The 60948-nt window shown below is 36.8% G+C and overlaps 1 protein-coding gene across 12 annotated transcripts; it reads left to right on the forward strand.

Moving 5' to 3' along the window:
• The first annotated feature begins 4212 nt into the window (after positions 1–4212).
• On the forward strand, positions 4213–57562 carry EXOC1 (exocyst complex component 1). 12 transcript variants are annotated; one of them, XM_061420216.1, is made up of 21 exons: positions 4221–4371; positions 9601–9734; positions 13204–13334; positions 17247–17406; positions 20471–20491; positions 22017–22204; positions 24146–24373; positions 24586–24718; positions 25349–25458; positions 26234–26287; positions 30166–30315; positions 36510–36615; positions 40953–40997; positions 42272–42435; positions 42998–43105; positions 44553–44629; positions 45151–45379; positions 49180–49363; positions 51683–51882; positions 54246–54440; positions 56757–57562. In XM_061420216.1, the coding sequence occupies exons 2-21, from the start codon at positions 9611–9613 to the stop codon at positions 56907–56909; spliced, it is 2760 nt and encodes a 919-aa protein (XP_061276200.1). In that variant the 5' UTR covers positions 4221–4371; positions 9601–9610; the 3' UTR covers positions 56910–57562. The 12 variants fall into 12 exon arrangements, with proteins under 12 accessions (XP_061276211.1, XP_061276208.1, XP_061276200.1 ...); XM_061420217.1 differs by having other exon boundaries at positions 4225–4542; XM_061420220.1 differs by lacking the exon at positions 40953–40997.
• Positions 57563–60948: the final 3386 nt, after the last annotated feature.

The raw sequence follows: 60948 nt of genomic DNA on the forward strand, positions 1-60948 counted from the left end.
ATAGCAATAGGGAGGGTAAATCTAGAATCCAAAGAATTCAACAGAGGCTTATCTTGGGATAAGTTGAACAGGCAATCACACAATCATGGCCCAATCAGAGGGAGGGAAACAAAAGCTGAAGGTTCCAGTTGCCTCACTGAGCCAACAACCTAGATCAGGTGATGTGCTGGCCAAGGGTGAAGGGAGGTAAGGATGGGGAGTAGAGCGGGGAGCTCAAGAGAACAAGTACAGTCTTGGCATCAGTGTAGCAGCAAGGACTGAAGCTTATTGCATCAACTCTTATATTAAGTCTTTGCAATGATTGCAGGTATCCATCATCTTGAAGGGGACTGTAAAGGACTAGACTTAAATGGCCAAACAGATATGAGTGGTACAAAGACTGGACTAATGGACACCATCTGTGTATCTTCTGTCACCATTTCAAATCCTTCAGCCTCTTATTCCAGCCACTGCTGCAGAAACCTGTTCTAAACAATCCGATAAACTGTGGGCAAGTACAACATGGTAGGCCTCTCCTCTTCCTTCCTGCCTCAGGACTTCTCTGATGTGGCAGTCAGCTTGGCATTCACAACTGTGCATTTGGGAAGTGTGGAGTAGTTAATGGCTAGGGGCCTTAACGTTTGATCAAAGGTAGACCGGAGCTAACAGATAAATGCTTCTCCCACTCTTGGTTTCAGTGGACAGTTTTGAGCCTCACCTCATGACTTTTCCAGAAGGTATTAAGGGATCAAGAAAACAGACATGGTGGCAACCAACTGAACAACACATCCTTATACTGCCTCTCTCTCTTCCTTGTTTTACTTCCCCTCCCTCATCTCTCACTCTTGCTGCCTGGGATCAAAACCCCAGATAAAATACTGTGCCTCCACTTTGAGAGGAATCCAGGAGAGGAAGTGAGAAATGGCAATTCACTTCTCAACTCTGAAGCAGGCTGTAAACATACAAGTTAAAATAATAATAATAATATGACAAAATAGCATGTGCAGTTGTCATATAAAAAGTGAATACAGTAAGTGTTCTGGGACTGAACAGGAAGGACCCAAGAGGCCTGTTTAAAGATCAGATCAGATCCTGCTCTCAAAAGGGAAGTCATTCAATGAAACTGAAAAGCATTTCAAGTAGTATTGACCAGAGTATATTGATTTCAGTAGCAAACAGGTCCCTACTATTTCTGCAGATTTTTCCACCAAATTATATCTTCAGATACACATTGAAAGATACTTTGCATATCTCATTTTGTCCCTTTCTCAGTGAACCCATCTTGAAAGAGTGAGTTACACATTCTTTTGCATTTCCATGGTGTTTCATCTTTTTTTTTTCTTTTATTGTTTGGTTCACCACACTAGACTGTAATTTATCCATCTATTTAATTCTGTCTCTCCAATGACCGTGGGAGAGACAGACCCCCTTCTCAATGGGATCCCCGTCTTTGTATCTCCAGTCCCTGGCACTTAGGTGGCTCTGTTTCTCAAATAAACAAATGCTTGCACCAAAGGGTTCCTGCAGAACCCTTGCAAAGGATGGTATTGAGCTGAAGTAAAGAAATCACTCCTTTGAAATACCAACATATTTATCTGGCCTGTATCTCTCTTTGGTCATTTATTTTGTCTTATTTTATATGTATTTTATACGCACCCCACTCCAGCACTCTTGCCTGGAAAATCCCATGGACGGAGGAGCCTGATGGGCTGAAGTCCATGGGGTCGCTAAAAGTCGGACACGACTGAGCGACTTCACTTTCACTTTTCACTTTCATGCATTGGAGAAGGAAATGGCAACCCACTCCAGTGTTCTTGCCTGGAGAATCCCAGGGACGGGGAGCCTGGTGGGCTGCCGTCTCTGGGGTCGCACAGAGTCGGACACGACTGAAGTGATTTAGCAGCAGCAGCATACGTATATCTTATTTGGCCCTACCATACCATGAACTTCTTCAGGGTAAGAGTCATATCAAGTCACCTCCACACCTCCATCAAAGTATCTGGCATAAAACAGGTGCTAAGAATATGGACTTAATAAATCACTTGCCTTGCAACCAACAACACTGGCATTATCTGTGCTTCCTAAATTTACACCTGCATAGGTGTCATCCTGTTAAGACATAGATCACCATTCAGTAGCTCTGAAGTGAGCCTGAGAGCTGCATTTTCTAAAGAACTTTCAGATGATCCTCAAGAAGCTGCTCTACAGAACAATTTTTAAATGTCAGTGTCACTACATCAGTGGACCTCTACAGCATATGAGACTCTTCCTGCTGCTGCTGCTGCTGCTAAGTTGCTTCAGTCGTGTCTGACTCTGTGTGACCCCATAGACGGCAGCCCATCAGGCTCCCCCATCCCTGGGATTCTCCAGGCAAGAACACTGGAGTGGGTTGCCATTTCCTTCTCCAATGCATGAAAGTGAAAAGTGAAAAGGAAGTCACTCAGTTGTGTCTGACTCTTAGTGACCCCATGGACTACAGCCTACCGGGTTCCTCCATCCATGGGATTTTCCAGGCAAGAGTACTGGAGTGGGGTGCCATTGCCTTCTCCGGAGACTCTTCCTGGAAGATATTAAATGTGCTGGTGGGGACTTCCCTGGTGATCCAGTGGTTAAGACTCCATGCTTCCACTCCAGGGGGTACAGGTTTCTTCCCTGATTGGAGAAGGAAGATTCTTCATACTGTGGGGCCTAAAAAAATTAAGAAAGAAAGAAGAAGAAAAAAGTGCTGTTATCTTGGCCCCAGCAAGATACCTCCTGCCCCCTCCCCCATTCTGATTTAACTCATTTAAACTCTCCATGCTACAACCTGTAAGTATCTAGATTTAGATTTAAAGCAAGAGAGTTTGAGAAAAATATCTACTTCTGCTTTATTGACTACAACAACACCTTTGACTGTGTGGATCACAAAAAACTGTGGAAAATTCTTTGAGAGATGTGAGTACCAGACCATGTTACCTGACTCCTGAGAAATCTGTATACAGGTCAAGAAGCAATAGTTAGAACCGGAAGTAGAACAACAGACTGTTTCCAAATTGGAAAAGGAGTATGTCAAGGCTGTATATTGTCACCCTGCTTGTTTAACTTATATGCAGAGTATATCATGTGAAATGCTGCGCTGGATGAAGCACAAGGTGGAATCAAGAGTGCCGGGAGAAATATCAATAACCTCAGACACGCAGATGACACCACCCTTATAACAGAAAGCGAAGAGGAACTAAAGAGCCTCTTGATGAATGTGAAAGAGGAGAATGAAAAAGCTGGCTTAAAGCTCAACACTCAGAAAACTAAGATCATGGCATCCGGTCCCATCACTTGATGGCAAATAGATGGGGAAACAGTGGAAACAGTGGCTGACTTTATTTTGGGGAGGCTCCAAAATCACTGCAGATGGTGATTGCAGCCATGAGATTAAAAGATGGTTACTCCTTGGAAGAAAAGTTATGACCAACCTAGATAGCATATTCAAAAGCAGAGACATTACTTTGCCAACAAAGGTTCATCTAGTCAAGGCTATGGTTTTTACAGTGGTCTTGTATGGATGTGAGAGCTGGACTATAAATAAAACTGAGTGCCCAAGAATTGATGCTTTTGAACTGCGCTGTTGGAGAAGACTCTTGAGAGTACCTTGGACTACAAGGAGATCGCACCAGTCAATCCTAAAGGAAACCAGTGCTGAATGTTCAGTGGAAGGACTGATGTTGAAGCTGAAACTCCAGTACTTTGGCACCTGATACAAAGAACTGACTCACTGGAAAAGACCCTGATGCTGGGAAAGATTGAAGGTAGGAGGAGAAGGGGATGAGAGAGGATTAGATGGTTGGATGACATCACCGACTCGAAGTACATATGTTTGAGCAAGCTCATGGGGGTTGGTGATGGACAGGGAAGCCTGGCGAGCTGCAGTCCATGGGGTCGCCAAGTCCATAGGGACACGACTGAGCGACTGAACTGAACTGATCTAGATTTAACTGAACTTTAGGCGTGCAAAAAAGAAAACATTTGATCAGATCTCTTCGTAAGTGAACTGTTGAAAACAGCTGAATAAATAAGTCTTCTAGAGAAAGGAATACGCACACCAAATCCCCCAGGTCCGCAGTCAGTCTTCAGCGACAGGGGCCGCTCCTGCAAGTCCTAGACACGCCCCCTCCGGAGAGACCTGACCCCACCCCCTCACCAAGGCCAAAGCCGCGACTGCTTCCTTCTCAACCCAACAGACTTCCGGCGAGGAGGTGTGTCACGTGCCCGGATATAGGAAGTTGTGGCCGGACGGCTGCTTCCAGTTCACTGCTTAATTGAGCGGTTCATCCTAGTAACGGTGGCCGCCCCCAGGCCTGTCCGGTCTCCGTGTTGGAGGACCCGCCTCGGCACAGCCGGGCTCGGTCCGGCCTTGCGGTAAGCCTTCGGCCGCGGCTGCCGGGCGGTCCTGGCGGCAGCGGACAAATGAACGGAGGGGTGGACGCCAAGGTCTCAGGCGGCTCCTCAGTCCTGGTGCTGGTCCAGCGCCGGGGGTTGGGTACTGCTCCCTCCGCCGTCAAAGCCCCCTTCTCTTCCCAGCCTTTCTGGGTAAGGCGGAGAGGCCGGTGGGAGGATCCCGTTACCCCTTGTTATCCTGGGGGACTGGGAGGGCAGCCCAGACATCCTTTTCCGGTTCCGCCCATGAAAATCAGATTTCATCGTAAAAAACGGTCTTGAACAGTTTCTTCTTTGGCTTGGACCAGGAGGGGAGGGCGTGGCAGTACCTTTCCCTTCTTTGTCCAAATCCTCATTTTCTTCTAAATCTCATAAGTGCATTTCCCTGTTGCCATGCATGGCGTATTCTCTTCAGTGCTGCATGCACTAAGGTGTCTGGATAGCAGACAGGGTACTTACCCACACGCACTCACTCTCATGACAGTACTGCTTACAAGTTATCTGTCACATCCTGTAGATCTGGCTGAATTTAAGGAAACAACGACCAACATAGAGTATTGTGGCTGACTGCCTCTGGAACGTGGTCAGACATGGGTTCTTATACCTGGAAAATAGTTTTAAAGAACCTCTAATGACTTATTCACTGATTTACCAAAAGAGTATTACAAACACTGGAGAGTTTCTCACGCCATGTTCATAAAGTAGATGCCGTTGGAGGCAAGAGTCTTCGTGGATATGTCTGTCATATTCACCATGATAACCTAAAATTTTGCCTGGCACTTAGTGGGCATCCGGAGAAGGCAGTGGCACCCCACTCCAGTACTCTTGCCTGGAAAATCCCATGGACGGAGGAGCCTGGTGGGCTGCAGTCCATGGAGTCGCTAAGAGTTGGACGCAACTGAGCGACTTCACTTTCACTTTTCACTTTCATGCATTGGAGAAGGAAATGGCAACCCACTCCAGTGTTCTTGCCTGGAGAATCCCAGGGACGGGGGAGCCTGTGGGCTGCCGCCTATGGGGTCACAGACTGAAGCGACTTAGTAACAGCAGCAGCAGCAGCAGTAGTAGGCATCAGTGTTTGCTGAATGTGTAGTGCTTTTCATTCTGCCTAACTCCTTTATCAACTGTGCCTATTTCCTCTCTTGTTTTTACCACTTACCATATTGTCAGTCCGTGCTTTTGACCAAAGAGGGATTGGGTGAACCAGTTTTTATAATTCAGCTTAGATTTCCTCAAGAGGTATTTGTTTAGTACCTACAAAGACAGAATATGAAACTGCTAAAACACCTCCTCCCCCAGCCATCCCCCCTGCCCCTTGAAGAGAGTTCTTGAGATCCAGGAACTTGTGACTTAATGAACCAGTTGGATAGCAAGTACTGGATGTTTAACAAATACAGTAAGTGGTATAGCAGTTGAGAGGAGAAATCAATTTGGATTAAGGTCTGTATTGAATCAGTTCATTTTATTTGCTCAGTCATGTCCGACTCTGTGACCCCCATGGACTGCAGCATGCCAGGATTCCGTGTCCATCACCAACTCCCAGAGCTTGCTCAAACTTATCTCCATCAAGTCAGTGATGCCATCTAACCATCTCATCCTCTGTCATCCGCTTCTCCCTTCAACCTTTCCCAGCATCAGGGTCTTTTTCAAGGAGTCAGTTCCTTGCATCAGATGGCCAAAGTATTGGAGTTTCAGCTTCAGCATCAGCCCTTGCACTGAACATTCGGGACTGATTTCCTTTAGGATTGACTGATGAATCAAGTTCATGTAAATTATGGAATGTAGTTAGGATTTGGGTAGATAATACCCTCTGCATGGAAAATCTCCTAAGCAAAGATTTAAAGGCTAGAATGATCAGAGGGCTTGGAGTGAAAGGTTTGTCTTTGGGAGCATTAGAAAAGTGTTGAGCAAGGGCATATTATGATGAAAGATATGTTTTAATATTATTTGTTGAGAGTTTTGGGGTTATGGAAGCTTGCAAAGAGGTAACCAGATGCTATGGTGTTAAATAGATGTAGTTGGTGTAAACCTGGATTGTACCTTGGCAGTAGGACCAGAAAGGATAAATTATGTGTAGATGAAGGAAAATTAGCAAAATGCTTTAGCTGTCAGGTTATTTGGTACCTTCATTTTGGTGAATTTATTAACTGTCTGCTATGTCTTTGCCAAGTTCTGGGAATATAAGGATGAATAAGACACAGGCCTTGCCTGCAAGGAAATACTCTTACTGGGAAAAGAATACAACTAGCTGGACAATATGGTTTGTAAGTGCTGTGTTAGCAGAATAGAGGGGAAATGTTAGAGAAGTAGGAAAGGAATTTTTGGGTTTTTTTGGGTGTGTGACTATTTCACAAAAGAGGTCTTATTTTAGCAGATTGAATTGGAATTTCCCAGGGAGAAAAGAATTTGAGAAAAAAGAAATTACACGAACAAGAGCCTGGAGATAGAAAAGCAAACTGGCCAGTATCCAGGGTGGCTTCAGCAAAGGATAGAGTTGAGCTTTTAGCATAGTGTAGGATCTAGAACATATGAAGAGATAGTAACATAGACATTTTATAATGGGTGGAATGGAGGTTAAAATGGAATGTAGAAGGATGAAGAAAGCAGTTGGGGAAACTTGCTCTTCATGATTTTATATTCTTTCCAGGGTAGATGGTGAAGTCATTTGCAGAGAGGGAGTAGACAGAATTGGGGGTTGAAGGAGAGAAATAAGGATTTGCAACACCGATGGAGTAGGACGAGGGAATCAAAGAAGTGTTAAGGAATGGCTGAGCAACATTGAAAGTTTAGCATTGATTGGATTTAAAAGTTGTAATGAGTACAATGGACATGGATATGAGACCTTCTTAAGTGCCATATGGTAGCCCAGGAGAAGGAGAGAAAAAAAGACAGTTTATAGAGATTGATGAGCAGGGTGAACTGGTCTACACGTGGAACATATCATTGAAAGGAATGGTGTGGGTGTATGGAAATAAACACTGCCTCCAGGCTAGACTGGGAAAGAAATTAAGCTTGGAGAGGCCAGATGTTCTAAGAGAACAGGATGGAAGGGGAGGTCAGAAGACCGGAGGCTGAGATGAGGGGGAATAGGGATGGAAATGGGAAGATGTGGTTTTTCTGAGAAAAGCAATTTTTTTGAGTTGGAGCAGAGATAAAAATGTTACAGATTGAGTAAAATTGAGGAGTTTTGAAAAGAGTCATTGTTTTATAATACAATGTTGTATTATTGACTCTTTTGAAAACTCCTCAATTTTACTCAAAAGAGTCATTGTATTATAAAAATACATTAAAAGTCATTTATTTAAAACTCATAATTCCTTCATTTTCCCATAGAAACAGTATTAGGAGTATAAATTAATTTCCTAAACCAGCTCACATGTATTAAATACTATACACCTGCATTGGAAATAGTAATACACACACATACACACACACAAATATGTATTTGGTATATTTAACAAATAAAATTGAAAAGAGATGTTTAAAAAATATTTAAGTTGATATTTGAAAAAAGACGTTGAATTAGATGAGAAAAGGAAGACGAGTGGAAAACTATTTTCTAATAACAGCTTTTTTGAGATATAATTAATATACCATAAAATTCACCCTTTTCAAATATATAATTCAGTGCTTTTCAATATATTCACAGGGTTATACACCCATCAATACTGTCTCATTGAAGGACATATTCATCATCCCCAGAAGAAGCCCCATACACATTAGCAGTCACTCCTCACGCCTGCTTGCCCCCCACCCCTGGCAACCAGAAATCAGTCTGTCTGTGTGGATTTGTCTGCTCTGGACATTTCATATAAACGGAATCATGAAATATGTGGCCCATGGCAACTGACTTCTTTCACTTAACATAATGTCTTTAGGATTCATGTGTGTGTCAGTAGTATGTATCAGTACTTTGCTCCTTTTTATGGCCAAATAATATGCCACTGTATGGGTACATTTCATTTTGTTGTTCCCCAGGACATTTGAGATGTTTCCACTTTTGGCTATTGTGAATAATTCTGCAGTGGACGTTTATGGGCATGTTTTTGTGTGGACATACATTTTCAGTTTTCTTAAGTATATACCTAGGAATGGAATTGCTGGATCATGTGGTAAATTCACATTTAACTGTTTGAAACCACCAAATTATTTTCCAGAGCAGCCGCAGTATTTTACAATCATCAGGAGTATATGAGACTTCCCTTACCAACACTTGTCTTTCTAATTTTAGCCATCCTAGCAGGTGTAAAGTGGTGGGTATCTCATTATTTTAATTTATGATTCCCTAATGGCTAATGATGTTGAGCATCTTTCCATGTCATTTTTAACCATTCATATGTCTTCCTTGGAGAGATGTCTCCCAAATCCTTTTCTCAATTTTTAATTGGGTTATTTGTTTTTTTGTTGTTGAGTTGTAAAAGTTATTTATATAGAAATTTATATTTAAATATTGGTAATGGGCCTTTTAATTTTTCTTAAATCTTTTAAAAAATATTTAGTATTTGGTGAGCACTTCAAAAGATCTTCAGTTCAGTTCAGTCAATCAGTCGTGTCCAACTCTTTGCGACCCCATGAATCGCAGTACGCCAGGCCTCCCTATCCATCGCCAACTCCCGGAGTTCACTTAGACTCACGTCCATCAAGTCAGTGATGCCATCCAGCCATCTCATCCTCTGTCGTCCCCTTCTCCTCCTGTCCCCAATCCCTCCCAGCAACAGAATCTTTTCCAATGAGTCAACTCTTTGCATGAGGTGGCCAAAGTACTGGAGTTTCAGCTTTAGCATCATTCCTTCCAAAGAACACCCAGGGCTGATCTCCTTTAGAATGGACTGGTTGGATCTCCTTGCAGTCCAAGGGACTCTCAAGAGTCTTCTCCAACACCACAGTTCAAAAGCATCAATTCTTCGGCGCTCAGCTTTCTTCACGGTCCAACTTTCACATCCATACATGACCACAGGAAAAACCATAGCCTTGACTAGACAGACCTTTGTTGGCAAAGTAACGTCTCTGATCTTAGAGTTTGATAATACTGGTTCTCTAATTTCTTTTCCAAACACACAGCTTTTTATCTTTATGATGTAGGTGTACAAATGTATGAAATTATTTCCCCATGCTTATTAACCATAAATAAGGTCTTTTCCTAATCCTAAATGGAACAATATAAGAAGAATGATTTTGACAAATGTAATATCTATACTCTGAATTTTTCAGCTGAGTAAAGATGACAGCAATCAAGCATGCATTACAAAGAGACATTTTTACTCCAAATGACGAACGCCTGCTGAGTATTGTCAATGTCTGCAAGGCAGGAAAAAAGAAAAAGAACTGTTTTTTGTGTGCCACAGGTGAGTATTTAATAAGGAAAGATTTCTTTTATTCCTTGGAGACATTTCCTGGTTGTTTATAAAATATTCTCATTGTCTCTATGATTGGAAAAACTGTTGGGCCAGCACATTCATTTTTTTCAGTTGTCTTTAATTAAATCTTAAAAAGATACAAAAGCACTTCCATAATATATAAAGGTATGAACACTTGTGTAGCCACCACCCAGGATAAAAGGAATATTACCATTACCTTTGAAGTCTCTTGTGTGCCCTGCCCTGCTCCCATTCCCTTCCCTCCCTCATTAAGAGGTAATGAGTATCCTGAGTTTTGATTTACTATTTCCTTGCTTTTCTTTATCATTTTGCCATATATGTTTGTAATCTCAAATAATGTATTGTTAGATTTGCTTTAAACTGAGCATAAATTGGATTGTAACACATGTATTCATTTGTGACTTCCACTCATCAGTAGGTTCATGTTAGTGAGTGTTACGTCTGTGTTTCTCCCATGCCTATTGAGTCTTTTATTTCCACTGCTCTGTAGTGTTCTGTTCTGAGAGTACAACTGTTTACTTACCCATCCTACTAGTGATGACCAGGAGATTTGTCTCCAGGTTTTGCTATTCAGGCAACAAAACATGCTTGTCCTTGTCTGCCAGTGTATAGGCAAGAATTTTCTGGGGTAGATAGTTAAGTATGAGATTGCTGGGTCACAGGCATGTGAATGATCAACACTATAATAACAAATTATTTTCAAAAGTAGTTGTATTGATTGCACTCCCACAGGCAGTGTGTATTTTGGGTTCTCCACATCTTAGTCTAAACTTGGTTTTGACGCTGGGTTTTGACAGACTATCAGTTGTTTCCAATCTGGCGAGTGTGAAATAGAATCTCATTGTGGTTTTAAACTGTATTTCCCTAAATAAAAATGAGACTAAGTCTCTGTTCATGATTTTATTAGCCATTTATTGCCTAAAGTTGCCTGTTTAAGCCTTCTATTCATTTTTCTACTGTGTTGCTCGTCCTTTTTGGTTGGTTGATTCTTTGAGGTCTTTATATAATGTGGGTGCTAATTTGTTGGTTATATGCATCCTGGTTTGTGGCTTGTGGTTTCACTTGTTATGATGCCTTTTGATGACATTTATGATTTAAATGAAATCAGATTAATCAGTCTGATCGTTTATCTGACCATTTATGGCCTTTTGTCTCTTGTTTAAGATGTCCTTCCCTACCCTGTCATGTGTCATGTCGTGTGTTAGTTGCTCAGTCGTGTCTCACTCTTTGTGACCCCATGCGTTGTAGCTCACTAGGCTCCTCTGTCCATGGAATTCTCCAGGCAAGAATACTAGAGTGGGTTGCCACTCCCTTCTCCAGTGGATCTTCCCTACTGAGGGATGAAACCCAGGTCACCTGCATTGCAGGCGGATTCTTTACTGTCTTAGCCACCAGGAAAGCCCTTAAAAGTATTCTCCTGTATTACCTTCTACAAGTTTTATAATTTTACCTTTCATATTTCAGTCTTTGATTTACCTGTATCTATGTTTGTAGTGATAAGTGTTTGTTTTTTTCTGGTCACTTTCTTATATCTGGTTTTTATGTTGTTTTGTGGGTATTTTGTTGTTTTATCTAAATTTTGTAATCAACCTGTCATGTTCCAAATTTTGTCAGGATTTTTATTGGAGTTGTTTTAAATCTATAGTTCACTTTGGAGAGAACGTGCATTTTTATATAAAATCTTGTTCATGCATATGGTGTGGTTTTCTTGGTCGTCTTTAATGCCTTTCAACAAGGATTATAGTTTTAAAGACTTTCAGTAAGTTTTATAATTTTAAAGGCTTTTGCACATGTGTTGTATTTACTCCTAGGTATTTATTTATTCCTAGATTTTTTATACCATCATAAATGATAATTCTTATTAGCATTAATACATTTTAAGACTTTACTATTTTTTTAGAGCAGTTTTAGGTTTACAAGAATATTGAGAGGAAAGTACAGAGAATTCCCATATATATCTTTACCCTTACATGCATAGCCTTTCTCTACCACTCACCACAATGATACATTTGTTACCAAGAATAAATCTACATTAACAAATTGTAATCACCCCAAATCCATAGTTTACCTTAGGGTTCAATCTTGGTGTTGGTTTGGACAAATGGATAATGACATATATCTGTCATTATAATGTCATACAGTATTGTCACTGCCCTAAAAATTCTCTCTGCTCTGCATGTTCATCTCTTCCCCAATTCCTGGTGACCACTCATTTTTTTACTGTCCCCATAGTTTTGCCTTTTCCAGAAGACCAAATAGTAATTGGAATCAAATAGTATGTAGCCTTCTCAGATTGGTTTCTTTCATTTAGTAATATGCATTTAAGTTACCTCCAGTGGTTTTCATGGCTTACAGCTTACTTGTTTTTAGCATTACATAACATTCCATTGTCCAGATACACCACAATTTATTTATCCATTCACCTACTGAAGGACATCTTGGTTGCTTCCAAGTTGTCAGTTTTGAGTAAAGCAGCTATAAACATCTGTGTGCAGGTTTTTGTGTGGACATGTTTTCAGATTCTTTTAGTAAATACTGTGAGAACATGATTGCTAGACTGTATGGTATGAGTATATTTAGTTTTGTTAGGAAATTGCCAGACTGTCTTCCAAAGTGACTATACCATTTTTAGTTCCCACCATCAGTGAATGACAGTACATGTTGCTGTACATCCTCACATGTGTTTGGTATTGTCAGTGCTCTGGATTTTGGCCATTAAGAAGGAAATGACCACCCACTCCAGTATTCTTGCCTGGGAAATCCCATGGACAGAGGAGCCTGGCGGGCTACGGGCTGTGGGGTCACAAAAGAGTCAGACACGACTTAGTGACTAAGCAACAGTAGGTGTGTAGTGGCATCTCACTTGTTTTCATTTGCATTTTCCCCATGAGAAATGATGTGGAGCACTTTTCATATGTTTATGTACCATCTGTATATTTTCTTTGGTTGGATGTCTGTCAAGGTCTTTGGCCCATTTTTTAATCAGAATATTTTGTCTTATTGTTGAGTTTTAAGAGTTTTACTTATTAAGGAATCTGCCTCTGACCCTCTAGTCTGATTTAGATTCTTCTTTTAGTAATCTGTGTATTCCTCAGTCATAGCATTTGTTATGAAATACTATTCCTGCTTTAGTATCGTGTGGTGGCAGTGAAGAATCTGCCTGCCAATGCAGGAGACACGCATTCAATCCCTGCATCAGGAAGATCCCCTGGAGAAAGAAATGGCAACCCACTCAAGTATTCTTGCCCAGGACATCCCATGGACAGAGGAGCCTGGCAGGCTACAGTCCATGAGAGTCAGAAACCGCTAAAAGGGTCAGAGACCACTTAGCAACTAAACAACAATAGGCATCTGACAGCTGTTTGCAGTGAATGAATGAATGAAGAATGAAGAAATGAATAATGTCTCTAATGAAAGTGTATGTTTTATTCAACAGTGACAACTGAACGCCCTGTACAGGTGAAGGTGGTCAAAGTCAAGAAATCTGATAAAGGAGATTTCTACAAAAGGCAGATTGCTTGGGCCCTTCGAGACCTGGCTGTGGTAGATGCCAAGGATGCTATTAAAGTATGTTTTTCTTTTTTTCTTTGACGTGTCTTTCATTTTATAACATAGTATGTTGACTTCTAAGATGATCTAAATTTATTTTGTGACCCAGTGGTTCACCACCTAACCTTGAATTAGTCTACAGTGTATTGTCCAGCCTTCCATTCTCCCACTTCTCAGTCTTAGGCTACTAAAAATAAGTAAATATGTAAGCTTGTTTCATTGTTGGTGGGTTTTTTTGAGCTGCAATTACGTTTGTTCACAAGCTACATAATTAGAGCAAAATAACCTTGACTGTACATTTCTTGTTTAGATTAGGTATACTTAGTATAGAATCCATGAATTAGTATGGATTTTAAGGTGGTTTGTAGTGTGAGTTTTTAAAAAAATCATTGTTTTGGTAAAACCTCATTCAAAATCACATAAAATATAATAAAAGTGAATCTTCCTCAGGTAGCCCTCACAAATTAATGCAGAATCATCAGCTGAGGCAGCTGAGCTGGCCCTGTGAAGCCATGGTTTGAATATTGTGGCTCAAGTGATGGCACTGAGTTACACCCCTTATTCTAAGGACTTTAAAGAATACGATTGTTGTTGTTAAGTCACTAAGTCGTGCCCAACTCTTCTGCGACCCCACGGACTGTAGCCCACCAGGCTCCTCTGTCCATGGGATTTTCCAGGCAACAATACTGAAGTGGGCTGCCATTTCCTTCTCCAGAAAGAATAAAATATAAGATATTAAAGAATAAGATATCACACCTTCTGCTTAAGTCACTCTCAAATTCCAAGAAGGTTGAATAATATGATAATCGTGATAAAGGGGCACCTTTATTCCTGACAGTTCAAGGCTTTTCACAGCAGTACCCCTTAAATAAAAAAAGGGAAATCAAGTAGAGCTCTTCAGGTTAAAGCATGTGCCTCCTCCTCCTCAGCCTCTCTAACCCTGCCCTCATCTTCCTTCATAGCCCAGGGGCCCTTCCAGAGCTCTCGGGGGTGCTTTGCAGCATATCCTCTATACTGTGGATGGGGCTGTAAGCAAGGCTTATAGTACTGTAACTGCAGGTGCCCTGTGAGTGAGCTCTTCAAGTCTTTACACTGATTCAAAAGGCACAGAGAAGTGAAAATTACCTTTGTAGAGCAGTCTGATAAAATAAAAGTCTGGTTTTAGGCTGACCCTGATTCAGACCTCTGAGGATCTAAAAGCTGTTCAGAATGACAAGCAGTTGAGTCAGGTGCAAACAGAAATTTTTTAAAGAAACAAAAACAAGTTTAGGAGAGTTCTGCGTATCTGTAGAGTTGTGATTTCTTTCAAAGTGGAGAGAATGCCTTTTCTGTAAGTATTTTAGGGAAAACTGGGCCTTTGTTGATTTCTACAAAGCACCCAATTTTTAGAAAAATGTGGAATGTGGAAAACGGGGTCTAACAGGTGCTTTGAGTGTGGGTGCATGTGTATGTATTTGAAAAGAACACAAAAATGAGATTTTAAAAAACACTTTGCATTATATAATAATTTCTGTTATTCTGGGAAGGATCAAGAGGAAAGATTTTCTGTTTAAGACAAAATACTTTAAGGCCTTTTTAGAAACTCGCCTTTATTAAAAAGCTTTCTTCTCTTCAGTAGTTTTACATTTCATAAGCCCATTGACTTGTGTAATTCACTAACATTGCTAAATGCTTATTTGAATGCATTCCTCAGCTGACACCTCATTGCTGACTTGCTTAATGGATTTTTTTTTCATTTTATGCAAGCACCTTGGTGTGTGTATGCTATATATGGATATAAAACATAAAATTTTTATACATAGTCTAACAGCCATTTAGCATCACACATTGATTTGTGTGAGTGTTGCTGCTGGAGCACTCAGCTTCTTTTATGGCATTATGGGAAATATTCCCAAGGAAGAGATCATTTCCCATCAAGTTTCATGTTGGTTGCCAAGACTGTTAGATTTCTTTATAGATACTAATGCGATTACCTTTTTTTTAAGTGTATTTTACTGAAGTACAGTTGATTTACAATGTTGTGTTAATTTCTGCTGTACAGCAAAGGGATTCAGTTAGACATATATATACATTCTTTTTCATTTTCTTTTCCACTATAGTTAAGCACAGGATATTGAATATAGCTCCCTGTGCATACAGTTGGACCTTGTTTATTCATTCTCTCTCTATAAATATATAGTTTGCATCTGCTAGTCCCAGACTCCCAACATATCCCTCCTCCCCTTTTCCTCCCCCTTGGCAGCCCCAAGTTTGTTCTCTGCGTCTGTGAGTCTGTTTCTCTTTTGCAGATAAGTTCATTTGTGTCATGTTTTATAGTCCATATATAAGTGCTATACGGTATTTGTCCTTCTCTTTCTTCACTTAGTGTGATAATCTCTAGTTGCACCCGTTTGTTGTAAATAGCATTATTTCATTCTTTTTATGGCTGAGTAGTATTTCAATCAGAGAAGGCAGTGGCACCCCACTCCAGTACTCTTGCCTGGAAAATCCCACGGACAGAGGAGCCTGGAAGGCTGCAGTCCATGGGGTCGCTGAGGGTCGGACACGACTGGGCGACTTCACTTTCACTTTTCACTTTCATGCATTGGAGAAGGAAATGGCAACCCACTCCAGTGTTCTTGCCTGGAGAATCCCAGGGACGGGGAGCCTGGTGGGCTGCAGTCTATGGGGTCACACAGAGTCAGACATGACTGAAGTGACTTAGCAGTATTTCAGTGTATATATGTACCGTATCATCTTTATCCATTCATTTGTTGGTGGACATTTAGGTTGTTTCTATGTCTTGACTATTGAAATAGTGCTGCAGTGAACATCGGGGTGCATGTATCTTTTCATACTATAGTTTTGTCCAGTACATGCCCAGGAATGAGATTGCTAGATCATATAGCAACTCTGTTTTTAGTCTTTTGAGGAACCTCCTTACTGTTTTTCATAGTGACTGCAGCAATTTAATGCAACTACTTTTTCATTGTAAATGAAAGTTTTTAATCGCTTGTCATTTTAGTTCTGCTTATTGAGCTATAAATTAATTAATAAAACCATCCTAGTGTAATATGTCAAGTCTTAATCCTTAAATTATCTCAGATCTTCATAATAAAAGTCTGGTATCACTTTTCTTCCATGTTTGTGGTCTTTATTTACATTTTATCCCCCTAAACAACACTTTAAACTAATTGAATGTATGATTAGCCTTCTATAGAACATTAAAAACATTTGAGACTATTTTTTAATTCCTTAGATGTAAAGAAAAGTGTACATCTATATGTTTTCATTTTTTATATAGTAATCAAGTAGTTCTGCATTCAAGGGAGAATATCAAGGCATGAAATTATTGCTGTAATTTGACTTAAGAGACATGTAGAGAGCATACTGCAGTTCTCTCACATCAGTTGAACTTCTTTTTCATTAAAATAAGGCCACCAGTATTTTCTACTTTTGAAACACTCTTAATTATTCTGTGTTTTCAGAATTGAAAACAGGAGCAGTCCCTGCTTTCCACCTCATGTATTCTTAGAAACCACACTCGGGTATAGGTTGTATTTTTTCTCATATGTTATAAGGAATTAGTGTCAAATCACAGTTATGAATAACAGCACATTATTAAAGAAAAAGTGTAACTCTGAAACCCCCAAAGGCAATTTAAAAAGAAAAATCAAAACTCAAGACCACTGTCATCTTACAAAGTAGGAAGCTGAAACACATGCCGTTAAGTAGACATCCTGTACTTTCACGTATAGACCTAACGGATATAGAAGGGAAATTGCCAACTATGTTGTTTTTAATCCAGCTTCTTTTGGGAAGCAAATAAATTTTTGCTATAAATTGAATTTTCTGAACCATTTTCTACAAGTCACTTAGTTGATTTTTAATGGTGATTTTAGCTTTTTGTTTTATTGAAATATAGATATCTATTATGTGTTTTTATTGCAGGAAAATCCTGAATTTGATTTACATTTTGAAAAAATATATAAATGGGTTGCCAGCAGCACTGCTGAAAAGAATGCATTTATTTCATGCATTTGGAAATTGAATCAGCGATATCTTCGGAAGAAAATTGATTTTGTCAATGTCAGCTCACAACTTTTGGAAGGTAAAGTTAAATAAAAGTGTATATGTAAAATAAAATATATCTGTAAGTGAATATATAATTTGGCATTCTTCAAAGTAATTAAAACTCTGAAAGATCTTTTTTAAAAAATAATTTTCCTTATTGCAGCAGTGATGCTTATTTGTTATAGAAAATTGATTCAGTCACTTAATAAACTTAATCCTGAAATATAACTACTGTTAACATTTTGTTAGATGTTCTTCTGGTATTTTTTTCTATGCATATTTAAATACTTGTTTTTAAATAAATTTATGTTGTTACCTCCCATTCTTTTTCATATAATGTATCGTGAACATTTTCCTTATTAAACATTTACTCAATAGTATTTTTAATGGCACCATAGTATTCCATTGTATTAGATATTTTTTAAGTAGTCACTTTTTAAAAGTTTTCCAGTCTTTGCTTGTTTTAAACAACTCTGAGATGAATATCTTTATAGCTGTATTTTTGTGTAGTGTATTGGTGTAGTATTTAAGAATACAAGTCTGGAGTCAGACTGCCTGGATTCAAATCTTGGTTTTGTCCCTTACTATAGTTTTGTGACCTTGGTTTACTCTTTGTTTCAATTTCTCTTATCTCAGAAACAGAGATAATAGTATCAACTCCATAAGATTATTGTAAGGATTAAATATATGAACATGATGAGAACAATGCCAAAGCTGTAGTAAGTACTGTTGTATATTAGCGATTATTATTCTTTTATCCAGGGTAAAGTCCTTAGACATGAAGTAAATTAAGGTATTTTAGATCATACATCTTCAGGAATATTACTAGGGATTATTTTCTGCTATAAGACAAAAAATCTACTGTTATTGAAAATGTACAATGAGGTTTTTTTTAACTTGAAAATTTCTTTTATAAGGGCACACATGTTGTGAGAAGATGGTTCTGTGTGCCTTGCAGATAGAATTTGTTGTATTCCTCATCTCAAAGAAAGTAATTGAAGTGGCAGCAGATGGACAGAGTTGTAGCCCCTCTTTACTAAGGGGGAAAAAAATAAGTAGATTTGTCCTAAGTTGTATATTAGCATTTAAAAATAGAATCTTCTGTTCTGTCAAGTTGAAATATCTGAAATTGCCAATATTCAACCGTTTTGACCTATAAAAATGTCAACTTCAGGTGCTTCAGACTGTTCTTTGGCTTAGCTACTGGCCTCTGTCCTTTCTCCATTTTGTTTTACTTAATTCCTTTGCTGTTCGGCCGCCTGTCTTTCTCTCCTTAAATGTAGTGTTCTTGTCCATCACTTATTAATTAGTGAGCCCGTTACTGGTTTCAGGCTTGATGCTTGGAACTGGCAGGGGCATCTCTCAGGCCCTGTGCTCCTCCCTACAGTGGGGCTGGCCTTGTGTCTGAGGCCTCAGGGCTTCCATCTCGCCAACATTCACCTCCGATGACCGTTAAGAAATTTATGGTAATTTTCCGTGCCTTGAATATTAGCTTAATGTGCTCTGACTGAAAGTGAAAGTCATTTAGTTGTGTCCAACTCTTTGCAACCCCATGGACTATACAGTCCAGAATTCTCCAGGCCAGAATACTGAAGTGGTTAGCCGTTCACTTCTCCAGGGGATCTTGCCAACCCAGGGATTGAACCCAGGTCTCCCGCATTGCAGGTAGATTTTTTACTAGCTGAGCCACCAAGGAAGCCCAAGAATACTTAAGTGGGTAGCCTATCCCTTCTCCAGTGGATCTTGCTGACCCAGGAATCAAACTGGGGTCTCTGGCATTGCAGGCAGATTCTTTACCAGCTGAGCTATTTAATTTTTTTTTTTTTTCAGCATTTCAGGATTGAACATTCTGGTCAGTGAATGATTCATAAGCTTTCTGTTCCGTTTTCAAATATTATATATATTTCAAGATGTTATTTATTGCCTAAAATATATTTTAAACCAGTATATTTTGTTCAGTCAACAATATGGGAAAATACATACCCTACCTGTATTTCTCTCATTGAGGAATAGCACCAAAATCAATAAGAGTATTGCTGTTTTTTGAGAATAAGGTGACTAGCTTTAAAAAAAGAAAAGACATTTAATTTTTTAGAGCCTTAAGCAAAGGTGTAGACATTTTTATAAACATTAACCTAATTGAGATCAATTTTAAGAATACTAAGATCCTTAAGGATCTCATTTTGAAAATCACTTTCTATAAATCAGTAACTATTGCTTTGATTTAATGGAGTTTATATAGTAGCTTTATTAATGATTATAAACTAGTTTAATGTCTTACTGGACTTTAAAATCATGGCCACTAATTGGTTTTTTTTTTTTAAGTCTCTAAGCTTTGGGTTATGTTAGAAAACAAATGCGAAATTATCACCATTTCCTTTTAAGAGCTAAATAATCATTCAAGTAAGACTGTTCATTGCAGTAACAGCTTTAGTAGTTTTCGTTGGTGACAACTGAATGTTCATGCTAGTAACTGGGGCTTCTTGGTAGAATAATATTTTTAAAACAGAGCTTTGTTAACAGGTTAAGTCAGAAAATTTTGTTTGGCCTTTTCTTTTTCATTCTTACAGCCTGATTTTTTTTTTTTTTTAATCTTTGACTTGAATTCTTAAAAGCCAACTTGAACTGATATCTTGTGTGTGTTTTAAATTGGTTCCATCTTGTCCTTTCTAACAATTTTTATGACTAATCCATTGTGAGGGAGTGTCTGGGTAAAAGTTTTGGGTCTTGAGTGAAAATAACTAGACTAAATGCATGAGTCACAACTGACCTAAAAATAATCCCCAGGAAGTAATCTGTTTTCCAGTTTTCTCCTCCAAGGTCTCAGCAGTACTGTATGTTACTAAGAGAAAATAGAAAGATAAATGTATTTTTAGTCACTGTCAGAAAATGAATAAGAAAAATGAACTCTGGAAATTTAGCTTCTTATGAATATTTCCAGTTGGTAGTTGTATTTGCCATTGTCTTTTAAGCTTTAATTTAGCATGAAGTTCAAATGAGATGTGGGTAGTATTTTTAATATTTAAACCTGTGTACATTTCTACCCAGCTAATATTCTTTGCTTACTTTCCTCTGCTTTTTTCATACCTTTTACTCTCCAGAACTGCCTAAAGTTACAGAAGGTGCGTAACACCTTTTCTTCTTATTCTATTCCATATATTATATTCCATAATATTTTATTACTTGCCATTGTTCTTTACTATTGGTTGCATATTTTATGAAATTGTGTGCAGGGAAAGATGTATTACAACAAAATCCATATGGTAATAAAAATTAATGATAGTATTCATTATTGACTTCCAAAGAACTGTTTATGGAAGAGAAAATACTTCTGAAATAATTACGATCGTTTAAAATATTTATTTATTTAAAATATTTACTTGTGTAAGGAGTGTATAGAATGATTTGGGCGTTCCCTGCCCCTAGTGGCTAAAAGGCTGCACACAGGACACTAACATTTCCAGAGGGACTGTTTCGAAGGGCCAGGAGCTTGGTGATGCTATCTAAGGAGCTTGTATTTGTGTACTGCAATCTGTAATTTCCTGTACCAAAAGTTTCAGCCCCTCCTTTTTTTTCTGGTACGTTATCTAAACCTGCCTAATTAACATTCTTAAGAGTAAATCATTTTTACTTTGAATTAGGTGTATTTTGTTCAAGGACAAGTTAACATATGTCAAGTCATGCTGAATGAAGATTCTCATTTTCATACAAAATAATGAATATTTAAAACACTTGGAATTTGTGTTTTAAATGGTGTCCCATGAATTATTGAAAATCAGTAACTTTGTTTCGAGGTTTATTTAAGGGTAAAATTATTTTTTTCATTTTATGTCTCTTAACCTCAAGATTTATATAAAATCCCGTATGCTGAGTGTTCTTTCCAGAAAATGAACTGAGACATTTATCTAGAAAACATCTCAGTTCTGACCTCATGGTCTTTTGTTTTGAAGCAGGAAGACAGTTGAAATTTTTGTAGTCTTACATGGCCATGTTGTTGTTCTTACTATAGAGATATTGAGAAAGTTTCTATTAGCTGATCCTTAGAAATTTTATAAATGCATGTGAAAATTTTTTAAAGAAAGAAATGGAAAGTTCAGTTAATATTTTCATTGCCCAAAATAAATTATGAATTGTAGATACATTTTTAAAATTTCAATTGAAAGTTATTTGGAGGAAAACACAAAACATAACAAAGACAAAAAGAACAAAAATAACGGAAGAAGATGTTACCTGGGAAAAAAAGGAAAGCAAATTGTTTCTCATGTGTCCTGAATTCATAAGCATTATTGTATTAGAGCAACAGTTACCTCAGGTAGGAAAAAAAAAAGCTAGGTTTGTGCATGTGTTTCGTTTCTGGTTTTATATTTGTTTTATAGTTTAATTATGTTTTGGGAAAGTGTGACTAAGGCCTGTTTTAACACAAGTCAATAAATTAGACTGCATGCTTTTGTTATACTAGACATTATGTTAACGTAAGCAGTTCTTCATAAAAATAAGTCTTTTTTTCATATACTTTGAATCATTTTTTTCCTATTTTTCAGCCACTAAATGTGACCTGTGCTTATAACTGACCTTATGTAGAAGTACAATGCTGTTACCCTTCCTAGTTTTTTACTACTTTATTTTTAATTTTTACCCTCTTTTAAGAATCTGTTCCAAGTGGAGAAAATCAGAGTGTGACAGGAGGTGATGAAGAGGCAGTCGATGAATACCAAGAGTTAAATGCAAGAGAAGAGCAGGATATTGAAATAATGATGGAAGGCTGTGAATATGCAATTTCCAATGCCGAGGCCTTTGCAGAAAGGTTGTCCAGAGAGCTGCAGGTGCTAGATGGGGTAAGCCTCTGTTGTAACGTGTGACTAGTGATGTGTGGTGAACTGAGACTGGTGATGTTCATATTCTACGGCCTCTGCGCTTAAGCCTGGATAGTGTGATTACTGCTGTCTTTCCCTAGAAGCGCATTACCAGCTGCCCTCCCTCCATCTTTCATTGTTCTTGTTCCAAAGACAGAACCATTTCTATTAGGCCAGTGAAGGCAGTTGGCTGAGGTTCTGAATTTGGGGAGGTTCTTGATATGAAGTGATGGAAATAGAAAGTAGCCAACCTGAAACCACCCTGGGGGTTGAATCCCCTGCCTCTGAAACACTTCAGAATAGTTCAGGACAAGAGAAAAGCATTTTTGTGGTTTGGGGGGAAAAAATAGGTAAAAGTTAGAAAGAGAGAGAGTGAGCTGAAAGAAGTGAATCCTTTACCCAAAGAGAGCAAAATAGTGTAGTGAAAACAGGAGAACCAGGGCAAGAGGATGTTTGACTCCTCTGAACTACTTTGGAATAGATCCTGTTCATTTGTGTGCAGGTATATGAGCTTGTATCTAAATGTACATCTTTAGGAAGTAAAAAGCTACAAGTGGCACCTCTCCTGAGAAAAATCTAAAATGAGAATGTTTTGGTGGGGGTGGAGTGTGGTTTTGTTAGGCAAAGTATGCATTTAAGAAGAACTCTCAGAAAATAAGGAATGTTTTAAAGACTTTAAAGAGTGTTGGCATTTTATACAAGAAAGGTACAGAAGTTGTAAGGTTGAACTGAGGTCCAGAGATTACAATAGTCCAAGCTTACAAATTTGTAAAACTCTCAGGAAGTAAAGCCTAGAAGAGACTTCAAGATGTTGAAGTGAAAATTGTCCTGAATCAGTTCAAGTTCCAGCTCTGCTGCTTAAGATGTCAGTGGGTCTGAGCTCTGCTGCCTTTACAGTTGGGCTGCACCTACAAGTGAGTTATTATGAATAGTATATAAAATAACATGTGACATTTTAGCATCACTCATACAATGACATTATTTTAATTCTTTATCCAAATTTTTTCCCCATATCATGTTATATGCCTTCTTAATGTGGCTTTGTGGTTTGTGTTTTCTAGTTAATGTTGCATCTGTGTTCCAAGTCATCATATTACTTTGCAGTTTAATTTTGGATTTGAAAGCTTCCGTATTTCAGGGAATTCAGAATCAATAGTCAGAATCTTTAGAAAATATTAATAAGGGGTTGGTGGTTTGTTGCTGCTTTGGGGAAAGAAAGTAGTTGCAAATGAAAGAGAAAAGAAAGAATACTGTAAAAGGAGCTATCTTATGGCAATAGGCTCTTCCACATCCTATTAGTACAAATCATGCTACAGTTATAAATTAGTTCTATGTATCCATTAAAGACTGGCATGCTTCTGCTACCCTCTCAACTAAGGTAGTAAGACAGATGATTATTATGCTTTTGTTTACCCACTCCAGTGTTCTTGCCTGGAGAATCCCAGGGACGCGAGCCTGGTGGGCTGCTGTCTATGGGGTCGCACAGAGTCGGACACGACTGAAGCGACTTAGCAGCAGCAGCAGCAGCAGCATGCTTTTGTTTAGGGTTTTACATAAATAGTGCAGATTATAGAAAATGTTTATAGTTGATAGAGCTGAAAGAAGTGTCAGAGATGGTATAACCTAATGCCAGTTAGTTTACAGAAATGAGAGTACACCATTACTGATGATACATCATGGGGCATACCCTAAATAGGCAGTATTGAGGTCTGGTCCCTAACCTCCATATAGGGGAAAGTGTGCTTCCCTGAAATACTGTGTACAAAAGTGGAATGCAAACACAAAGTAGCAAAGTAAAGTAGAGGTGTAGGTGTGTATGTCAACCTTTGTTGCTGCTGCTGCTAAGTCACTCTGCTGTCAAAGAGATTAATGGATATTTCATTTAAAGCATATAAAGTATTACTTCTCTTTTTAACTTTGTAGGCCAACATCCAGTCAATCATGGCCTCCGAAAAGCAAGTCAACATCTTAATGAAGTTACTGGATGAGGCTCTCAAGGAGGTGGATCAGATTGAATTGAAACTGAGCAGTTATGAGGAAATGCTCCAAAGTGTAAAAGAACAAATGGATCAAATCTCGGAAAGCAACCACCTAATTCATCTTAGTAACACTAATAATGTAAAACTCCTATCTGAGATAGAGTTCCTTGTGGTAAGCATGATTATAAACTATTAACAACAATTAAAAAAAAAAAAACAACTAATGATCTCTAAAGCCCATTTGTAAATATTTTCTAATTTCCTTAGGAGAGCAAGATTTAAGAATACTGAAGTTTCAAAGACCCAGTAATAGGATTGAGTAGCATCTTACCTGTAAACTTCCTAAGAGTAAACAGACAAATGGTGTGTTTATTTACATTCCAGAACCACATGGACCTGGCCAAAGGTCATATAAAGGCACTTCAGGAAGGAGATCTTTCTTCTTCCAGGGGCATTGAGGCCTGCACCAACGCCGCAGATGCCCTACTGCAGTGCATGAATGTGGCTCTTCGACCAGGTATGACCATAAAATCTGCCCAAGAACCTGGAACTAAGCTTCTGCCTTAGTGTAAAGCTGTTGACAAGAAGTCCACAAGGCAAGTGGTTTAGGGTTAGATTGTTAGCTATTGAAACAAGTTTCACTTACTATCAAACATAATTTATATTGGCACGAAGAACTTTTTAGTTTCAGTACCTTCTGGTTGACCATCAGTGACTAAGTTAACACCAGGATTTTTCTTCAGTGCTGTTCACAGGACCTAGGACAAGGTAGATGCCATAAGGCTTTGCTAGACCAGTGGTTCCTAAACTTGAGCTTGCAGCAGGATCACCTAGAGGGTGATCACAAATTTAAAAAAAAAATTTTTTTTTAAACACAAATTGCCAGGTGCCACCACAGAATCAGTAGGTCTGGTCTGAGGCCTTAGAATCTATGTTTCTGACCGTTCCCAAGTGATACTGAGGCAAGACCACAGTGTGAGGATCGCTGAGTTATACTGGTTTTCCCCCTTACCTTTCTTTTATAAACACATGAATAAACCAGTAAAACTTTGAGTTCTTCAAAACTGAAATATGGCTTCTGTTATAAATGTACTCATTAGACATCCAGGAGCTCTTTAACCCATTAAATAAGTTGTTACAATTTCAGGCCATGACATGCTTCTGGCAGTTGAACAGCAGCAGCAGCGTTTCAGTGATTTGCGAGAGAATTTTGCCCGGAGACTGGCCAGTCACCTCAACAATGTTTTTGTTCAACAGGTAATTTTATTTTATTATATTACTGTCATGTTCCTGTAGCTTAAAATGAAATTGTCACAGAAAAAAATTTAATGTATTTAATTGGGAGCACATTATGTTCCTTTATATATTTATTTGATTTTAATATTTTTAGATATATATGTATTTGCTCATAGATGTATTTGGGGCTTCAGTGGTCTCCTATGAAGACAGTTCCTTTTAGCTAAAATTCCCTAAGTTTTAAATAATTATGCTTACATATTACATATACCCCATTTAGACAATCTTGTTTACAAAAATAAGTCCAAACTTGTTACATGTTTAATGTTTGACCTGTTTTATTTTTCAATATTTTCAAGTGAGAACAGGGACTTGATTCCATGTTTTAAGTGTTTCATTGGCTCCATGTACTTACACATATGAGAAAAATGACTAACTCAATTATAAATTCTAGTTGATTTAATCTTATATAAAACCTTTGTCTCTATTTTTATGTGGAAAGGGTGTTATAATTAAGGTTGTGGCAATGCTATAAATGTTACTATTAAGTATACCTTAGAGGGATTTGAATAGAAGGTGTTTTATTTAATAAATAATAAATTAGACAATATTTATCAAATAAGGTGTAATAAATTAGATTTTGTGTATTTATCATCTCTTTAATAGGGATTTGGGGCAAAAAAAAAAAGTTGAGTGAAATTTTGTTCATCAGAAATTCTGTCTGAAATTCTAGGTTCTTATTTGTTTTCACTTTGTAGTATTCTGAAACAATTGTGTTTATTTTATCTCTGACTAGTTTACTCAGGCCCTCCTTCAGCTCTATAACAGGTCCTACTTTCTTTCGGTGCCTGTGAGTACATCAACTTTGGCTCCAGCTTCTCTGATTCTTTTTTTTTTTCCTGTAAAGTTTACTAAGCTTAATAGCAGCAGAATCTTTATAGTTGTAATTTACTGATTTAAGCTACCTGTTAACCATATTTGTGGCAGTTTTTTTAATGTCCCATAACAGAAAGTTTATTTAGATCCAAAAGGCATTTAATCTCATTCTGCTTGCCTTTCTTTCTGTCGTTCTTTCATTCACTCACTCATTCCTTCATTTGGAAGTCATTTGCCCAGTGATTAAAGATGCATTCCAGACATTTCACTGGAACAGATGAGAGGCTGATTCTTTCTCTAGTTGCTCACGGTCTAGAGAAGGGACACAAACAGACTGAGGGAGGGTATATGTTATGGTGGTATCATGGGGGCATAAAGGAAGATCAGCTAACTAAGCGTGCAAGGGGGAAACGGGAAGACTCTCTTAACATTCCACTTGACTTAAAAAGCATGAGGAAAAAAGGAAACCTAGGAATCACATAGGAAATACTAACGCACATTTTTCTTACACTATTATTTCAATAATATCTATTTCTACACAACTCCCTAGTTTTTAAAAATAATCCTGTTGGCAGGGGTGTAATCCACATTTGTAGATGGTACTGAAAATACCAGTCAGCAGGTGATAATCTTTTCTCCACCCTTAATTATTATAACATGCTATTATTTGTGATTTTGCTTCCTGGCCTTCTAAACTAATGGCTTTGTTTAAAATGAATGCTTCCTAGTTCTGAAAATCTAATATGCATTGTTACACGTGAGTAATGCATGTTAAAAACCAGAATGTTGCAACAACCTGGAATGTGCTGAAGAAGATGAAAGATGATGTCCCAAGTACAGAAAAGAGATTTTCTTTGTGTTAAATTTAATACTTTGTGTCACCTAGCAAAGAGTTGGGAAACAGGGGTATTTCTATTCCTGGTTGTGGGGCACACTGTCTGGGAAGATTTGATTACCTCATTGTGTCACATGTCTTTGTCTGTCATCAAATTCTGATTGTGTGTCTGACTTGTGTGGCACATTGTGTGACAGTACTCGCTATCCTCTATATGTAAGAATAAGAAATGGCTCCTACCCTCAAGATGCTTGTGTGGATGTGTTAAAAGGAAGGTACTTAAAACTCTACAGCAGTGTGTACGGGATACCTTGGAGACACCACAGTAAAGTGAATATGTCAGTAAAGCAAGTCACCAAAATTTGTTGGTTTCCCAGTGTGTACAAGAGTTATGTTTACACAGTATTGTAGCCTGTTGTGTGCAATATCATTATGTCTAACAAAAGAATGTACACACTTATTTAAAAAATACTAAAAATTGCTAACCACCATCTGAGCCTACCATCTGAGTCATAATCTTTTTGCTGGTGTAGGGTCTTTCCTCAATGTTGATGGTGCTGGGGGACCAAGGGAGTAATTACTGAAGATTGGGGTGGCTATGGCAATTTTTAAAAATAAGGCAACAGTGAAGTTTGCTGTAATGATCAACTTTTCCTTTCTCAGACAGTTTCTCTGTAGTATGCAATGCTGTTTGATAGCATTTTACCCACAGTAGAACTTCTTTCAGAATTGGCGTCAGTCTTCTCAAATCCTGCCACTTGCTTTATCAACTAACTTTATATATTAATTATAGACTAAATCCTTTGTTGTCATTTCAGTAGCCTTCACAGCATCTTCACCAGGAGTAGATTCTGTTTCAAGAGACCAGTTTCTTTGTTCATCCATAAGAAGCTACTTCTCATCCATTAAAAAATCTGTTAAATGAGATTATAACAGTTCAGTCACATCTTTAAACTCCACTTCTAATTGGAGTCTCCAATTAGAGAACTCCACTGGTTCTCCTGCTTTCTACCACATCTATAGTTACTTCCTGTACTGAAGTCTTAAACCTCAAAGTCATTCATGAGGGTTGGAATCAGCTTCTTCCAAAACTCCTGTTAATGTTCATATTTTGACCTCTTCTCATGAATCACAGTGTTCTTAATGGCATCTAGAATGGCCAGTCCTTTTCAAAAGGTTTTCAGTTATCGTTACTAATTTATTTATCTATAATAAGAAATTTTAAACAATGTCTTAATTTTTAAAGTATATAAAGAGTCAAATTCTTAGCACAACTGAGTTCTAGATATGATAGTTATCTATATTATTGATTGAATTAAGCAATTTATGTATTTGATTTTCCTTCTTCCTATATATATTTTGGAACCAGTTTCTCTAAAATCTTTCTGTTAACACTATTTAATATATCTTAATAGTCTGAAGGTAATGATGTTCTTTATATCAGTGAATTTTCAGATGATGGTGATCTGAAAATGCTACTTGAAGTAGAAAGCTTCGAATAATAATATATGTAAAAGAGCTTTGTTAAACTGTAAAATTCTTTATAAATGTTGATTCTTCCATTTTGCAGAAGAGGTGAAGGTTTTTAATTGAAGAGCTTTCCTGACATTAAATAATATAACTTAACATGCAGTGACCTGAGTAAACAACTATTGAAGAACATAAACCATGATTTTGAGTCTTGAATCATTGAAAAAATTAATGAGGAAGAGTGGGATAATGGAAATATATCTAATATTATTATTAATAAGGGCAGAATATTTGAAAAACATTTATCAGCAATAATAAGTTTGTCAAATACTCCTTCCTTTTAGTCAGTGTAACTTAGTTAAGACACAATTTGGAGACATTAGCAGACTTAAAACTAATCTCTATCTGTGTACAGTATCTAATATCTGTGATTCAGTGGAATCTCAGTCATCCTGATGTGGCAAACATTTCTGAAATGTAATGTTTGTATTGACCTTCAGCAATTTTTGAGTCTGGTTAAAATTATTTTGTTTGGCATGTTTTTAAAAGAAAACAAGTGAGACTCACGTGACTAAGGTTCAGATTCTAGCCTTCCTCCTGTGTGACCTGTGTAAATCACTTAACTCTTTGAATTTCAGTTTGTTCTATTGGATAAACTGATCTACTGGATCCATATACTCTAAAACAAAGTCAGGATGCATTGTCTGTCTCAGGCTGTTTGAAAACTTACTAATTTATATAAGTCATGTCAAGGATTAAAAACAAAATTATATAGTTGCTTGTTTAGCAAATTAATGGAAAAATTAAAATTACATTAATATTAGGGATTATCCTGGAAAGGGCTTCCCAGGTGGCTCAGTGGTAAAGAGTCCACCTGCAGTGCAGAAGACATAGGTTCAGTCCCTGGGTGGGGAAGATCCCCTGGAGGAAGAAATGGCAGCCTACACCAGTATTCTTGCTGGGAAATCCCATGGACAGAGGAGCCTGGCAGGCTTACAGTCTATAGGGTTCTCAAAGAATAGGACATGACCCAGCAACTGAGCACCAAGCGCTATCCTGGAAGGCCCAGGAAACAGTCATCTATAGTCCTTCCTAGTTCTGAAATTCTGTATCCTGTGTATTTTCATCTGCTGTTTTAAATATTGTAGACTCTAATGAAAATATCATAGATGTAGACAATTTGTTCTGAATGACTTCCCCTGTTTGGTGTGTGTTTCTTAGTAACAGTTTATATCATGATATTTATTTGCTTAGTAAATTGTAAAATGATAGGGGAGAGGTAAACTTAATTAAAACATTCATTCTCAGCTACTTTAAAAGATAAAATGAGTCGATTTATCAGAGAGTCATCCTTGTGTGTTTATGACTGTTTTATGGTGGTGGTGTTCAGTTTGTATACACACATGATAAAGACAAGTAAGTACTCAGTTCTTATATTTCTATGTTGTTTTTGCTTGGCCATGCTTGATCATTATTAAGGATGTTTAGTTACAACAATGTTTCTTTATACTGTCAGTGATATTTATGTACTTATTTATTCACTCTAGGGTCATGATCAGAGTTCAACTCTTGCTCAGCACTCTGTTGAACTGACTTTACCTAATCATCATCCATTTCATAGAGACTTACTGCGATATGCCAAGCTGATGGAGTGGCTAAAGAGTACCGATTATCGAAAATATGAGGGACTAACAAAGGTATGGATTTGACGTCAGTTACTCACTGAGTATAGAGCATTATCTTTTAGAATCGAGAGGTCATGTGTTCAGTTCCGCAAGTGACATGAAACACTGTTGTATATTCTTAGACAAGCAGCAAGTAGTTGAATTTCTGAGCGCTCATTAGCTAGGGAGAACATTTATTTTATTTACTTGAATGGAGAATAGCTATATTTTGAACTTCAATATAGTATTAGGCCATACTGCAGCTTGAAGCATCATTCAGTTTAAATAATTATTTCCTGAGTTTCTTTATGTGCAATATAAAAACTAGAGAGTATGAAGATATTTTCAGTGAGGCATTTGCTTTCTAAGAATCTGTAATCTATTCTTTTAAGCACATGCAGTATGCCTCTTTATTAAACAAACACTCCACTGTTCCAGGCACATAGAAACATAGGTATTTCTGTTCCTGACTGTGGAACACACTAGCTGGAAAAATTGGATTATCATATTATGGTACATCTCTTTGTCAGTCACCAGATTTTCACTGTGTGCCTCTTTTGTACTCACTGTAATCCATATGTAAGAATAAGAAGTGGCTCCCACATATGCTCCTACTTCCAGAGAGCATCAGGTCTGCCAGGGAAGAACAATTATACTTAAAACAGCTGGCCATAGTTAAGTGCTAAACTGGAAATGAGTTTAAATGTATGGCAGTTTAGAGAAAGGAAATTCATGACCTGAAGCCACAGGAGAAAACTTCATAGAAAACATTGGATTTGACCCTTTTCCCAGGACTTTAAGAAGGCCAGGCTGACTGAAGCTGAAATTCCATATTCTAGAAGAATGAGAAGTTAGGTTAAAAAATCTGAGCTGTGAGTCCTAACAGCATTCTTCACACATAGGAAAAGACTTGATAGGGGAAACTAATTAAGAACCTAATATAATAATAAACTGAAATGAAATCTTGAATGAGGAAGATGATAATAGGAATAGAGATTATAAATCACAAGAGAGAATCCAAAAACAAGGGACAGGATGGTGCCAGACTTGTGAGACGTAGAGGTTAGAACAGTGATAAATACCACTTGGGCTTCCCAGGTGGCACAATGATTAAAAAAAATCCACCTGTCAATGTAGGAGATGCAGGTTTGATCCCTGGGTTGGAAAGATCCCCTGGAGAAGGAAATGGCAACCGACTCCAGTATTCTTGCCTGGAGAATCCCATGGACGGAGGAGCCTGGTGGCCACAGTCCACTGGGTCACAAAGAGTTGGACATGACTGAGTGACTGAGCACACACGTACACACAGATGTCTGCAGTTGGACAAGAGAAGAGTCATTCATACATTCACTTAGCAAATGAATTGAGCATCTATTGTGCGCTAACACTGTTGTATGCGCTAAAGATAACAGCACTGAAGAAAACAGGCGAACGCTTGACTGTTGAGAGTACGTATTCTAGTGGAGAAGGGCCAACACAAAAGTCAGTTTTGTAGTCTGCTGGAAGGTACTGCTGAGAGCTCTAGAGAAAATAAAGCAGGGAATGCTGGGACATCAGAAAGGTTGCAGTTTCAAAAAGGATGGTCAGAGAAGGCAACATTTGAGGACACATTTTAAAGGTAAGCAGGGGTGAGCAGTGGAAATTTCCGAGGAAAGCTTTCCCAGCACAGCACAAGTGCCCCAAGGCAAGAGCAACCTGGAGCACTGGAGGAGCAACCAGGAGGCCGTTGTGGAGGGAGCACAGTGAGCCAAGTTCAGGATTAGAAGGGCAGGCGTGAGAGGTGAGGTGGGCCGGGCAGATCTGGAAGGCACTGTGCACCATTGTTAAGAATTTGGTTTTTACTTTCAGAGAGATGAGGCGGGGGAGGGTGTTGATGGGCTTTGAGTAGCAGAATGACATGATCTCACTCATTTATATAAATGGCCATTGTAGCAGGAACCCATGGGTTCAGTACTCTACTGTTGTGTTGTATTCTGATTTGTTTTGAGTCAGCAGAATTCTGATTTGGAGATAGCTTACAGAATAATATTTGTGTGACTGGAATCTTTGCCTTCTGAAGTTTTAAGGATTAATACTGTATTTTGAATAATTAAATATTGTTACATCTTAAGAGTTTTGTGCCAACAAGCGCTTTGTCCCCTAGTGAATATTCAAATGAGTAAAATAATCAATAAGCTTTTTGCCTGATTGTGTTCTCAGTGAATATTATTGCCCTATCTTTATATATATATGTATCATTCATGAATGTAATATAAAGTGAAGAAGCAAGACAGTAGCCAATCTAGCACTGAATTATGGAATCATTCTCTGCTCACAGTATATTTTAAATTGACAATATTGATGTGCTTTTTTAAATGAAATTATCTTATTTCCAAGGAATCTTACTTTATCTTGTGTTTGAACTTGTGACAGACCATGCAGTTTTATGCCTGATACTCTAATTTGGTTGCTCAAGTGTTTTCAAAAATAGGAATTTTATTAATATGACAAAGAAAGGAATGAAAGGAAATGGAAAGAAAGGAATGAAAAAAGGAACCTGACAAATCAGTGTTTCTTTGGTAAGAAATAGTAATTAAATCCAGATACTGTTTATACGTCATACTTCCCAGGTAGTGTGCTAGTGGTAAATAACTCACCTGCCCGCACAGGAGACATAGGAGACCCAGGTTCAGTCCCTGGTTCGGGACGGTCCCCTTGAGAAGGAAATGGCAACCCACTCCAATATTCTTGCCCGGAGAATTCCATGGACAGGTGAGCCTGGTGAGCTATATAGTCCATAGGGTTGCAGAGAGTTGAACCCAGTTGAAGTGACTTACACTCACCTTTGTACTTGGTTAGTTGTACCCAGCTCACACTTTTTGGCAGGACCAGGAAAAGCTTGTCTTCATTTCTTTAGGGATAAGAATAACTAGGCTCTGCCCCAACTCTACTTATGGCTGAATCTAAGCAAACCCCTGATCTGGGGTATATGTAATTAGAGCCTAAGGAAAATACAGGTGCATTGGACATGTAATGAGCTTGGCTGCCCAGAATCCCTTCTCCCTAGCTGGGGCTCTGATTATGCATGTAGAGCGGTTGATCAGGTCCATCCATGTTTAGGTAGGAACGATCTTTCCTCTCCTAATAGTCCCCTGCGGCCAACAGTCTTGAAGACTGCTCAGACATCGTCTCTCAGCCTCAGTCCTATATTTGTAAATATAGAAAATGAAACATGGTGTTATCCATAAGACTTTACAGTGAGCACAAAATAAAGTTGGAAATACCGCCTGAGATAACAGTACTTAAACTCAAGATAGTTGGATTTTAAGTTAGGTGCTGTATACAGGGTGCTAAGAAAAATACGTACAGTGAGAAACATCTTTCTGAATTTAGTAAATGAATGAACTGAGAGTCACACCTGTCTGTGGCCTTTCCCACCCCTGAGTTCTGTTGAGAACCTGGGGGAAGGTATTCAGTCATTTGAATTGTATTGAAAAAGAAGGTGATTTTTGGTAGTCTGCTCAAATCACTGTTTTCAAAATAGCAAAATAGCTGTTTTGAGACTGTTTAATTGCTTGGGTAGTAGTGTGCACTTAATTTAGGTATTGGAATGCAGTCTGTTATATTGAGTGAGTTGAGTAGAAATCTAATGATTTTATGAATTATAGGTTGATCAGTCATTTACATTGATTTCCAGTGATCAGTGTTTTTGTGAGAATTTAAAATTCAAAGAATGAGATGCAGAAAAAGTGAAATAGGAATAATTTTAGGGTCTGTTTAACTTTAGATTTGCTTTTGAAGTTACACACAAAGAACACAGGAAAAAATTTCCTATTTAACTTTACTTACGGAGAATCTGTGGGAAATGTATGTGGCATACAAATTGGAATAAGCAGGCTTTATATTATGTTTCATCCAAAAATTTTTTATAAGGACATATCTATCTATAAAATATCTAAATATATCTAATATCTAATATATATTTATATATTTATAAAATATCTTAAAAAATCAATAATGAACTATGAATCAGTATACAGATAATTTAAATGATATACCTTTGAAAGTTACATCTGATGTTTAAAGCAAAGTAAACTGTTCTAAAACTGGATGTGTTTGAAATTGAAGTGTAGATTCCGTGATAAATTTAAAAGAATAACTAGGCATAGAAGTTTTTCTGCTGTGGATTTATTTAAATTTAGTGAAACTCTACATAAGGCATTTAACATAGGATTTGGAAAAATACATGGTCTCCCACTGTTGAATCTTTTGTAAGGGTATAAAATATTTTTGTATGACAGTAAGCATATATGATGAGGGAATGAGTTTGCCTATTAAATAATAGATGTTTTCATTTGAACTAGAATAAATTTTGTTTTTTAAAAATAAATTATTTGATTATGAAAACTGTAAGATGTAGTAATTAAATTCTTATGAAAGTAACCTATTTTGGGTTAATTTAATACCCCATGCTGGCAAGGTATGGTAAAACTCAGTGTACTGCTTCAATGTCATTGATACTGTCTGTTGGTATAATAATTTTTAAAACAGCATGGCAACATGGAGGAAGAGTTAAAAGATCCCTTACTCTTTGGCACTGTAATTTTACCCTTAGGAAATTATTCCAAGGAAGCAGTTCATTAGAGATGAAAAGCTTATTGTAACATTGTCCATCACAGCAAAACATCGAAACCACTTAAGTAGTCTGTATTAGGAGGATGGTTTACTAAATTGAGAACATCAACAGAGCGTAATACTGTGCAGTCATTAGTGTATGACACTGGAAAAGCCTGATTGTGCTGACCCAAATACCCTATATAGTATGAATGCAGCTATATTTAAAATACATGAAAGGTAATGTGTAAATTACCATTGGATCATTGAAAAAACAAGAGAGTTCAGAAAAACATCTAATGCTGCTTTATTGACTACGCCAAAGCCTTTGACTGTGTGGCTCACCACAAACTGTGGAAAATTCTTCAAGAGATAGGAATAGCAGACCACCTTATTTGCCTCCTGAGAAATCTGTATGCAGGTCAAGAAGCAACAGTTAGAACTGGACATGGAACGACAGACTGGTTCCAAATCAGGAAAGGAGTATGTCAAGGTTGTATATTGTCACCCAGCTTATTTAACTTATATGCAGAGTACATCATGTAAAATGCCGGGCTGGATGAAACACAAGCTGGAATCAGGATTGCTGGGAGAAATATCAATAACCTCAGATATGCAGATGACACCATCCTTATGGCAGAAAGCAAAGAAAAACTAAAGAGCCTCTTGATGAACGTGAAAGAAGAGAGTGAAAAATTTGGCTTAAAACTCAATATTCAGAAAACTAAGATCGTGGCATCCAGTCCCATCACTTCATGGCAAATAGATGGGGAGACAGTGGAAACAGTGAGAGACTTTATTTTTGGGGGGCTCTAAAATCACTCCAGATGGTGACTGCAGCCATGAAATTAAAAGAGGCTTGCTCCTTGAGAGAAAAGCTATGACCAACCTAGACAGCCTATTAAAAAACTGAGACATTACTTTGCCAACAAAGGTCCATCTAGTCAAAGCTATGGTTTTTCCAATAGTCGTGTACAGATGTGAGAATTGGACTATAAAGAAAGCTGATCACCAAAGAATTGATGCTTTTGAAGTGTGGTGTTGGAGAAGACTCTTGAGAGTCCCTTGGACAGCAAGTAGATCCAACTAGTCAATCCTAAAGGAAATCAGTCCTGAATATTCATCAGAAGGACTGATGCTAAAACTGAAACTCCCAATATTTTGGCCACCTGATGCGAAGAAGTGACTCACTGGAAAAGACCCTGATGCTGGGAAAGATTGAAGGTGGGAGGAGAAGGGGACAACGGAAGATGAGATGGTTGGATGGCCTCACCAACTCAATGGACATGAATTTGAGCAGGCTTTGGGAGTTGGTGATGGACAGGGAAGCCTGGCGTGCTGCAGTCCATGGGGTTGCAAAGAGTTGGACATGACTGAGCAATTGAACTGAACTGAATGTATAAAAGTGAAAATGTGAGTTTGATTATTCAACTTCATATTTTTATAAATTGTTAATATTATGATGCCAGTTCAGTTTTTTAAAAGATGGAAAATAGCCTTCTTATGTCCTCTGAAATGCATCAAATATTTTAAGACCACAAATTCAAATTAAGCACAAAGGATATGGGGGGATTGAGAAATGGAAATTATCATATTTGTTTTATTAATGAGTATGTGTTGTTTTCACTTTTAAGAATTACATGGATTATTTATCACGACTCTATGAGAGAGAAATTAAAGATTTCTTTGAAGTTGCAAAGATCAAGATGACTGGCACAACTAAAGAAAGCAAGAAGTTTGGTAAGCTTAGGCATCTCAGTCCCCTTGTTTGTTTTCTATTCTATTAAAAATTGCTTTATTTGTGACAAATAATTTTAAGACTTTTTAGACAAGATGGAAGGAGATACAATAGAATTAGTAAAAGAATAAATCTAATGCATTGGTTTATATGTTTTTCATGGAAAAAGTATGTCTCTAAATAGTTACTTTTACTGATTAAAATTCTGCAGTATGTGAATTTGACAGCAATTGTAAATACATGCCATGTCTCATAAAAGTACAGTGCACCTCATATCCGCAGATGCGGAACCCGTAAATGTGGAGGACCACCTATGGGACTTGAGCGTCCATGGATCTTGATATCCACGACAGGTGCTGGAACCAACCCTGCACAGATACCAGGGACAACTGTATATAGTCACAGAAGAAGCAGTTGGCCAGAAAATGAAGTGCAGTCTGGTAGAGAAAGTACTAGATTAAGAGACATATGTTGAAAGTTCAGCTTCTGATTTCCTAAAAGACCTTTTATAACAGTTGGAGGCAAGTCTGTGATCTCTTAAGTCATTGCACTCCACAAGGAGGTGAAAGTGATTCCTAGCTTCTTACTTCTCACTGGCTATTTTGAATCAAAAAGAAAGTTTCTAAGTGTTTTCTCCCCTGTGAAGGGGCTATACAAATGTCACCAAAGTTTCTCCTGTAATTATACTTTATTTTTCTGAAGAGTTATTTTTGAAACAAGAAGTTTTTTTGTTGCTTCTAAATATGTTAAATAAACAAAAAACTTGATTTAAAAGGATAACCAGTGAAAGTATCAAGTTGCAAGGAAATGATTTGCCGAGGCCACATTCTGCTCTTGCATGTACCCATCTCTGGACTTCTTTTTGGATGGAGTTCTGTGCCTATTGGAGTCAAAACCTGGCCTTAAAGGGCTACAGTGTGTCCTCTGTGTCTGCATAGTTCCCCTTTAGAACCATGAGTTTAGCATTTGCTTGTTGAAAGGAGCCTGTGCCCTGATTGAAATTGATAGTTCACCTTTCCATTCTTTTCTTTAGGACAAAGAAGACTATCTTTAGTAGTGGGTAATTATTTTGTGATTCACTGGTTTGTGGTTTTTTTTTTAATACAACACTAATATATTGGTGATACTAGTTCAGATTTTTTAAATGGTTTGAATCTGTGTATTATACTTTGGTAAAGATACTGATAAAAATATTGGGACAATAGGCTTTTGGAAACAGAAATGCTAACTCATCCTAAAGGTTAATTGTTCTTAAACAGTGTGTTTATATCCTTGTTAATGTTTCACCATGGATATGTTAAATCAATTTTTCTTTTTAGTAAACAACATATTAATACAGTTACGTGTTTAATGTTTTCATTTAGTATATTTGTCATCACTTGTTACTGCAATAAAAGGGAAATCTTTCTAAAACTACCTCCTTGGGAGGTTATTAATGCCACTATCATAATATTAATTTATCAAGCCTAAGATTCTCATTGAGATAAATGACATAATTGAAATATAATTTAAATCAAGTACAATAGTATCTTAATGGTATCATTGCATTAACCTAAAACCTTGATTTTTTTCCTTATCCCTTGAAGTTCTTAAATTATCTTGTTAAAAAAATTTTAATTAACCTAAGACAAGTTTAGAAGATACTTTTAAAACAGGGTTAAAATTACATCTCTTATATGTATCTATTAAGCAATAAGGAATAGGAGAGTAACCAAAAAATTACAGTTTCTATTACTTTGATGTTATCAGTTACAAGAAAAGAAAAACTAAATAATAAACAGAATTCAGAGGATAAAAACTATTTTGTTCGTCTTTGAAAATGTAACTTGTTGGTCAACATTTAAAAATAAATTTCAAGTAAATACAAATGACTTCAGAAGTTCTAAATAGGTAGAATGTAAACTTTTTAAAGATACCTTTTCAAGGATTCAAATTATGTTTAAATCAGTTCTTAATAGTAATTACAATTAAAAGAGAAACCTAAAATTTGGGGAAGATAACTTTTCAGTGGATCAAAATTAAGTAATTATGAATAAAATTTAAATTTGTTTTGTTTTTTCCTTGCTCTGAAAATGCTGCGTCGTAGATACTAATAAGAATAGAAAGTCAGATTGAATGTGTTTTACAAAAGGAAATTGTGTAGACAAAATATAATCGTAGAGATTTAGGGGAATTCTCTCTTTTTGAACCATTCTTTACTCAAGTCTTTAACATTTACTTAGTTCAGATAATTTAAAATAATGTTAAAATGCCAGTAAACTACTTTTTCTTTGTGGTAAGGTTTTTATAAAGTCTTTGCCTTTTTTAGATCTGAAGGTTTACCCTGATATCTTCAGAGGTGTGGGATTGTCCCCCCAAGATTGATACTTTGGTGTTTTTTCTTTTGTGCTCCTCAGATGTACTTAATGAAAAGACAGGCAAAGGATATTTAGTAATAATTTTTTAAATCGCTCATTTTTTTCTTTCTACTACTAAGATAAGACACACATGTGTTAGTTGAGCCCATTTACATAATAACTTCCTTATCTTTATTAACCCAAAACTTAAAAAATGATATGCCAGAAACTTTTTTTTTCAGTGTTTCTCCACTAAATTAAGAAATCTTGTTGATTCCAAAGAGAGTCTTGAACACAAGACTAAATTCAGTCCTGACTGGAAGATTCATTCAGTAAATATTTATTAATTACCTATTATATGATAAGCCGGAGAAGGCAATGGCACCCCACTCCAGTATTCTTGCCTGGAAAATCCCATGGATGGAGGAGCCTGGTAGGCTGCAGTCCATGGGATCGCTAGGAGTCGGACACGACTGAGCGACTTCACTTTCACTTTTCACTTTCATGCATTGGAGAGGAAAATGGCAACCCACTCCAGTGTTCTTGCCTGGAGAATCCCAGGGACGGGGGAGCCTGGTGGGCTGCTGTCTATGGGGTCACACAGAGTCGGACACAACTGAAGTGACTTAGCATAGCATAGCATTATATGATAAGCACTGCTCGGTACTGAGAATGCAGCATAAGCAAAGACCCTACCCTCTTGATGCTTATACTCTAGCAGAAATTGTTTAAGGATATTTAAAATTTATCGGAATATTGTTACTTCTTGCTGATAAATAATACAGACTTTTTTATGAGTCCAAATAGGGCGCTAGTAGTAGTTATTAACTACTTTAAAAAAGAAAAATATATGCATTAGGCTTTGCTCTGAAACTGGTGAGCTTAGTAGAGTGACACCTTAAGGCCACCAGAAGGTACTGTTCAGATTGACCAGCTAGTGGCTCCAGCGCATCCCTCCCTACTGGTCGCTGTAATGTCCAGCCTTATCATTTCATATTCCTTTAAACTTCAGGCAGACAAGGCTGGGAAGATTTACATGTTTTTTGCTGTGGCAAATTAGTAGTTTATACTCGAGCTTTTGCCTAGCGATAGCAGCTATCACTATCCCTGTTTGGCAGGAGTTGACACATTGTTTTCTATTTCTTAAATATTTCTAGAGTTATATTCATTAATTTTCTGTTTTATTCTGTAATTTCTTTCTTTGCCTTTCAAATTAGCTTCTCATTTGGGTTTAGAATGTTTCACAAGACGATCTCTACAATTGATCTAACAAATACTAAAGAGAGGTTTTAGATAAAGGAAATACCAGATGACTCTGAAAGAGCTCCAGTTCCCACATTAGACCTGTTCTCTCAGCTTTACCCTTCTACCTACCCATCTCCCAATAATTAGTATTTTGATACATATGTTTTATTCTGTGTTCACAGAGCCAGTTAAGTTACTAAATAGTTTAGCTTATTATTCTAAAATGGTTTTAAAACCCCACTCATAATTTTTTTATCAGAGGGAGTATAAAATTATTTAGTACAGTGGAGATTCCTTCCAAGAGCTTTCAGTGAATACAGGATTGTTAATGCATTTAATGTTTAAATGTGCAACTTCATTCTACTAAATTTTCACTGTATTAAATTATTTACTTGAACTCTGTTTTCTTCAGAAATCAGAACTTGCAAGTATAGTCTTTAAATTTAAGTACATCAGCTTAGGAGACTTAAAAACATCATTTAAAAGTGTGGGGGAGGTTTACAAATGTAGATATTTTTACCTGAATATTTGCATAAAATAGTACATTAAAAGACTAGTAAAGTCTTTTCTCTCATGTAATTTCTCAAGCAGTAGCTGACCAACTAAACATACGTTGCATCTCTCGTTACTTGATGCTCATGGTTCTTTGCATGTGTCTTTTAAACTAGAGCTTTAACTTCCTCTTGTGCATGGTTTGTGCAAATTGCAGTTTATTAACTTGTCTTTGTCTTTGATGCTTGCAACCTAATCCATCACAGCTACACTGCCTCGAAAAGAAAGTGCTGTCAAACAGGAAACAGAGAGTGAGTATGCTTAGTGTATTAGTAGGTATTCTCAATGCATGTTTGTTTAATGTCTAGAAATTAGTTACTTATCTTGAAAAAAGTTACACCAGAAATATTGATTGCTCTGGGTTGCCAGGTATTGATGAAAGAAAACCAACAGAAAGGAAGTGGTATGACTATATCCAAGAAATATGTAATATGGTTAAACATGTATGGTGGGTAGTCAGAAATTTATATAAAGTCTTAACCATTATACTTTTGTTTTCAGGCTGTGTTTAGAAACTATAAAATTTCTTGTATGTGTGGTCAGATTTTGCATAATGAAGCCAAAGTTTGTCTCTAACTATATATCATATTTTTTATCACTTATTTTATTATTTGTCCCTTCTGACCATTAGCAAATAATACAGGTTAGCTGAGAAATAGTCAAGAAGAATAAAAATGTTTTACTGTTTAAATTTAATTCTGAATAAAAATATCACATTTGCTTGTAAAAATAAAATCCTTTAATTATTTGATGTATGTAGGATATTGTCCAGACATATTGTTCTCATTTTTCCTCATGGCTATTATGGATACCTGTGTTTATACCTAAAATCAGATGTCCCTTATTAATATAGTTAATACCGTATGTGTTATATTTTAGTTGTATTTTAAATACAACAAATATTCAGGGTTTGTTTTTTTTTCTTTTCATTTTGTTTAGTTTTTAAAAGAACTTTAATCAGTTCACTTGCTGAAAAAACAAGAGTGTCTGAGTTCAGGAATGTATTGAGTCATGTGTAATTGACATTTTTAGTAGGGCAAAAATAATTGAGTGTTGGTAGTTTCATATGGTTCAGCCTAATATGTTGATTTAATGTAGAGGCAAATAACATTGGAATATGGCAGTTTTTTTCTAGAAATACAATCATCATGTTAGCTAGTATTCTAGGGGATCAGTGACTTTCATCCATAGTCATATCTTCTGAGTGGAAAAGAAATCCTCATCTACTTTAGAAAAATCATCAGGCAACTGTAATGAGACTGGGCAGGGTACAGTGTGATCTTTAAGATCCCTTTCAGTCTTATTCTGTGATTCTGTATGATTTCACCTATCTTTACATATGCTCAGAAGTAGAACACAAATCTTAATGAAAGAGAAAGACACTCTACATCCTTTTCATATGGTAGAGTTGTGCCCTAACTAATATGAGCCCTGGAAGACCAGGACAGTAGAAGAGAGCCCTGATTTATGCCATGGATCTTTTATTCATGAAGGTCACAACTTTTAAAGTTTTATCATTTCTTAGGTCTTCATGGAAGTTCCGGGAAATTAACTGGATCTACTTCTAGTCTAAATAAACTCAGTGTTCAGAGTTCAGGGAATCGCAGATCGCAGTCATCTTCCTTGTTGGATATGGGAAACATGTCAGCCTCTGATCTCGATGTTGCAGACAGAACCAAATTTGATAAGGTAAAATAAAATAACACATGTTTCTTAAACATTACTGTCAGTTTTCTAGCACCAGTTTGTTATTGCTTTCATTGTGTTCAAAGATTTGGGCTATATTGACTCTTTTAATTATCCATGTCTTACTTTGCATTTCTGAATCTAAAAAAAAAAAAAATACTGGTCAAATGGCAACTGAAATGTGATTCATCAATTAAATGACATAACAGCTTTATTAAAATTTGTTATAAATCATAAAGAGCTTGCATTGTCAATCCGGTTATTTGAGTGACTACAAAGAGGAAACAACTTTTATGAAGCTAAATTGTTTATAAATAGTTTTATCTCTATGTTCCTCTTTTCAGATTCCAAGTGAATAATTGTTGTCAGTTTTGTTTTAGGTATGTTCTGACCCTGTTATGCCTCATTAATACTGCATTGTCCTGTCAATCTTGGAAGTATTTGTTTGGGGGATTCCATTAAGATTATAGATAAAGCTTCCCTGGTTGCTGGAGAAAAGTAAATGGGGAATGTTATTTTAAGCATTTTGTTCAGTTCTTTGTAGGATCATTTTGGTTTTCTTCAGATCTTTGAACAGGTACTGAGTGAACTGGAGCCCCTGTGTCTGGCAGAACAAGACTTCATAAGTAAATTTTTCAAACTGCAGCAACATCAGAGTATGCCTGGAACTGTGGTATGGGTGACATTTATTTATTAGCTCATATTTATGCTCTGTATCATAATTAGCTTAATCAATATGTTGTCATAATTTCAATATCAGAACAGAAAACATTTACATTGTAAGGATATTTAAAATAATTTTTATCATACAAGATAATAAAAAAAGGGATAGGGTTTGGGCATCTAATCTAATATTCTAGACTATCTTAGGCCTAAACATTCTCCAAATTGATGAGTGGGGGAAATGTCTAAGTTTACTTGGCAAAATATATTTTTAAAGAGCAAATGTATTGTTTTAGTGATCAAGAAAAAGTAAATAGAATTTAAAAAATTAAAAAATTATGTTTTAATGTATATTTGTTGTTATTTAGTCGCTAAGTTGTGTCCGACTGTTTGCGACCCCGTGGACTATATAGCCCACCAGGTTTCTCTATCCATGGGATTTCCCAGGCAAGAATACTAGAGTGGATTGCCAGTTCCTTCACCAGGGGATCTTCCCAACCCAGGAATTGAACCCGTGGCTCCTGCATTGGCAGGCAGATTTCTTTACCGCTGAGCCACCAGGGAAGCCCCCGTGGTCTTAAAAAAATAAATGAAAGCAAGAAAGAAAAAAATGGTGAGGCCTCAAATCAGAATCTTTCTTATGGCTTTCTTACTCTGAGACCTTAAACTAATTATTTAATCCCTATTTTTCCTCATCTGTGTAATGGGTATAATAATGCCTATTGAACATGGCTCTCTGGTAGCATAATGTAAGAAAATAAAATGAGACATTTGCTAGAGTATTTAGAGGGATGGTATGGGGAGTTCATGTATAATTTTTTTTAATTAAAATTGAAAAAATTAAAAAAAAAAATTAGAAAAAAAAAAAAGAACTTAAAAGCACAATGCAAATCGAGTGGTTTTTTAAAAATTAAGATGATCTTTAAAAGAACCAACATATAAAAACAGTCCTCAAATGACTGAGAAATTAAGTCTTTCAAATGGTTAAGGGATTTGTTCTTATAGATGGTATTGCTAGTAAATTTGTTAGTTTCTATAAGAACTTCTGGCAGCATTTTTTATGCTCGAGTTTTATTAGAATGATTTTAATTTTCAAAATTCTCCCTTGAACACGTTCCTAGATGTTTTCAGCTCTTTATTAAGTTGCCCTCTCATTCCTACACTCCCTCTGAGTCTCCTCTACCTTTCTCTCCCACCCCACCCCCCTGAAATGTGCTCACACACAAACACAATTTCTCATTCTCGGGTAAAATCTAAAAACAAAGCTTTTCCTGAACATTCTGAAACAACATATTAAATTATATAATTTCATTGATAATACTACCTTTAAAAATCATTATTTCTCATAATATATTCTCTCCTAAGAATTTTAAGACTGAGCAGGCTATTGCTATATAAACTAAACTAGTCAATTTGTTAGTCTTTTATTATGTAAAGTACCTGAATAATTTTTGCAGACTGAAGGAGAGGACACAGATGGAGGAACTTTGTCACGGCAACATAATGCTGGCACACCACTGCCTGTTTCATCTGAGTATGTGTTTGTTACTATCTGTTATTTATTGTGAAAGAAAATAAACTTTCAATTGAGCAGAAAGGAATACTGCCCAGTGAGGAGTCCAGATTTCTGTCCATAACTGACAACACTTGGAGCACCGATCTGTGTGCCCAGTGTCTTACAGAACATCTCAGTGAAGTAAAATTGGTGCTATTTATGGCTCTTCGGCTTTTCTTTGCTCTTGTAATCACACAAATGCAGTCAATTTTGATGTTTGCTGGTAGGAAGTAGCATTTGAATTATAGTGTATTTCTCAGAAATCACAAAGCACGTTTCCGGACCCAGTTCTACAAAGGACAACGTTATTTTGAGTGATAAAATGCAACCTCAAAAAAAAAAAATGTTTATATTGGAAACCATTCTAGAATAATTAACTATTTGGACAGTGTTAGTTGAAATATCAAATTTTAGTCATTTGTGTATACTGAGGAGATTAAAGTTAAAGGTGAATACACCTGAAGCTTGTAATAACTTTTCTGTTTTGTATTTCTGAACAGGAAAGATATGATCCGCCAAATGATGATTAAAATATTTCGCTGCATTGAGCCAGAACTGAACAACTTGATTGCATTAGGAGACAAAATCGATAGTTTTAACTCCCTTTACATGCTAGTCAAAATGAGTCATCATGTGTGGACTGCACAAAACGTGGACCCTGCTTCTTTTCTGAGTACTACATTGGGAAATGTTTTGGTGACTGTCAAAAGGAACTTTGACAAATGTATTGTAAGTTGAGTTTTTTTTTTTTCCCCAATAACTTAGAACTCTTAACCATTGTAAAATATCTATGTGTGTGTGTGTGTGCGTATGTATATATATATATATATATTTAAAAGATTTCCAGCTTTCCACCAGGGGATCTACTGTTCATATCCCCCAAGCCTTGAAGCAAGGTATTGGCTGCAATATACAGGAGCAGGGTTAGTTGGATGGTGCTGTGCCAAGTAGTATCCCATCTACACTGTGAATCATGGCACGTTCTGGAGTAGCTGACATAGAGGCAGCAGTTATTACACTTGAGATCCACTAAGTGACTGAAATCCCAGTTGACTGATTAGTGACCATAGATTTAATGAAACAACTGAAACTTGAATTTATTGTTTTTCTTCTTTTAACATATTACAATAGGATAATTAATATTTGGATTATTTAAATTGATTAAAGTATTTTTTTTTTTAGTTTAATAGCTTTAATCATATTGCTTTAAGAATAAATTGTTCTTATGACAACTTTTGGCAGTTATCATTTTTCTCCTTCTAATAGGAAAAAAATCATTAACTTTATTTTTTCTGTTAGGTTTTGGTAAGCTCATAGATATGAACAGGATTGGGCCAGGTTCTAAAAGAGTTTCATTTTATTAATATATTTAGTATTAATATGTAAAAGTAGGTATTCATCATCTGAATTATTCTACTATGTAACCTCTGAATTAAATCCAGTGCTTGAATAGCCATAGAATAATGAGTGAGTGAAAGTCGCTTAGTCATGTTTGAGTCTTTGTGACCCCATGGTCTGTAGCTTGCCAAACTCCTCTGTCCATGGAATTAACCAGGCAAGAATACTGGAGTGGGTAGCCGTTCCCTCCAGGGGATCTTCCCAACCCAGGGATCGAACCCAGGTCTCTCTTTTGGCAGGCGGATTCTTTACCAGCTGAGCCACCAGGGAAGCCCATAGAATAATGAGAGAATAATAAAAATATTAAGGGTAATCAAAATCCACATCATCTTTTATACTTTTTAAAAATAATATTTACTGATTTCTGAAAGTTTAACAGCCATCCGTAGAAACTTAAATGTCCTCAACAGACTTGTTAACCCTCCTTCCCCTCCAAATGATTACACTGGCATTTGAAATATGAAATTTGGCCACTTATCCTCTTCCCTGCTCAGCTTTCTTCAGAAGTGATGATAAACCTGTAAGGTCTGATTGTAAGCTGATAGCCAAAAGGAACATAAAGAATTACTAAAGTCTAAGATAATGAGTCCCATGTGACATAGAATAATAGCTAGGACACTAATCATGAGAACACTATACATTTTTAGACTATGAAGATTTTGTTGCTCTTATCAGTGAAATAAAACTATTATATGAAACTTTAATATCTCTCTCAATCCAGTTGAATGTAATTATTAAAAGTGTAAGATATAATAGTGTCAGGTAGAAGTAGACATGGGTTCAGATGAAGTGCTTAGCACATTGCCTGGTACAGAACAAGAGCTCGTAACTGACCGCTTGTAATGGTGATGATGGTGACAGTAGTGAAAGTGAGGTCGCTCAGTCATGTCTGACTCTTTGCGACCCTATAGACTGTAGCCTACCATGGTCCTCCATCCATGGGATTTTCCAGGCAACAGTACTGGAGTGGGGTGCCATTTCCTTCTCCAAAGGATCATCCCGACCCAGGGATCGAACCCAGGTTTCCCACATTGTAGGCAGATGCTTTACCATCTGAGTTACCAGGGAATAACAGTAGTAATAATAGTTTGCTGAAGAATATTCATGTTACTCTCAAAACTGGGAAGTGAAGAAATTTAGTAAAATTAACCTAGACAAAGGTATAAAGTCATGTTTTTTTCCTAAATTGCATGTATTTCTGAAAGATTTTGGAGAAGGCAATGGCACCCCACTCCAGTACTCTTGCCTGGAAAATCCCATGGATGGAGGAGCCTGGTAGGCTGCAGTCCATGGGGTCGCTAAGAGTTGGATACGACTGAATGACTTCACTTTCACTTTTCACTTTCATGCATTGGAGAAGGAAATGGCAACCCACTCCAGGGTTCTTGCCTGGAGAATCCCAGGAACGGGAGAGCCTGGTGGGCTGTCATCTATGGGGTTGCACAGAGTCGGACACAACTGAAGTGACTTAGCAGCTGAAAGATTTACCTTTTGTCACTAAAGGGAGAAGGATGGTTCCTTCTGTTGGTTGTCATCAATCTGCTTCTTATTTTAACTCAAGTCTTTTCACAGTGTCCAGTCAGTTGTGTGTGCTCAGTAAGTGTTACATGTTTTGGTACTTGGGACAAGATCTGGACCTGAGGCATACATTGAAAAAGTAGTGAATGGTTCTGTGTGTATTGAGCCAAAGAATGAATGTCAGACAACTGCAGAAAGTGGAATAGATAGCATCTGAATTTAGTACTTTCATCTGGTGGCCAAGCCCAAAGTGTTCTTCAAGGAACAGGGCTAAAAAGATTAGCCTACCAAGAACTAGAGATAAAATTAGAAACATATCAAGTAATACCAAGCTGGACACTGCACTCCAGTACATTTCTTACCTGCATTTACTTTGCTTTTCAGGATTCCTCACACTATAGTGATGTGGTTTTGTACTCTTTAACCTTTGAAAATGATATGATGTGGGTGTCTCTTCCTTATTGTATATTCTTGCCTTTTTTGTCATAGATTAATTAACCATAGAAGGATGGGTTTATTTCTGGGCACTCTGTTCCATTGATCTACATGTCTGTTTTTGTACCAGTACCATATTGTTTGATGACTATAACTTTGTAGTATAGTTTGAAATCAGGGAGCATAATACCTCTGATTTTGTTCTTCTTTCCTGAGCTTGCTTTGGCTATTATGATCTTTTGTGTTTCCATACAGGTTTTAGAATTATTTGTCCAACTTGGATTCCTTTTATTTATTTTTCCTGTCTGACTGTTCTGTCTAGGACTTCCAGTACCATATTGAACAAAAGAACAATTACTTTTCTAATCTCTACATGTCATATGGTTTTCAGGTTATACCCCCAGAATCTCAGCACAATGAAATTTTAGGTAGGAGTTGAAAATGATTCAACACTTTGGCAATGTACTTCTTACTGCGGATAGAACTAGATCCCCTGGAAGTACACAGAATCATAATTGATTATTTTGAACCAAAGTGTCTATTCTGTCTATGTGTCTATTTGTAATTTGTATCCATCTTACACAAGTACTTTGCTATACAGATTTAGAGTAAACAACTAATAGATACATGGAAAACTATATAATACAAATCCACAGTAGAAATACCTATTCTCCTTCTCTGTTCTCATACCCCCAAAATATAGAACTTCTCTATCCAAACGAATTTTAGGCTGTTGAGATTTGGAAATGGTTGTGGTTCTCAACTTGACTATATAGCCACCAACCAGAAATAATCTTGAGAGATCCTGTGTGTGCTCTGGTATCTGCTCTGCCCCAAAATGGGCAATCACTATATACTTACCTTTTATAAATGATAGAAGTGTTCATTGGTTGTTTTTACTTTAAACAAAGACCTGACGTTCACAAGCTTTGAGTGCATTTTGTTTTGAATAATTTGGATTTTTTTCCTTGATTTTAGTTTCTTAATATATATGTACTTTTTAATCTCTAGAAATAGTTTTTCTTAGTTATCCGTATTGTATTAATCTTTGATTAGTAAATGTCCAAAATGTTCTAGGTATTACATCATGCCTTTGTGGTATATATATTTGCTTTTAATTGTATGTTCTTTCTAGGTTGCTTAGCTATTTTTCTCCCTTGTTTTCTGCCTAACTTTAGAGTAACCAAATAAGGCAAATGGAAGAAGTAAAGATCTCAAAGAAGAGTAAAGTAGGAATTCTCCCATTTGTTGCTGAATTTGAAGAATTTGCTGGACTCGCAGAATCAATCTTTAAAAACGCTGAGCGTCGTGGAGATCTAGATAAAGCATATACTAAACTTATCAGAGGAGTATTTGTTAATGGTAAACTTTTGTTACATTATGAAGAAGTTTTTGGTGGTGGTTTTCTTTATTTCTGATATTTTTGGTTGGTTGTTTTCATTATTTCTGATTAAGTTAGAAGTTGGGGGACAGATGTGTTCATTATTTTCCATAGTCTATAGTCTTTTTTGTTTTCTGAAATTAAAGAGTTCTTAAATTTGAAAATCAAACAGTATGTAAAACCCATTTGTATTTACCAGGAACTACTTATATTTTAGGGTTCATATGGGCTATCACTATGTAAATTTTAAATTCATTTTTTAAACACAAAAATGACCTCGTGGATTACATTTGCATTTTAGCAAGAGTCTTCTCGAGATGATCAGCAGTGATGTCTGTATGTGTGTGTGCTTAGTCACTCAGTCAGGTCTGACTCTTTGCAATACCATGGACTGTAGCCCACCAGGCTCCTCTGTCCATGGGATTTTCCAGCTGAGAATACTGGAATGGGTTGCCATGCAATCTGCCAGGGGATCTTCCCAACCCCAGGATCAAACCCAGGTCTCCTACATTGCAGGTGGATTCTTTACCGTCTGAGCCACCAGGGAAGATCAAGAATACTGGAATGGGTAGCCTATCTCTTTTCCAGGGCATCTCTCCGAGCCAGTAATTGAATCTGGGTCTCCTGCATTGCAGGCCAATTCTTTACCAGTCACTTCAGTCGTGTCCGACTCTGTGCGACCCCATAGACAGCAGCCCACCAGGCTCCCCCATCCCTGGGATTCTCCAGGCAAGAACACCGGAGCGGGTTGCCATTTCCCTCTCCAATGCATGAAAGTGAAAAGTGAAAGTGAAGTCACTCAGTCGTGTCCGACCCTCAGCGACCCCATGGACTGCAGCCCACCAGGCTCCTCCGTCCATGGGATTTTCCAAGCAGAAGTACTGGAGTGGGGTGCCATTGCCTTCTCCGAGCTGAGCTACCAGGGAAGCCCAAATTAATGCTAAAATAGTGTAATTCATCATCTATGTCACATCATACAGTTAAGTTACAGAAACAGTGTGGATGTGTTTAATTTGAAATAAATGATCTGACTGCATCAATTCAGGAATTTTTAAAGCTAAAAAAATAACAAAAGTAGAATTATCTCAACAGTTACAGATAATACATTTTTGGTGGAAACAGATTTAGGGGAAAGATGATAAATTATATGATTGAATGTTTATATAGTTGATATTTCTTTTAAAATTCAAAGTAGCTTTGCTTTGTCTGATTATAAAGTAGTATATGCTCATTACATACCCCCCAAAATCAGCAAACTGACTTTAAAAATCAAGAAGAAAGTAAAGGTAATTTATAATCTCATCATACAAAGGTAACATTTAATTTTTACATGTCTAAACTTTCCAATATATCTCTCTCCCTGGTATATATGCACATACGGTGTGTTCTGTAATTTTAAAATGTTTTATCATACCTTACACACTGTTTTGGAACCTGCTAGACTCTATGATTCTAGTGTCTTTCCTTGTCTACTAATGTAGATAACCATAATCACTTTTAATGATTACATAGAGTTACATCTTTCATTATTTACTTAGCAAATCTTCTGTTACCAGGCATTTGGTTTGTTTCCAGTTTTCTGTGTATTTCTGTATATTGTCCAATAATTTCCCTAGGATCAATTACTAGAAATAATTACTGGGTCGAAAGTTTTGTGTCTGTTGAGTTTCTGCCAAATAACCACACAGGAAGATTATACCTGTTTAGTCCTTTGAGCATTTGGTGAAAGTTTCTATCACATCTGCCTCGATACCCAGTATTTCTCAGTATTATCAGTCTTGTTATCCTTCATTAACTTAGAAGGATATAAATCAGTTTTGCTTATGGTATGTTTTACTGTGTAAGAGCTTCCAAATTATATGTCAGGTTTATTCATCTTTCTCTTTATGACTTCTAAGTTTTGGGCCATTCTTAGAGAGTTCATACTGTCACAGAATTATTTTTTTAATTAGGTTCATTTTTCTTAGTACTTAAGATTGCATTCATTTATTTGCTTTTAACATTTTAAGCACTTGAACCATTTAGAATTTGTTTGGCTAAAAGATGTGAAATAGGAATCCAAATTTATACATATATATATATATATATATATATATATATATATATATATGACTGTTTTAGAATGATATTTTATTTCGGTTTAGGTTGATCCTTCAATACAGTATGTTTTATTTGATTAAGTCCAGAAATGTGCTTACTTCTTAAACTTACAAATGAAAAAAATCATGTAATTTTTCCATAGCTAAATGTGGTCATATTCATACCAGGGTATTGTTATATTTTTTCCATTTTTGTTTTAGTGGAGAAAGTAGCAAACGAAAGCCAGAAGACCCCTAGGGATGTAGTCATGATGGAAAACTTCCACCATATTTTTGCAACACTTTCACGTTTGAAAATCTCATGTCTAGAAGCTGAAAAAAAAGAAGCCAAACAAAAATACACAGATCACCTTCAGTCTTATGTCATATACTCTTTAGGACAACCTCTTGAAAAACTAAACGTAAGCATATTTTCATTCAGTATGTTTTTCCTGGTTTTGAACCTGTGTTTACATGTGAGTAACACAACAGACATTTGTTTTAAGTTTGCTCATTCATTGGTGCAGGAGGATAAGGAAGGATGGACTGAGATACTGAAGTTGCTCAGACACTGCTAGATGTTTTATATACATTATTTCTTTTAATTCTTGTAAACCATGATGTGGGGTAAGATAGCATTATCCTTGTTTTACAGATGAAGAAACTGAAAGTAAATAAAAGGTTAGCAAAGCAGGGGGATTAACCATAGATTTAGCCTTTTCCATTATACCAGTCTTCCATTTCTTACCTCATAAATGGCTAACCTTTATCCCTAGCTCAGATGAAGATTTTGAAAACTCTATCAAGATATAAAGAAAATAAAAAATTGTTTTATTCATTGCCTTTTCTTTATCCTTCCTTTCTTGATTTGTCATTTCCCAGAGCAAATCTGATCTTTAAACATGAGAAATAGTAGTTTTAGAGAACTTTGCAACATAGTAGAAGCTTAAATGGACCCTTCTAACAAATTATGTCCACAGTGTGATTAGTCACCTTCTATGTTTTGAAATTAGAGGCAAATAAAAATTGTCTATCTGTTGTCAAGCAATTCAAATGCAGAACCAGTGCCTTATAAACTGAAGAACAGACAGATATTCCTTTAGGGTAAAGGGTCTGTCTCACACCTAAAGCCTGCATGATAACGTAACTGCAACATAAAGGAACTTCCTTTGAAATCAAATTTAAAGCAGAAACATTGATAAATTCTTTATTATTTAACATTGTTATAGAAGCTCTAGCCAATGCAGTAAGACCGAAACATAAAGATATATAAAAAGAGAATCATACTGGAGTGGATTGCCATTTCCTCCTCCAGGGAATCTTACCAACCCAGGGATCGAATCCGTTTTTCTTGTGTCTCCTGCATCTGCAGGCAGAGTCTTTGTGACTGCGCCACCTGGGAAGCCTTCAGGGTTATAATTACCTGAATATAATATGTTGAGGTTATTTTATCTGGTAAAGTAAAATAGGTTTTTTAACCTAGTCAAGATATATATATATATCAAAAAACAATTTGTTTCCTATATGTTATAATAACCAATTAAAAATCTGTATAGAAAAATAAATAAAAAAATAAAAATCTGTGTAGAAAAAAATTTTTAAATATCCAGAACAGATTTGTCTAAAAAATTATTATTAAAAATGTAATAATTTCAGAAGAATAAATAAATAATTGCGTAAGAAAATTTTAGAGAATAGTAGTGAGGGGATTTGACTTGTATTAAATCCTGTTGTATTCAAGTAAAGACTTGCCAATCAATATGCATGTTAAAAAACAAATTACACTTAAAAGGCAACCTGAGAAGAATATAACAGCACAATAGTCAGTATACTTAATATAAAAGACCTTTTTAAAATCAATCAGGAAAGCACTAAGATCCCAATATAGAAATGGTAAGAGTTCTGAATGTACTTACTGAGCATATGAAAAGCAGATAAACTTCATTTCTAGCTGAAGAATATTGAAATAAAATGACAAACCTTTCTTACTTTTTTTTTGGCTACACCACTTGGCATGTGAGATCTTAGTTCCCCTTCCCATCTCTCCACCGGGGATCCAACTCATGCTGTCTGCATTGGAAGGGCAGAGTCTTAACCACTGGACTGCCAGGAAAGTCCTACTTTTCAAAATGATAAAGATTTTTTTTAATTATGATAATGCTGATGATGGTATGATAAAATAGTCTCATACACTGCTGACAGAAGTATAAAGTGATTGAAGTTTCCTGGGAAGCAATTTGTGTATATGAAGAATCTCCAGAATACTTAACAATTACACTCCTCAACTGAGGAATTATAGTCCTAGAAATGTATGCTGGACAGTCATCAATAATGTGGGTAAATACCTATGTATGAAAGTTATTTATAACTGTATTTATAATAGATTTTGTTTTTGATGAATAGATTTTGCCAACTTCAAGAAAAAAAGTAAAAAATATTAATACTGGAGGAATGAGTAAACATAGTATAGTCATTGGATGGAACATGATGCAGCCATTGAAATATATATTTTGGGGAAAACATAAAATATTAAATGAAAAATGTAGCATACAAAATTATAATCTCATTTTCATACTCACACATCAAAAGACTAGAGGGAAATCTAGTCTTTTGACAGTGCTTATCTCTGAGTAGTTTGATAAAAGCTGATGATTATTTTATCCTTTATATTTTCACACACTGTCTGATTTTTACACAGTGGATATATAGTATTTTGTAATCAGATTTTTTTTTAAGTGGTAATGAGAGCCGTTCTTAGCCATTGTTACTTTTCATTTCCTTGAAGCATTTCTTTGAAGGTGTTGAAGCCCGGGTAGCACAGGGTATAAGAGAGGAGGAAGTGAGCTATCAACTTGCGTTTAACAAGCAAGAACTCCGAAAAGTTATTAAAGAGTATCCTGGAAAAGAAGTGAAAAAAGGTCTCGATAACCTCTACAAGAAGGTTGATAAACATTTATGTGAAGAGGAGAACTTACTTCAGGTATGCTTTAGTTCTTTTAACCTACCTAGATTGCACATCCTTATATATATCTATTTCCCCCAAAATATTCCTCTAGAAATGCTATACATTTTCTAATTTTAGTGCAGGAGAAAAGCGCCATATAAAATGCAGACAAGATTAATAAATTGTGAGGAAGAAAGGAATATTTATACAAGTTTATATGGCTATCTCTGTGTATTTTATATTTCTGTTGTATCGTTTTGAGACATTAAGTTGTTTTGCTTTTGTTTGGGGATGGGTTTTTCATTAACTTTTTGTGTTTTGTTTTAGTTTGGAGGGTAGTAAGGGAATGGAATGGTGTATGGTACGGTGGAGTGATTCTGAGCATAGGAGCCTAGATATGGGTTCATAATCTGCCTCCAGGTAAAGCTACCTGGTTTGGAGCAAGTTAGTTAACCTCTCTGAGCCTCAGTTTCCTTATTTGAAAAGCAGAAATAATACCTCTACTCTGTAGGTGGGCACTAATATTATTTCCATTGCCATTTTATACATGTGAAAATCAGAGCTTAGAGAGGTAGAGTAATGTGACCATGATCCCATACTTAATGTATGATAGAGTCAGATTTAAACCTCAGTTAGAAATGAGTAAGAATTACTCTGACTTTAGCATCATGGAAGGCTTCCTGAAGGAAAGCATTTATGTTAGTCTCTGGAAGTCAGATACTAACTTAACAGATAAAGTAGAAGTGGCATTCCCAGTGGAAGAAATACTGTGAGCTAAAAGAAGATAAGCAAAAAGTGTAAGTAAAGCTGTTTAGTAAAATAGTCTTAAGCTGACTATTAGGAATTTAAGATTTGTGACATTTAAGATTTACAAGGAAAAATCCTAGAAGGCACTCTTTGAACTGGCAGATAGAAATGGTGTTCGTTCATAGTACCCACCCTCACCAGGTTGTCATGAGACTTAATAGAATAATACATACATAAAGCACTTTGTACTGTGCTGATATGAAATAAGTCGAATAAATGTAAACTATTGATATTACTAATATGTCAGTGTGTGTGTGTCAAATTCTGTCTTGATAGTTGTCTAAAATTTATTTTTTTATGGGACTGTTCATTCATTTGCTTTTTTTTGACTGAAATATTTTTGATTTACAGTGTTGTTGATTTCTGTTTATATCTGTCGGCATTTTAGTTTCCACTTCCCGATTATAGAATCCTTTGATTGCTCATGATTAGTCTGACTCATCTTGGTGTCCTCCATGTCATCAAGAAGTGTTTTGCATCGTTAATTTTAGATAAAGAAATTAAACCTTCATCTGATGTGAAATTTCATTTAATCCTTAGTCTTATTTCATACATAGTTGTACATAGCCACATCTGTGTTGGATATTGGAACAGATACAATAACAGCTAAAATGTAATAAGCATTACTGTGTCGAACACTATTCTGAGCACTTTACATACATTCACTCATTTAATCTCATTTGAACCTGTGAGGAAGGTATTATTATCACTACCCAGTTTATAGATAAGGGGCTTGAGGCACAGAAGAGTGGTGTAATATACTCAAGGTCACTTGAGGAGTTAGGAATCTCGCTTCAGAATGTACATTCTTAACAGTTGTTGTTCAGTCGCTTAGTCCTGACTCTGTGACCCTATGGACTGCAGCACACCAGGCTTCCCTGTCCTTCACTCTCTCCCAGTTCAGTTCAACTCAGTCATATCTGACTCTTTGCGACCCCTTGGACTGCCCAGAGTTTGCTCAAATTCATGTCCATTGACTCAGTGATGTTACCTAACCATCTTATCCTCTGCCACCGTCTGTCTTCTCTTCCCACCCTTAATCTTTCCCAGCATCAGGGTCTTTTCCAGTGAGTCAGTTCTTCGCATCAGGTGGCCAAAATATTGGAGCTTCACCTTCAGCATCAATCCTTCCAATGAATATTCAGGGTTGATTTCCTTTAGGACTGACTGGTTGGATCTCCTTACAGTCCAAGGAACTCAAGAATCTTCTCTAGCAGTTCAAAAGCATCAATTTTTTGGCACTCAGCCCTCTCTATGGTCCAAGTCTCACATATGTACATGACTACTGGAAAAACCATAGTTTGACTCTACAGACCTTTGTCAGTGAAGTGAAGTTTTTGCTTTTTAATATGCTTTCTGGGTTTGTCATAGCTTTTCTTCTAAGGAGCAAGCATCTTTTAATTTCATGGCTGCAGTCACCGTCCACAGTGATTAACTATTATGCTATCCTAAATGCTTAGAATATGTCTTGACAATATTTCTACATTCTTGTTTACGTATTATTTCCATTTGTAGTTTAGTGACTCTTACTTTCATTGTTTATAGGTGGTGTGGCACTCCATGCAGGATGAATTTATTCGCCAGTACAAGCATTTTGAAGGTTTGATAGCTCGCTGTTACCCTGGATCTGGTGTTACAATGGAATTCACTATTCAGGACATTCTGGACTATTGCTCCAGCATTGCACAGTCCCACTAAACCTTATAAAAGAAGAAAAGATAAACAAAAAGTAACACTCTGAGTACACCAGACACTATTCAGAAATACCAAGCAACCATTTTGAGAACTCAGACTTGAAGTTTTACGTATCACTTAATGTCAAACAAATGGGTAATGTGTGCATGCTCAGTGTGTCTGACTCTTTGCAACCCCATGGACTGGAGCCCACCAGGTTCCTCTGTTCATGAAATTTTCCAGGCAAGAATACTGGAGTAGGTTGTCATTTTCTTCTCCAAAATGAGTAATACCATACCACAGATATTCAAGAGCAAAACTACCAACCTATGTGGCAGTTTTATTCGCCCAGTAGGTTGTGTACTAACAAAGCATTTATCTCATCATAAATGCCTTCATCATTTTTCTATGACTGAACAGAAAATTTTCCTTTATTGTCTTGCTTCTTGTATTTGGGAGTGGTCATCCTATGTAATTCATTGAGAGTTCTTCAGCTTTCAGTAATTCAGTATTGGTTACAAATCATGTAACTACTAAAATACTGTATCGAATTTTTCCTTCTGAATAACTAATGTTTATATGGATAAGGCTCTTGTGAAGATCAGTTGTAAACTTGAATTTTGAGGATCACGTGATTCTGTGTAACAGTCCGAAATACATTTTCCAAAAAGTTGAAATGTGGTAATATTATTCTTAAATTTATCATGTGCTTCATTTGTATGAAAGCAAGTTCTTAAAATCAATATATAAGAATTATTACATGTCATTTACCGTAAAACATAGTCAGTGGTACTCAGGACTGAGAATCACTGCTATAAAGAGACTCATGTCCTTAATGCATAAACACAAAGACCCTATCAATACATTGGCTTCATTTTTTTTTTTTTAATATTTATTTTTGGTTACATCAGGATCTTCATTGTAGCCTGTGGGCTTCTCTCTAGTTATGGCGCTCAGGCTTAGTTGTCCCATGGCATATGGGATCCCAGTTCCTGGACCAGGGATCAACCCACATTCCCTGCATTGGAAGGCGGATTCTTAACCACTGGGCCACTAGGAAAGTCCCTCAGTACAGTTTTAATAGCAAAAAGTTGCAAATAATCCAACTTCCCATTAATAGTAGATGGATAAATTAAGGTATATTCATTATTTGCCAGTACAGTAGTGAAAATTAGTGAATTTTGTCTACAAAAAATAGTGCAGATAAATACCACGAAAATAATGTCAGGTTTAAAAAAAAAGTCAATCACGGAATGTATACCATATGATTCTATTAATATAAAAGTTCAAAATAAGTAGTATTTAGAGTTACAAGTGTGGTATAACTGAGAAAAAGCAAGGAAATGATCATAAAATTCTGGAGTGATTAGAGACCAGAAAGGGAAGATTATGGTATCTAGCAGGGGCAGGATTTTAAAGGTATATTATTTTACTTAAACTGGGCAGTGGCTACATAGATTTCATTGTACTATGATACTTTATACCTTACACATACCTTATAAATCTTATTTTATGTTAGCTCAACATTCAATTTAAAAGCAAAATCAAACTCATATATGTGTGTATATATTCTTTATTGACATAGGAAAAAACCTTAACATTTGTAGATGATCTGGAGCCAAAGAAGATCCAAGGTTGGTTGGATTGCTCAAGGTTCAAGCCAAGTATTATCAGAGCTGATATTCCACACAATGGTGACCTCCCTCTCAAGAATGTTACAGATATAAATATATTTAAACATCTAAAGACCAAACATTGTCTAATATTTCTGTTAACAGGCCAAGGTTAATTTTACCTGACGTGGTATGGCTCTTATTTAAAGAAAAGGCAGATAGCAAAATACTTCTTAGAAAAGAATCCAAAAAAGTAAGCACCTCAAATAACAAAATTATCTAAATAACTGGATAGAAATTTTGAGAAAGTAAGATATACATGATTCCTATTAAAGATACACATTGGTTAATTAATATGTCTCAGTTCATATTTGTGTTAGTATCTGTTTATTCTAAGGAATTAGAAACTAACAAAGTTTAATACATACAGCTTTTCAAAATTAAATAATAAGATGAATGAAAAAAGAAAAGGCAGTGGATGACTCTAATCAGCTACAATTTTCTAGATCTTAGAGATCTATAATATTGTATGCTACAGATGGGATAGGAAAAGAGCAACATATGATAACTTAGAGAATATAAAGAAATGAAAAAGTGCTGAGAAACAAAAATGGCTATGCCAAGAAGGTTAACTATACAGTGGTGTCTAAGAAGTAAGATTGTTAATTCTCATAACCCTAATGCTGGGAAAGATTGAGGGCAGGAGGAGAAGGGGATGTCAGAGGATGAGATGGTTAGATGGCATCACCAACTCAATGGACATGAGTTTGGGTGGACTCCGGGAGTTGGTGATGGACAGGGAGGCCTGGCGTGCTGCGGTTCATGGGGTCGCAAAGAGTCAGACATGACTGAGCAACCGAACTGAACTCTGTTCTGGGATCTTCTGCATCTGCAAGTCCCCAACTTTAATGTACATATGAAACAACGAGGAATCTTGTTGAAATACAGGTTTTGTGTGATCTAAGACTCTGCATTTTTAGCAAGATCCCAGGTAATATCACTGCTACAGGTCTATAATTCACAGCTGAAGTTGCAAAGTTTTACAGTGGTGTCAGTTCAATTCAGTTGCTCAGTCATGTCCAACTTTTTGCAACTCCATGGACTGCAGCACACCAGGCCTCCCTGTCCATTGCCAACTGCTGGAGTTTACTCAAACTCATGTCCATTGAGTTGGTGATGCCATCCAACCATCTCATCCTCTGTCGTCCCCTTCTCCTCCTGCCTTCAATCTTTCCCAGCATCAGGGTCTTTTCAAATGAGTCAGCTTTTCGCATCAGGTGGCCAAAGTACTGGAGTTTCAGTTTCAACATCAGTCCTTACAATGAACACTCAGGACTGATCTCCTTTAGGAGGGACTGGTTGGATCTCCTTGCAGTCCAATGGACTCTCAAAAGTCTTCTCCAATAACACAGTTCAAAAGCATCAATTATTCGGCACTCAGCTTTCTTTAGAGTCCAAATCTCACATCCATACATGACCACTGGAAAAACCATAGCCTTGACTAGACAGACCTTTGTTGGCAAAGTAATGTCTCTGCTTTTTAATATGCTGTCTAGATTAGTCATAACTTTCCTTCCAAGGAGTAAGCGTCTTTTAATTTCATGGCTGCAATCACCATCTGCAGTGATTTTGGAGCCCCAAAAAATAAAGTCTGACACTGTTTCCCCATCTATTTCCCATGAAGTGATGGGACTGGATGCCATGATCTTTGTTTTCTGAATGCTGAGCTTTAAGCCAACTTTTTCACTCTTCCACTTCCATCAAGAGGCTCTTTAGTTCTTCTTCACTTTCTGCCATAAGAGTGGTGTCATCTGCATATCTGAGGTTATTGATATTTCTCCCAGCAATCTTGATTCCAGCTTGTGCTTCTTCCAGCCCAGTGTTTCTCATGATGTACTCTGCATATAAGTTAAATAAGCAGGGTAACAATATACAGCCTTGACGTACTCCTTTTCCTATTTGGAACCAGTCTGTTGTTCCATGTCCAGTTCTAACTGTTGCTTCCTGATCTGCATACAGGTTTCTCAAGAGGCAGGTCAGGTGGTCTGGTATTCCCATCTCTTTCAGAATTTTCCACAGTTTATTGTTAGCCACACAGTCAAAGGCTTTGGCATAGTCAATTACAGTGGTGTAGGCGACATCATTCATACCTCTGAACAAATTAGTATAATTTGGGGTTTTGTTTTTGTTGTTGTTTTGTTTTTTTTATTTTTTTGGTCATTTGGAAGACAGCATGTGTGCTTGTGGTTTTGAGTTCTCAGTTTTTAATATTTGGCAGCATCATGATATGATATGCTGGTATGCACAGGTGCTTAGTTGTGTCCATCTCTTTGCAACCCCACGGGCTGTAGCCTACCAGACTTCTCTGTCCATGGGATTTTCTAGGCAAGAATACTAGAGTGGGTTTCCATTTCCTTCTCCAAGCATGGTATAATGCTAACTTAATTTCT

This window comes from Bos javanicus, chromosome 6, assembly GCF_032452875.1.
Source record: "Bos javanicus breed banteng chromosome 6, ARS-OSU_banteng_1.0, whole genome shotgun sequence".
NCBI lineage: Eukaryota > Metazoa > Chordata > Mammalia > Artiodactyla > Bovidae > Bos > Bos javanicus.

Coding starts and splice junctions, on each gene's coding strand:
- EXOC1 (XM_061420216.1), top strand. CDS start 9,611: ATGACAGCAATCAAGCATGCATTACAAAGAGACATTTTTACTCCAAAT. Junction 24,374..24,585: donor CTGAGATAGAGTTCCTTGTG/GTAAGCATGATT, acceptor TTTACATTCCAG/AACCACATGGACCTGGCCAA. Junction 45,380..49,179: donor GGAACTTTGACAAATGTATT/GTAAGTTGAGTT, acceptor GCCTAACTTTAG/AGTAACCAAATAAGGCAAAT.